At 53.3% G+C, this 71,181-nt stretch overlaps 2 protein-coding genes and 1 long non-coding RNA gene across 4 annotated transcripts; 2 read left to right on the top strand and 1 right to left on the bottom strand.

Moving 5' to 3' along the window:
* Positions 1 to 9,307: 9,307 nt before the first annotated feature.
* Positions 9,308 to 14,933, top strand: LOC100273480 (30S ribosomal protein S16-like). Its single transcript, NM_001147917.1, has 3 exons — positions 9,308 to 9,545; positions 9,721 to 9,766; positions 14,446 to 14,933. The coding sequence occupies exons 1-3, from the start codon at positions 9,413 to 9,415 to the stop codon at positions 14,681 to 14,683; spliced, it is 417 nt and encodes a 138-aa protein (NP_001141389.1). The 5' UTR covers positions 9,308 to 9,412; the 3' UTR covers positions 14,684 to 14,933.
* LOC109940781 (uncharacterized) lies at positions 9,773 to 13,111 on the top strand. The gene is made up of 2 exons (XR_002263482.2): positions 9,773 to 9,991; positions 12,009 to 13,111. It is a non-coding gene; the product is annotated as an uncharacterized lncRNA (long non-coding RNA).
* A 50,197-nt stretch (positions 14,934 to 65,130) lies between the features above and the next one.
* LOC100283462 (uncharacterized) lies at positions 65,131 to 67,523 on the bottom strand. Of its 2 annotated transcripts, none has more exons than XM_035960598.1 (2): positions 66,681 to 67,523; positions 65,131 to 66,018 (listed from the first exon to the last, which is right to left on the bottom strand). In XM_035960598.1, the coding sequence occupies exons 1-2, from the start codon at positions 67,234 to 67,236 to the stop codon at positions 65,333 to 65,335; spliced, it is 1,242 nt and encodes a 413-aa protein (XP_035816491.1). In that variant the 5' UTR covers positions 67,237 to 67,523; the 3' UTR covers positions 65,131 to 65,332.
* Between the last annotated feature and the right edge of the window lie 3,658 nt (positions 67,524 to 71,181).

The raw sequence follows: 71,181 nt of genomic DNA on the forward strand, positions 1-71,181 counted from the left end.
ACAACATTCCTAAGCACCAAGACATCGATTTCGCGCATTCGTTTCATTGTGATAGCATATAGAGCTCTAGTGGAGTTGTGAACTCATTGAGTTGTGTTGCGAGCTCTTGTTGCGACTTGTGTGCGTGTTGACATTCTGATTCTTGTGTCTTGTGTGCGTTGCTAATCCCTCCCTTGCTCCGTGTTCTTTGTGAATTTCAAGTGTAAGGGCGAGAGGCTCCAAGTTGTGGAGATTCCTCGCAAACGGGATTGAGAAAAAGCAAGCAAAACACCGTGGTATTCAAGTGGGTCTTTGGACCGCTTGAGAGGGGTTGATTGCAACCCTCGTCCGTTGGGACGCCACAACATGGAGTAGGCAAGCGTTGGTCTTGGCTGAACCACGGGATAACCACTGTGCCATCTCTGTGATTGATTCTTGTTGGTTATTGTGTTTTGTTGAGAATTCCTCTTTAGCCACTTGGCAATTATTGTGCTAACGATTAACCAAGTTTTGTGGCTTAAGTTTTCAAGTTTCACAGGATCACCTATTCACCCCCCCTCTAGGTGCTCTCAGTAAGCCTCGACCGTTTGGCCAATGTGTTCGCCGAACACATGGTTCATGCACCGTTGGTACGTCGCACCCGCATTCCTCAAACCAAATAGCATGGTGATATAGCAGTTCATGCCGAAGGGTGTGATGAAAGAAGTCGCGAGCTGGTCGGACTCTTTCATCCTAATTTGGTGATACCCTGAGTAGGCATCGAGGAAAGACAGGGTTTCGCACCCAGCAGTGGAATCCACGATTTGGTCGATGCGAGGCAGAGGGTAGGGAACTTTCGGACATGCTTTGTTTAGACCAGTGTAGTCTACACACATCCGCCATTTCCCTCCTTTCTTTCTCACAAGCACAGGGTTGGCAAGCCATTCGGGATGGAATACCTCTTTGATGAACCCTGCCGCCATTAGCTTGTGGATCTCCTCGCCTATGGCTCTGCGCTTTTCTTCGTCGAATCGGCGCAGAGGCTGCTTCATGGGTCGGGCTCCAGCTCGGATATTCAGCGAGTGCTCGGCGACATCCCTCGGTATGCCAGGCATGTCCGAGGGACTCCACGCGAAAACGTCGGCGTTTGCGCGGAGAAAGTCGACGAGCACTGCTTCCTATTTGGGATCGAGCTTGGAGCCGATCTGGATCCGATTGGAGGCGTCGCTGCTGGGGTCGAGGGGGACGGATTTAACCGTCTCCGCTGGCTCGAAGTTGCCGACGTGGCGTTTCACGTCTGGCACCTCCTTAGAGAGGCTCTCCAGGTCGGCGATGAGGGCCTCGGATTCGGCGAGGGCCTCGGCGTACTCCACGCACTCCACGTCGCATTCGTACGCGTGTCGGTACGTGGGGCCGACGGTGATGACCCCGTTGGGGCCCGTCATCTTGAGCTTGAGGTAGGTGTAGTTGGGGACGGCCATGAACTTTGCGTAGCATGGCCTCCCTAGTACTGCGTGGTAGGTTCCTCGGAACCCGACCACCTCGAACGTGAGGGTCTCCCTTTGGAAGTTGGAGGGCGTCCCAAAGCAGACGGGAAGATCGAGTTGTCCGAGGGGCTGGACGCACTTCCCGGGGATGATCCCGTGGAAAGGCGCAGCGCCTGCCCGGACCGAGGACAGATCAACACGCAGGAGCCCGAGGGTCTCGGCGTAGATGATGTTGAGGCTGCTGCCTCCGTCCATGAGGACCTTGGTGAGCCTGACGTCGCCGATGACGGGGTCGACAACGAGCGGGTATTTTCCCGGGCTCGGCACGCGATCAGGGTTGTCGGCGTTTCGAGACAGGGGGGTCCCTAATCCGACGAGTGAGTGTGCTGCGTGCCCCAGCCCAGATGGGTCGAGCGCGTGGGCGAGCGCGAAGGGGGGAGAGGCGAGGTGGCCGGAGCCGAGCGTGAGAGAGGTGGAAGTCCCGCGGCCTTCGTGTTCGTCCCGCGCCCAGGTCAGGTGCGCTTGCAGTAGGGGGGTTACAAGCGTCCACGCGGGTGAGGGAAGCGAGCGGCCCCAAGAGAGCGTCTGTCCCGTCCTCGGTCCCGCGCGGCCAACCTTCTCTGAGAAGGCCCTGGTCCTTCCTTTTATAGTCGTAAGGAGAGGATCCAGGTGTACAATGGGGTGGTGTAGCAGAGTGCTACGTGTCTAGCGGAGGGAGAGCTAGCGCCCTAGGTACATGCCAATGTGGCAGCCGGAGAGATCTGGGCACCCTGCTGGCGTGATGTCGTGGCTGTCGGAGGTGCGGCGGAGCCTGATGGAGGGACAGCTGTTGGAGCGGTCGAGTCCCTGCTGACGTCGTCCGGCTTCCGTAAGAGAGCTGGGGGCCGCCGTCGTCATGGAGCTTGTGGAGCACCATTATTGCCCCTCTGGCGGAGCTGGCCGGATGAGACGCCGGTCTTGTTCTCCGTGACCCGAGTCGATTCGGGGTAGGATGATGATGGCGCCTCCTGTTGACGTGGCGGTCTGTGCCCTAGGCAGGGCGACGTGGGGTTTCCTCCGAAGCCGAGGTTGAGTCTGCCTTCTGTTGCCGTGGCCGAGCCCGAGCCAAGGGGTCGGGCGAGGCGGAAGTCGTTCGGCCGAGGCCAGGGCGGAGTCCGAGCCCTGGGGTCGGGCGAGGCGGAGTTTCGTCGTCTTCCGGGTCTTAGCCCGAGTCCGAGCCCTGGGGTCGGGCGGAGCGGAGTTCGCCGTCTTCCGGGTCTTAGCCCGAGTCCGAGCCCTGGGGTCAGGCGGAGCGGAGTTCGCCGTCTTCCGGGTCTTAGCCCGAGTCCGAGCCCTGGGGTCGGGCGGAGCGGAGTTCGCCGTCTTCCGGGTCTTAGCCCGAGTCCGAGCCCTGGGGTCGGGCGGAGCGGAGTTCGCCGTGGCGCCTTTGGCAAGGCCTGATTGCCTGTCAGACTCACTCTGTCGAGTGGCACTGCAGTCGGAGTGGTGCAGGCGGCGCTGTCCTTCTGTCAGACTGGCCAGTGGAGCGGTGGAGTGACGGCGGTCACCTCGGCTCTGCCGGGGGCGCGTGTCAGGATAGAGGTGTCAGGCCACCTTTGCGTTAAATGCCCCTGCAATTTGGTCAGTTGGTGTGGTGATTTAGTCAAGGTTGCTTCTGAGCGAAGCCAAGGCCTTGGGCGAGCCGGTGATGTGTCCGCCATAAAAAGGGGGCCTCGGGCGAGACGGAAGTCTCTCGAGGTCGGCTGCCTTTGGCCGAGGCTAGGCTCGGGTGAAGCGTGATCGAGTCACTCGTGTGGACTGATCCCTGACTTAATCGTGCCCATCAGGCCTTTGCAGCTTTATGTTGATGGGGGTTACCAGCTGAGAATTAGGCGCCTTGAGGGTACCCCTAATTATGGTCCCCGACAAGGGTGGTCAGCTTGGTCGAAGGTGATGGGCTTGTCGGACCAGTCTAGGTAGACTGGCGCCGCCACCTTTACCGAACAGACCTCCCGACGCTCTTGCTTGCGGTGCCGAGGCGTTCGCCACTTGCCCACCGTAGATCATGAAGCAGTCGCGGACCTCGGGGAACTCTCCTGCCTGGTGATCTTCCTTCTTATCGTCGTCGTGAGCCCTGCCACCCTCCGCGGGTGGCCCGACCTTGTGAAAGTGGCGCCGAAGCATGGCGCACTCCTCAAGGGTGTGCTTGACGGGCCCCTGATGATAGGGGCACAGCTCCTTGAGCATCTTGTCGAAGAGGTTGGCACCTCCGGGAGGTTTCCGAGGGTTCTTGTACTCGGCGGCGGCGACAAGGTCCACGTCGGCGGCGTCGCGTTTCGCTTGCGACTTCTTCTTGCCTTTCTTCTTGGCGCCACGCTGAGTTGACGCCTCGGGGACATCTTCCGGTGGGCGGCCCTGGGGCTGCTTGTCCTTCCGGAAGATAGCCTCAACCGCCTCCTAGCCAGAGGCGAACTTGGTGGCGATGTCCATCAGCTCGCTCGCCCTGGTGGGGGTCTTGCGACCTAGCTTGCTCACCAGGTCACGGCAGGTGGTGCCGGCGAGGAACGCGCCGATGACATCCGAATCGGTGATGTTGGGCAGCTCGGTGCGCTGCTTCGACAATCGCCGGATGTAGTCCCGGAGAGACTCTCCCGGCTGCTGGCGGCAGCTTCGGAGATCCCAGGAGTTTCCAGGGCGCACATACGTGCCCTGGAAATTGTCGGTGAAGGCTTGGACCAGGTCGTCCCAGTTAGAGATCTGCCCTGGAGGCAGGTGCTCCAACCAAGCCCGAGCGGTATCGGAGAGGAACAGGGGGAGGTTGCGGATGATGAGGTTGTCATCGTCCGTTCCACCCAGTTGGCAGGCCAGCCGGTAGTCCGCGAGCCACAGTTCTGGTCTCGTCTCCCCCGAGTACTTTGTGATAGTAGTCGGGGTTCGGAACCGGGTCGGGAATGGCGCCCGTCGTATGGCGCGGCTGAAAGCCTGCGGGCCGGGTGGTTCGGGCGAGGGGATCCGATCCTCCCCGCTGTCGTAGCGTCCCCCACGCTTGGGGTGGTAGCCTCGGTGCACCCTCTCGTCGAGGTGGGCCCGACGGTTGCGGTGATGGTGCTCGTTGCCGAGGCGACCCGGGGCCGCAGGCGCTGTGTTGCGCGTGCGCCCGGTGTGGACCGAGGCTTCCCGCATGAATCGGGAAGTCGCAGCGCGATGTTCCGAGGGGTACCCCTACCTTCAGGAGGCGGAGCTTTTGGCCCGTCAGACCACGGCGTCCTCCAGGAGATTCTTGAGCTCTCCCTGGATACGCCGCCCCTCGGTGATTGATGGCTCCGGCATCGCGCGGAGAAGCATTGCCGCTGCAGCCAGGTTCTGGCCGACCCCACTCGAAGTGGGTGGCGGCCTTACCCTGACATCGTCGGCGATGCGGTGCTGGAAGCCCTGGGGGAGATGACGCACTTCTCCGGCCGGAGGTTGGCCCGCCCATTCCTGCCCGATGTCCCGGCGGATCGGCTCAAGTGTTCCTGCTCCCTCGTCGAGCCTGGCCTGCACCTCGCGGATTTGCTCGAGCTGTGGGTCATGACCCCCCGCCGGGACGGGGACCACAGCTAGCTCCCGAAGGATGTCAACGCGAGGCACAGGCCTAGAGAGATCATCGTTCTCCGGCATACCAAGATGGTTGCCTTCGTTGGGACCCCTAGGTCGACGTGGAAACATTCACGACTTGGGCTGCAGTCCTCGTCGCCGAGGCTGCGGCTACCGTCGGAACAGTCGGAAAGGCAGTAGTCGCACGCGGTCATAAAGTCCCGCATGACACTGGGGTTACCAAGTCCAGAGAAATCCCAACAGAAGTCGGGCTCGTCATCTTCCTCGGACCCCGAGGGCCCGTAGGTCGAGATGACCGTCAGCCGGTCCCAGGGTGACCGCATACGATACCCCAGAGGGTTTGGACTCGCCTCTACGAGAGCGTCCACCAAAGCGAAGTCGCTTGGCGGGTCGAGGCTGAATCCAAAAGGCGTGAGATGGGAATCGGTTGGTACCTCTTGGTCGACGGGCGGTGACGAAGTCACGTCAGGGACTGACTGCACCGTCGTCTCAGGTACGAGGGTGACGCCCAGCAAGTCCTTCGCGAGCGTGCTGGCGTCGTCCGTTTGCTTGGGGTTGGCGTGTTGCGGGGAGACGGCGCTCGTCTTCGTCTCAGACGCGAGGTCGATGCCCGACGTGCCCCCCGTTGGGGCGCCGGCGCCGTCGACTCGCTCGACAGCCGACGAGGTGCCGCCTCCTGCTTGGCCTTGGTTGCCCCGCCTCCTCCTCCGTTGGCGGGGGAGGGGACGGGGCGAGCTCGAATGTTGTTCTTCCACTACTCGGGGAAGGCGTCGTCGATTCCGCCGCTGGCGGGCGGGTTGTTGGCCGCCATTGTCGCTGTCGCACGGCGGGGGAAGGAGTATCATGTCGTAGCTGCCGTCGAGGGACATGAACTCAAAACTCCTGAAACAGAGCACCGTCCCGGGCTGGAAAGGTTGCTGGAGACTGCCCATCTGGAGCTTGACGGGAAGCTGTTCGTCAACACGCAGCAGGCCCCTAACTGGCGCGCCAACTGTCGGCGTTTCGAACCCGGGGGGTCCCTGGACCGACGAGTAAATTATCGCCGCGTGCCCCAGCCCAGATGGGTCGGCGCGAGACGGAGCGCGAAGGAGGGAAGAAGCCGGAGGGAGACATGCGTGAGAGGTGAAATCCCGCGGCCTTCGTGTTTGTCCCGCGCCCAGGTCGGGTGCGCTTGCAGTAGGGGGTTACAAGCGTCCATGCGGGAGGGAGCGAGCGGCCTCACGCGAGTGTCGTCCCGTCCTTCCCCGTGCGGCCCACCCTCGTAAGAGGGCCCTGGATCTTCCTTTTATAGACGTAAGGAAAGGATCCAGGTGTACAATGGGGGTGTAGCAGTGTGCTAACGTGTCTAGCGGAGGAGAGCTAGCGCCCTAAGTACATGCCATCGTGGCAGCCAGAGAGGTTTTGGCACCCGGTTCGTGTGATGTCGTGGCCGTCGGAGGAGTGCCGGAGCCTGGCGGAAGGACAGCTGTCGGGGCTGTCGAGTCCTTGCTGACGTCCTCTTGCTTTCGTAAAGGGGGCTGAGAGCCGCCGTCGTCATAGAGCGTGCGGGGCGCCATCATTACTCATATAGTGGAGCGAGCCAGATGGGACGCCGGTCTTGTTCCCCGTAGCCTGAGTCAGCTTGGGGCAGGGTAATGATGGCGCCTCCTGTTGACGTGGTCGGTCCGTGCCCTGGGTTGGGCGAGGTGGAGGCTCCTCCGAGGTCGAGGTCGAGTCTGTCTTCCAAGGCCGAGGTCGAATCCGAGCCCCTGGGTCGGGCGAGGCGGAGACCGTCGGCTGATGCCAGGGCTGAGTCCGAGCCCTGGGGTCGGGCGAAGCGGAGTTCGTCGTCTTCCGGGGCTGAGCCCGAGTCCGAGCCCTGGGGTCGGGCGAAGCGGAGTTCGTCGTCTTCCGGGGCGGAGCCCGAGTCCGAGCCCTGGGGTCGGGCAAAGCGGAGTTCGTCGTCTTCCGGGGCCGAGCCCGAGTCCGAGCCCTGGGGTCGAGCGAAGCGGAGTTTCCCATGGCGCCTAGGGCCGGACTTGGCTGCTGTTAGCCTCACTCTGTCGAGTGGCACAACAGTCAGAGCGGCGCAGGCGGCGCTATCCTCTTGTCAGGCCGGTCAGTGGAGCGGCGAAGTGACTACGGTCACTTCGGCTCTGTCAACTGGAGGGCGCGCGTCAGGATAAAGGTGTCAGGCCACCTTTGCATTAAATGCCCCTGCGATTTGGTCGGTTGGCGTGGCGATTTGGCCAAGGTTGCTTATTGGTGAAGACTGGGCCTCGGGCGAGCCGAAGGTGTGTCCGTTGCTGGAGGGGGTCCTCGGGCGAGACGTAGATCCTCCGGGGTTGGCTGCCCTTGCCCGAGGCTAGGCTCGGGCGAGGCGTGATCGCGTCCCTCGAATGGACCGATCCCTGACTTAGTCGCACCCATCAGGCCTTTGCAGCTTTGTGCTGATGGGGGTTACCAGCTGAGATTTAGGAGTCTTGAGGGTACCCCTAATTATGGTCCCCGACAATAATATTCATAACGTTATAACAGAACAAATTTGGATTAACTCAAAAGATTAACTCAAAAAAGGCAATAGATTTAACCATACGACTGTAATCGCTATAAATTGAAAATACAGTTTTACTTACAATATTTTCCACAAGTGATGGTGAGGAATACAAGCGGACGTGCGCGAAACACTTCTTAGAAATCTGATTCAGTGGCACCCATGCAGGTCATTAAATCGTCGACGTCGGTTCGGAGACGCCGCTCTTTCTTGATCTGCCGTATGACAGACGCAGGGACGACAGGGCAGAGAAGCGACAGCGCAGGAATATAGATGGAGAAGACGAAGCGGTTCTGTTTTGCGTATGCATGTCACTCACGTCTAACGGATGTCTACTTAAATAGAGGGTAACCTCGACTAGATTCGATCTGCTAAATTCCAGGAACCGTCTCCTGAAACCTCTATATGTGCAACCGCTTGGAGATCTCATGCGCGTCCATTACTCCCGGTTGACGTGGCAATCTAGATGTGGTATTCGAAAACCAAATAAACAAAAGGCAAAAAAAAATTAAAGTATTGTTTAGAATACGTCACGACGCGATCATGCATAAATAAAAGACTAGTGAATACATTCACATATAAGTTGGTTCTCTCCTAACTAGATAAGTAATATGAGATTAAACTCCTATGACATCTCTACACACCATCTTGGCTTTCTTAGGATGTGTTTGATTTAAGATCAAAGTAGGATGAGGCAGAGTCATCTCTGATTAGGCAGTGTCATAACTAACAGCCACCACTTTTTTGTTTGGTGGAAGGGATGAACGTAAATGGAACCATCTTAGTTTTTGTTTGGATGGTGGTCAGCTGTCACTGCTCGAGAGAGGCGAGGGCGACCATCCCAGTTTTCGGGACCGCGAGAGGGGTGGGGGCGGCACTGTCCGCTCGATTTTTTGGACCGCGCCGCCACCGAAAATTGTTCCGGTGTTCACCTCGCTTCCGCGTGATCCTCATTCAAACATCATAGAAAATGTGGCTGCTCCTCCATCTATCCTTACACATTCAACCAAACACAACCATATTGAATCGGGTTACACATAAGTGGCCCGAATTTCAACACTTTAGACCGTGTTTAGTAGGACACATATATAATAATCAAAAATATTGTTTTATTACTATAAATTACACTCTTTGTAGAATGAAGTTTGAATATAAAGATAATGATGGATAAGCTGCTTAAGCCAGGACTAGTGCCTCTGCTCTGTCGCTCACCGTGGCCGCCTATTGAGCTATATGCAACTTTCAGTCTGCTCGTTTGGCTTTATACCGGCTTTAATACTCCTATAGTGTTTTATCTATACAGATTATAGCTGCAGCATTCCAATCAACTAACTTTAATTCGAACCGAACAACTTTTACCACCGTGCCACCAGCCGCGTCATCGCATGGCCTCTATCCTGTGCGGCAGGGCGGATAATGGACTGGACCGGGATTTGAGAAGGCTCCGGAAAAATAAAAAACTAGTTCATTACAGTTGAACGGGCTGACCATGAACGGTTGAGAAATGGAGGCGACATGGCCCAATCTCTGGCCAGAATTTAGTCCTGATTTCGTAATACAGAAATTTTGTCAATGCAAAAGAATCACAAAACTAGAAAAAGGGCAGAAACTGGGAATACGTTTGAGTGGGCCCAAAGTTAGCATAGGAACTATAGGTACCTTCCTTTCCGGCCCAACCGTAAGTAACTGGGAAGCCTGGGCCCAGGCCATATTGAAGTCCATTCTGTTGGCATCGTCCCATCTCCCTTGAACCCTTTCGCCCACACCACAGCACCGCTGCCGAAGGTGGGAAAGAAGGCGGCGGCGGAGGCACCGGCACCGGCACCGCCTAGGAAAGGAAACCGAGGAAACTACAGCCATGGTGGTACGGATCCGTCTGGCGCGGTTCGGGTGCCGGAATCGGCCCTTCTACCGGGTGATGGCCGCCGATAGCCGCTCCCCTCGAGACGGCAAGCACCTCGAGGTCCTCGGCTACTATAACCCGCTCCCAGGTTGGGTTACGCTACTGCCCTCCTTCCTCTCTAGCCCCTCTATTCCCCGTTAAGATTGATTGATTCGTTTATTTACCGCCTCAAGAACCATTTTCTGCTGCTGCTGTTGGCCTGCTTTATTGGTTACTGAATACCTGATGAAAGATGGATCTTTTTTCCTTGTTGTCGTGTGCAGGGAAGGATGGAGGCAAGAGGATGGGCCTGAAATTCGACCGGGTGAAGTAAGTTTCACGTGAGAGTTCACTTCAAAAATTTGTAGTCTATTTCAGCTTCTCTATCAAACAGATCCAGCTTCACGAGCTCTAAGTTTAGAAAAACTGAAATTAGCGCTCTCACTTTAAGAATTTGAAGTCCATTTCAGTTTCTTCTATCCAAACAGTCCAGCTCTAGTTCAAAAAAACTGAAATTAGCAGCCAGTCTCATAAAATTTTAAAACTTCTCTAAAGGTGCTTTGAAAACACCTCATAAAGTTGCATAAAAATTACCCACCATGTCATTAGTTACATGATCTACCGATTCTTGTCTCTAGTCATTAAGGATAATTAAGAAAAATCGCACAAATTAATTGTATTATAGAAGCTGAAGTCTATGTGTAAGCCAAATACTCTTAAACCTTTATGGTCGATAGATCGGTGAGGGATTGGAGAGGGATATCGATGGGCAGAAACGCCGGCCGGGGGCCTGTGCCCACGGTCGAGCAAGAGGAGGGTTTGTCCCTTCTAATTCTTGCCTGCTTTATTTCTCATCCATTGATTACATAAATAGGCCGGTTGGCTGCCCCTATCTACCTAGAGATCATTATCTCCTAAAAACTCTCAACAAACTACTAACTGATAACCTTCCTAGATAATCTCAACTAATCTCCTAAATAATCTCAACTAATCTTCTAATCTTATCTCTAACTATCCTTATCTAATCCCCCTTGAGGGCCCATGGCTGCTGCTACCGTAGCCCCTCCGTGGACCTCCTTAGGCCCTGACACTACACCCCTCCTGGACAAGCAGCTCGCCCTCGAGCTGCCGCATAACGGGTGCTCAAAGACCGAGTTTACTTGACCCAAAACCAAACACCTAGAAGACAAGCCTTTTACATCTCGGCTTATCTTATTATTCTGAATCTGATTTTTTTACCCCATAAGATAAGGCGTACACGCACGTGTGCAGCCACCTGGATCCCATGGACGCCATCTGCACGAAAGGGGAGCATATGGATAGGCACCTGGAATAGGTCGCAACAATAACCAGTGGAGGCGCCCTAGTGGCGGCCGGTAGCGGAATGTGGTGGCGCTAAATAGTGCGCCCTTGTTGATGACGAGGTGAGTGCCTTCCCTACCGCCGCTGCCGTAGAGTTGAAGTTCGTCGCCCGCGGGACACGTATCATGCTCGCACTTCGAGATAGCGGCCTGGTGCCACTGCTGATGGCCGTCCGACAGGGTGAGGTCGCGCCGACGTGTGTCGAGGTCAACCGTCACCAAGGCTGCCTCGAGCATCTGCCGGCGCATCTCCCGCACTTTCTGTCGTGCAAGGAAGCCACGAGCAGCAACTTGTATGCCCACAGCCGCCGACGTCCGGAGCCGTGCGGACAGCGCCAGCTGGTGTTGCTCATGTTGCACTGCTGCCTTGATTTGCAGCAGCCCTTGCTCAACCTTCTGGAGTGTGGCTTGCATCTTTGTGAGATCAACCCTTATGTTGGTCCACAAATCTCTCATCGATGGAGCTGGTGATTGCTAAGTCGTGGCTGCCCCTAGTGGCGTCGCCCATGGGGACGGAGACGTCGTCAACGAAGATGATGTGATGAAATTTGGCGTTGTCCCTGGGGTTGGGCACGCCGGCGTCCAGGATGTGGTGACAAAATTGGCAGGCGATGCTGCCCATGGAGATAGGGACGCCGGTTGCCAGGATGGCGTGACGAAGGTGGCATGCGGCGCAGCCCATAGAGATGGGGACGTCGGTTGCCAGGACGACGTGACGAAGGTGACATGCGTCGTTGTCCATGGAGATGGGGACGCCGATTGCCAGGATGACGCCGCGAAATTGGCAGCAGAAGCCATGGGATCAGATCGAAACCCAAGCTAGCCGATACCAGATGTTATGGTCGATAGATCGGTGAGGGATTGGAGAGGGATATCGATGGGCAGAAACGCCGGCCGGGGGCCTGTGCCCACGGCCGAGCAAGAGGAGGGTTTGTCCCTTCTAATTCTTGCCTGCTTTATTTCTCATCCATTGATTACATAAATAGGCCGGTTGGCTGCCCCTATCTACCTAGAGATCATTATCTCCTAAAAACTCTCAACAAACTACTAACTGATAACCTTCCTAGATAATCTCAACTAATCTCCTAAATAATCTCAACTAATCTTCTAATCTTATCTCTAACTATTCTTATCTAATCCCCCTTGAGGGCCCATGGCTGCTGCTACCGTAGCTCCTCCGTGGACCTCCTTAGGCCCTGACATCTCTAAAGGTGCTTTGAAAACACCTCATAAAGTTGCATAAAAATTACCCACCATGTCATTAGTTACATGATCTACCGATTCATGTCTCTAGTCATTAAGGATAATTAAGAAAAATCGCACAAATTAATTGTATTATAGAAGCTGAAGTCTACGTGTAAGCCAAATACTCTTAAACCTTGCCTTACCAATTTGTTGAAGTTGTTTCACTTTCATGGTGAAGCTAGAAAATCGAAGTTGTAATTTTTGAAGTGAAGCCCTTCCAAACAGGGCCTTAAATTTGGGTTTGTTGCAGCTATTACAGCACTTAGTGCAAAATTTAACTGCTACATCTTCAGTCAAGCATTTTAAAACTAAAACGTGGGATTGGTTCTAGAAACATATGAAAAATTTAATACCCATACGTAGTTTAGGGTGGTAGACCTTGCCACTGTTGACGTCAGGAAGGCGGGAGCTTCACCCTTCTAGTTGATATGCTGTGCCAATTGCGCGACCTCTCTATGGGAAGTATATTTGTTTCCTTTTTTCACTACTCTCTGGAAAGTATTTTTTCTAGTGCAATGCAAGTGGACAAGAATCAAGTTGCTGTTTTTTTCGGATTAAAACCAGCTGTTCGGACTGCTACAACTGCAATATATAGAGAAAAAATACTGTAGATGATAGATGAAGAAAGTAAAATTTATATATGGAGTCTGTAAGATGTACTTGGTAGCATAAGTAGTAGAGATAATGCCTTTGATCCTATATTATATACTTTCTATATTTTATCATTTGGTCAACAATCAATAATTCAAGCATATCAACATGAGAAAATCCCTATTTAACACTAGGCAAACTTATCCTTCCCTATTCAACACCGAAACTTAAAATCTTCTCTAACTGTTACAGGTAGGGAGGATTTTAAGTTTTGATGTCAAATAGGGAAACAAAAGTTTTTCTATTGTCAAATAGGAAATTTTCACTATCAACATCGATATCTTTGGTCAAGTTATATTTAAGGGGGTGTTTAGGAGTGAAGTTGTTTTATAGTTTTGGAAAAATACTGCATTATTCTTAAATACTGTAGTATTATATACATAATGGTTTTTGGCAAGCTAGCTAAAGTCTCTGTTTTTTTTTAAAACTGAGGCCCTGTTTGGAATTGTAGGCCCTGTTTGGAAGTGTAGGATTTTTTGCAGTTTTGAAACAATACTATGGTATTTGATGATACTATAGTATTAGAACACAAAAGGTGTTTGGTTTGTACAGGCAAAACACAGCTTTAAATATCATGGTTTACCTAAAACCGTGGTATTTTTGGAGTTTTCAAAACTCCACTCAGGACCTCAGTTTTCTTCTCTTCTCTCTACATATACTTTGTTTTTCCAATGGAACGAAACAGATCTCGGTTTTGAGCAACACTGTGGTTTTACTGTGGTAAAGTAATACCGTAGTATTTGTGTCATGTACAATTGTAAACTATAGTATCTCAAAACTACATCATTTCAAAACTGTATTTCCAAACAGGCCCGTAGTATTTTTGCAGTTTTGAAACAATACTATGGTATTTGATGATACTATAGTATTGGAGCTCAAAAGGTGTTTGGTTTGTACAGTCAAAACTCAGTTTTAAATACCATGGTTTACCCAAAACTGTGGTATTTTTGGAGTTTTCGAAACTCCACTTAGGACCTCAGTTTTCTTCTCTTCTCTCTACGTATACTTTGTTTTTCCAATAGAACCAAACAGATCTCGGTTTTGAGCAATACTGTAGTTTTACTGTGGTAAAGGAATACCGTAGTATTTATGTCATGTACAATTGTAAACTATGGTATTTCAAAACTATAATATTTCAAAACTGCATTCCCAAACAGGCCCTGAAATATTGCAAATACTGTAGTTGTTTTAAGGTATTTTAAACTTAGGTCTGGACCTCAGTTTTTAAAACTGCAGTATTTTAAACAGTGGTATTGTCATGACTAAAGTATACTGTAGTATTTCAAAAACTGTGGTTTTTAAAAACTTTGTTTCCAAACAGGGCCTAAGAATGTCAAGCTTTTTCCTCTTTAGAGCTAGTTTGGGAACTCCATTTTCATAAGGCCTAGTTTGGATACTTTGGGATTAGAGTGTTTTGGAGGGATTGGAGAGGGTGTAAATCCCTAATAGATCAAATACTCTCTCAATACATCTCAATCCCTCCAATTCCACTCATTACTAGAGTACCCAAGCTAGGCCTAAGGGATTTCTATTTTCTCAAGGGAAATGAAATCCCTTAGGGCTAATTTGGTGACCAGGGATCAAGGGGGGATTGAGGGGGAAATTAGTTGATTTCCCTTTCAATTCCTTCCAATCCCCCGTGATCCTCTTGTAACCAAATCAACTCTTAAGAAAATGAGGTTTCCAAAACTAGCCCTTATCTATTTCCTGCATTGAAATCCATGTAACAAAAAACAACTTTTTCTGCTGTAGGTATTGGCTGTCAGTTGGGGCACAGCCATCAGATCCTGTGCAGAGTATTCTCTTTCGTGCCGGACTTCTGCCACCACCTCCATTGCTAGCTATGGCACGGAAGGGTGGGCCACGTGATAGGCGCCCCATTCATCCAATGACTGGGCGCCCTCTGGATCTCGAGGGTGTCGCAATTATTGATAATTCCAATGCTCCTGAAGGCGATACTGAAGTGCCTACAGATGAGGTGGCTCAATAAGCCTTTTGTATTAGCATAGCATATGTAGCGGTGCTGCAAAAGAAAACTTGTTTGATGTGCTTGTGGCAAGACTTTGGGTACTCGTACAATGTGGCAAACTTTTAAACAGGTAACTTTCATCCATTTCTCTTCTTAAAAATATGTCAGTTCCCGCTGTTTGTTCTTAAAAAAAATGGTGCTGTGTGCATCAGTAGCTTTTGTTCTGCAGCACCATCAATTTGTGGTATCTAGTATTCTCTGCACTTGCCTGATAAGGTTTGTCTGTGAAATGGAATATGCGTGATAAGTTGGGCCTTGATGAATTCTTCGTAATCACTTTGTAGGTGTTGGCTTAAATTGAGACTATTAGGGTGTGTTTGGTTGAATGTATAAGAAGGGATGGAAGTGGACGGTCATATTTTCTATAGTGTTTTAACGAGAGTCATGTGGGGTCGAGGTGAACACCATGCTCATCCTATTTTAACCTCAAACCATACACATCCTTAGTATGTGTATTGCTCTTGTATAAAACGATGGTATGCATGATGAGGTGACTTTGAAGATAGGCGAGATGCTCTACCTAGTATGCACTAACAGTTTCTGCAGAGCCAGCATAATAGGTTTGCTAGATCCTGTATGATCTATTTTATGTGTTGTCCAATGAGACTGATGGGTCCACAGTCCACAACTGAGAGTGACAAAATAGCAAAAGACCCGTTACGTGAATGCTTCATCCTTGTGCCTGTTTGTTCATGGAGATGCTTTCTTGTGGGATTCCTTGTAGTTCTAACTTTTACTGTAGTAGCTATGTTTTCCTCCTGAAATATCTTCTCAAGGTCAGGATTGTTGAGTGCTCAGGAGGGGCATGGGCGAGGGCGCACGGGAAGTGGAGTGCGCACACGGGAGGAGGGAGATGGCTAGGCGGGCCACGAGCGGTCTAGGCAAAGATGTCTAGCGACCTCGACGGGACGCCAAGCGGGATAGAGAAGCGAGAGGAGGGAGATGGCTAGGCGGGCCACGAGCAGTCTAGGCAAAGAAGATGCCTAGCGATCTCGACGGGACGCCAAGCGGGATAAAGAAGCGAGGAAGGAGAGTTTGTTGGATTGGGGTGGGGCGCGCGGGAAATGCAGCGCACACGGGAGGAGGAAGATGGCGAGGCGGGCTAGGCAAAGATGCCGCAACCTCGATGGGATGCCGATTAGGATAGAGAAGCGAGGAAGGAGAATTTGCTAGGTCAGAATTTGAATGTCGTTTTTCTATTGTTGCCGCAAAGAAGATGCCTAGCGATCTCGACGGGACGCCAAGCGGGATAAAGAAGCGAGGAAGGAGAGTTTGTTGGATTGGGGTGGGGCGCGCGGGAAATGCAGCGCACACGGGAGGAGGAAGATGGCGAGGCGAGCTAGGCAAAGATGCCGCAACCTCGATGGAATGCCGATTAGGATAGAGAAGCGAGGAAGAAGAATTTGCTAGGTCAGAATTTGAATGTCGTTTTTCTATTGTTGCCGATACTGAGCAGTTTAGCTAGTCTCTTAGAGTTGCTCTAAGCTGCTGCTTCTAACCACTCAGACTTTAGTTTTTTTTTGTGAATTTGATGATGTAAAACCTAATAATATGGATATTTCTACAGATAAAACTAAAAAATAAATCGAGTCAGGTTGGACCGGCAAACTATGCCTAGAAATCGGTCCAAGCACGATACAGGTTATAGGACGTGTTGGCCTAGGCATAATGAACTGTAGGCCGGACCGGTCTAGTGTCTTGTCTTTCTTGGACCGGTATGTGTAGAGGTAGCTAGCTTACTGTAGATTTTGGGTTATGACATATCTTCGTTCGAGTCCATTTAAAAATTTCATAAAAATATCAATTCAAAATATTAATAGAGGTACAACATCAAATTTCGCATACCTATGACTTTAGATTAGATTATTTCTCTATCCAACATCATGTGGATAATTTAAAAAGACGATCTTAAATTATTTGGATTGATGACAGGTTAATAAAACCGCAAATATATTTTACTGGTGGATTTGTTAAGGATACCGCTAATAGAAGTCCTCACACTAGTGGTTATCTTAAGCTTATCATCAGTGTAAACAAGGGATTTGCACCGTTGGTAACAAAATTGTGAAGTAAATACATCACCACTTAGGGCTTGTTCGGTTATTTTCAATCCAATGGATTGAAGGGGATTGATACGGATTGAGAGAGATTTTGACTTACTAGGGTTTGAAACCCTCTCAGGCCCTGTTCGGTTGTTCCGGATTGGAGCCCCGGATTAATTCCTAGCCGGATTACTTCTCTAATTTATATAGATTTTGATGAGCTGGAATGAATCCTGGCTCATTCCGGTACAACCGAACAGGCCCTCAATCCCCCTCAATCCATATGGATTGGGGTAGAACCGAACAAGCCCTTAAGGTTTCGGAGAGCTTCATGTCTATGAATCGCTAGGGGGAAAATACCTATACCGACAAAATTCGTTTCTATACTTTTCGCTGTTTCATTGGCTCACATGCAGGATTACTGTCGTTTTGTGGTAGGAGTAGCTGCTAAGTACCTCATCCTCAGTCTTGTCTATGGTATCTAGAACGAAAAAGACCTGGCTATCACTACATTATTTGCCGGACACGGGTAACACGCCACAAAGGTTGCTGACCGAGGAACACGCTGGAATTCAACATGGCTCCAAGGCGGACCGTGTCTTTATTGCGGAGCAAAGCCTTGGTCTACCTTTATCATCTGATCCATATGTAGAGGCTGGAGCATATAATTAATCTTCAAATGCATGACGAATACCAGTGCAGTGCAGCATCCTTTCGCGGTCTGGAGTCTCCTGCGGGAGTCATTGGTCAAGGTCTCGGGGAGATGGATGGCGATGGCGCCAGTCAGAGACGAAATTCAGGGATCATGTGCTCAGAGAGTGGCTCAATTGACTTGATCCGGATAAGCACAATGGCGATGAAGTTTTTAGTCGAATTTGTTTGCAGAGGTAGTGTTTCGTTGATGGAAGAAACTATGCAAGAATTGCATGTCCAATGTTTCTCTATTTATTGGTTACTATTTTTTTGAAGTTGTCCGCATCAACACAAAATAAATGGGTCTGCATTCTATTTTTAATTGAACTAGCGGTAGAAATCTATATCAACAACATCCCCTAACTTTTCTAGCGGCATAGAATTTTCTATAGATCTTGACAAGATGAACTTTCTTATCGGCTTCCATAAAAAATTGCCAACCACGTCTTGTGAGGTCAGAACTATCTATGAAAAATGAGACGGTCATGACGATAGACACACGTCATTCACGAAGGTCTTAACGGTGACGACATGGAGGCAGGATAGGAGGTGCTTTGGTGTTGTCTCGGCACAAGAGGTTGTCTGGTGATGACGACGTCAAGACGCCTAGAGCGGTGGAGATAGATTTGTGATTACGGAGACGGTGGGACGACATGAAAAAAGTGATGGTAGTAGCCACTTTTCACTATGGATTGGACATCAATGCTGATTTCGGTAATCCTAACGAGGTAAAATGTAGAGATGAAATTGAATTAGGTAGAAAGTTTATAAATATAGGGGCTTGCTTTACATAATTGTTGAAGAAAAGTTTTTTTCTTAAAAACTTATTAATTTAGAGAGTAATTTACATATGCTTTAAGCTGAAGACATTGAGGGTGATATGGAACGCTGATACATTACAGCTAGCGCCTAGCGGCCTTTCATGGCGGGCCTCGTGGCACCGCTTGAATCACATGTCACAGCTAGCGTATCCAGCCACGTGCACTATTATTCACCAACAAAGTCCCCGCGGTGAGGAGGACCTCTAGGATGAGCCGAACCTGGTTACGACCTGTGGAAAGCATGCAGATTAACTCGGTGCATGCACATCGTTAGGGCTGGATATCAAGCTGGTTCAGATTGACTCGTCCGAGCTCGAGCTGGCTCGTTAACGAACCGAGCTAGAATGTCAGTTCAACTCGTGATAAAATTCAAACTAGCCGATCTGAGTTAAGCCGAGTTGACCACGAATTAAATAAGCTAACGAGCCACGAGTATTTCGTCTAACCCTACACATCATTGCATCTGCTAAACTCGGCTCATGAGAAACGGGAATCTCCTTTTCCGGCCAACGTAGCTCAAGTTGTACGATCGGAACTTGCTGAACCAACCAATTAAACAGAACAAACTTCATACTTTGTCCAGCTTTGGAAGTCCAAATGCCAATCGAAATAGATACTCCCTCCGTTTTGTTTTAGTTGTCGCTGGATAGTGTAAAATTGAACTATCCAGCGACAACTAAAAAGAAACGGATGGAGTACTATTTTTCTAGCTTCTCTTCCATGACAGACACAAACAAGAGATATGCTCAGGAGACGAAAGGATGGAGATAGACTTATACACCTGTGAAAATTGTATAATGTAGAAAAATGAAACATGGTCTCACCTATTCCTGAAATGTGTATTTGCTAAAAGGTGCTGGGAGATCGTCCAAGTTATTCCCTCGGGAACCTCTAACCCACACTTGGACTCGGAAAATAAGGAAGGACTTAGGACAACCCTGGTCAATAGATTGTTATAATCATGACGTGGTGCATCTGAAAATGAAGAAATAAGCGAGTCTTTTTACAAGTCCCTCCCACAACTTAGATTTGCAAATGAATGTTCATAGAGGATATGACCCTTAACTCATACATAATGAAACCGCGACCGCCGATATCCAACTACGTCAAATCTTGGATCCAATCGTTGTTATTACCCTCCTCTCTATCTGCAAAATTGTAAAAAGCTATTTTTCTTCCATTTATTATGAATAAAATTATTGTAGGACAATCATACAATATTTTCGATAAAAAAACAGAACGAACTTGGGCAACGGAGATACACAATCACGTCCTGCACCTTCGAGTCAGTGGCTATTTGCGGCGTAGTGGGTTTGACGTCCCATGGTTCCTTAAATCAGTGTTCTCATAAAAAATAGCTCCAACCAGAGACCGAGGTAACAGTGGGGTAGGAGGGGCTCTAAGCCCCTACCATTGTCGAGTCCATGGAACGTTACTGGAGCCTCATCTAAATTTAAGATATACACAATATAATGTAAAACGAGTTCATATGCTATAGTAGTTTAGTTCAGTACCTACTGATTTTTTTCTGGTTCCGTTCCTGGCTCCAACTATATCTTGTTTCACAAATTTATATACAAAGTATAGAACGACCGAGCAGGTCATGAAGTAACTCAAATATATTATATCTCCTCCTTGTTTTCTACATCATCCTCAACATCTTCTTTATTTATAATGTAATTTATTTCTGAAATACATGATTTAATGATTTAATGATTTAATGATTTAATGCTTAATTGAGCTCAATTTATTTTAATTGTTCTAAACACTTTAAATAATATATTATTTTATTTTTTGAATGCTCTACAACTCTAAGTATAGTTTTGTTTTATAAGATCCCTCTTTGTATCCTTTCTAAATGTTTTTAAATAATTATGCAAATATAATCATATTTTATTCTGAATTTCTCGCTATCCAAACAAAAAAAACGAGAACGTCTCTCTAGTATATTTACAAATAAAACTGTTGAAAAGTAAAAAAGCTATAGAAAACGATTTTATGTAAATTATTTTTTACATGATAATTTAGAGAGTGAAATTTAGAATGACTCGTCCTAGAGATACTCTAAGATTTAGCAAGTTATTATCGAGACTGCTGCATTACAGATAGATTATTTTTTCAGTCATACAGTGAGCAACCAAATGGATGGTTTAACGTCTGATTTGGTTCATGGTTAACTACGCCATATTTTGTTTAAAGTTAGTAGTTCGAATTGAAGAACTAAGGTTAGACAAAAGTTAGACAAAATGTGACAAGTTAGACAGTGAACCAAATAGGCTCTTAGTGTCTTAATGTGACTGGGTGAGTGCCGCTTTAACTCATCTGCAGTCAATAACAGTAGTAGACGTCGTTGATGGAAGAAACTATACAAGAATTGCATGTCTCATGTTTCTCAACGAAACATGATAAACATCCGCTATGGTATCCGGAGAAGTTTTTATGGTAGAGGAGATAATAATATCCACCCAAATATGATCTTTCCGAGCACAGGAGAGAAGCATGGCGAATGCAAGTAGCCAAGTACATTGAAATAGAAATAGTGATGCAGTGCAATGCTTTTCCTAGGGCTTGGCCAGCGGACCGCACACATGCTCATGTAAAACACTCTTTTACATTTTGTTTATGGAGTTTAAAATAGAAAACAAGATAAATTTACTAAAGATAGCCTAAATGTCAATTAGAATGGGGAAGTTTTCCCCCAATTTCAGCGTGTTTGTTGCGGAGGCGAAATTGAACTAGTTGTTGTCGTATTTCTTAATAAAGCCGCTGAAGGTGATACGGAACGCGGATTCAGCTAGCGCCTAGCGGCCTTTCATGGCGGACGTCGTGGCACGGCTTGAATCACAGGGCACAGCTAGAGTATCCAGCTGTCCAGCCACGGGCACCGTTCACAAACCAAGTCCCGCAGTGAAGAGGACCTCCAGATGAGCCGAACCTGGCTAGAACTTATTTGGTTATTCTCATTTTAGATCTTGTTTAGATATTTTAGTATTTACCCTAATCTATATATATTAAGGTGGATTATGATTATGTAATAAAATAAATACGAGAGTATCTAAACAAGATTTTATATAGATTTAACAAGATTGAAAAAAAAGAATTATGACTTATTATAGATTTAAACCTCTCGTCGTCGTCGTTGTTGTTGTTAGCATAAGCAAGGCTTGGTTCATTTGAGATATGGAGATGTTTGCTTCAGTTTAAAGTCAACTATTTAGACTGTTGTAGTTGTAATTTATAAAGATAACATTGTAAAAGCAATAAAAGTCGATACCAATTAAAGTCAAGCAAACAACACCTGCAAAGCATGCATATTGGCTCAGTGCATGCACATCATTGAATCTGCTGAACTTGGCTCATGAGAAACGGGAATCTCCTGTTACCGCATTACAGATAGATTGGTTTTCCAATCATATGCCGTGAGCAACGTCATGGATGATTCAGTGTCTTAAGAGCCTGTTTGGTTCGTGGCTAACTGCGCCACACTTTACCTAAAATTAGTTTTCGAATTAAAGAACTAACCTTAGATAAAAAAGTTAGGTAAAATGTAGCAAGTTAGGTATCGAACCAAACATACCTTTAATGTGATTGGATGAGTGCTGCTCTAACTCGGTATTAGTTTTTATCCCTTTTACTAAACGTACACGGCAACCAATAAGATCGTCGTGATGGATACGCCGCCTAATCGGACAAGCAGAGCGTGTGGTCTTCGGGTCTGGCTCGAGGACTTGCTTATGGCTAAGGATCGACCAGACATTCCATCATCGACCCAGTACTAGTAGAGCAAAGATTCTATATGTATGTCCATCTTTTCGTCAAGTCATTGATCGACACAAAGACTCCTGAACTGTCCTATTTTTCTTTGGTCACCAGTCACAAAGAACTGCTGGATTTGCATGAATAGTTTTTTTAAAAGATCAAGTGGATTCCATGAATTGTTGACTGATAAAGAAAGGTAGGTCGCTACGCCATGTGATTGCGCTAATTATAGATGGCCAACCGGACCGCACGACATGGCACTGGTACTAGCAAGACCAGGCACGACACGATATGGCACGGCACGGCCAGGCACGGTTAAAGATCCGTGCCGTGCCTGTTAGTGCCTCCGTGCTGGGACATCGGCCGAGGCACGACACTAACAGTGCCCAGGCGTGCCGTGCCGTGCATGTTAGCGTCAGTGCCAACACGGGCACTATGCCTAAAAATACATTTTCTAGCATTAAACAAATAGGAAATAAAAATTCAATTGAAACTGCTATGTTTATGAAAACAATTTTATTATAAGCTGTAGTGCAATGGCTGCCTCATTAAAAACCTGTCTAGGTAAAACTCACCCTTGTGAGAAACCCTAGACAGGAAAAAAGAGTACAACCCAGCTTATTAAAAAGTTCATTGACATCCACCATTACAAAGTCCAGGTGCATAATATTACAGTCCCATTACACAAATGGTCACAAAGAGACTAATCAAGATAAAGATTTTCAAATGTTTCTTCAAACTCTTTGTCATCCACTATGTGTTGCATCCTTGCTTCAGCATCATCCCAATCTTTAATGCATGACAACATCTCAACCACATCAGACTTCAACCTCCTCCTTCGCTCGTCGATGATCCTGCCAGTTAAACTAAAAGTGGATTCTGAAGAGATGGTAGACACAGGAACAGTTAAAATATCTTTAGCCATAATTGACAGTACTGGATAAGTGAGTTTGTGCTAATGCCACCAGTGCAAGATGTTGAAATCATCAGTTAACTGGTTTACAGTGTCACAATCTAAGTAAGAAATGAGTTCAGAAGCATTAGAAGCTGAAGAGTTTGCAGCATGCAGCAGAGCAGTTGCAGAGGTATCTCTAGCAATGTTTAGAGTAGAAGCAAAAAAATGCATACCAACAAAACTACCCACATCATCAGCATCATCATAAATTTCATCCCAAGCAGATCGTTTCTTACCAGACAAGTTAGGAGGGACAGCCATGTTCAACCTAATAGATCCATATTTCTCTTCATACTTATTATAAGCATCAGTAAGCCTAGCTCTAGTGGTAACCTGATAAGCAGCATAATATGTACTGGTCAGGTTCATCAACCTTCTAAGAACTCTACTGAAACCTTTCATTTTAGCTCTAGGGTCCAAGATGAATGCAAAAGAGTAAAGTAAAGGTATGTTCCTCCAATATTTATTATATTTGTCTATCATAGGTTGAATCAGAACCACACCACTGATGTGAGTGTCATTATCATAGTTCTTTAAATGTATAGCAATCTTAACAAGAAAATGAAGCATAAGTGGAGATGTAGGATAATAAACACCAGACAATGCAACTGTAGAATCATAAAAGAGCTCAAGAAATTTAAGTACTTTCTCTCCAATAACCCAGTGGTCATCACTTAAAATAAATTGATCACCTTCAACCCTAGGATAGTTTGCATGAATGAAAGTAGTGAAAGGTACCTTATGAGGAAACAAATGCTTAAGCATCAGATATGTAGAGTTCCACCTAACCTTCATGTCCAACTGGAATTTTCTAGGCCTAATATTAGTAGCAATGCAATAACTTTTATATGCAGCAATTCTCTGATTAGATGAGTTTAAAAAAGATAATGCAGTTCTAAATGTTTCAATCAAATGCTTAAGAGAATCTAGGGCCTCTTTAACTATCAAATTGATTATATGACATGCACAACGCTGATGCAAGAACATGGAAGTTTCAGATTCTGCACCATTACCCACATTATCAATACCCAGATATGGTGACATTATAGGTCTAAGCAACCTCCATAATCAGCAAGCACACCAGCAACACGATCAACAATGTTTTGTCCATTGTGTGACACATCAATAAGCACTAAAGCAAGCACCCTTTTCTCTAGTTGCCAATCAGGGTTTATGTAATGGGCAACAACACTAAGGCAGTCCTCTTTGGCATTACCAGACCAAATGTCAGAGGTCAAACATACACAATTAACATCAGAAGAAGTAAGAGTCTCAACAAGCTTAGCCTTTTTGTCAGTGAAGTATTTAACCATGTCTCTGGTGGTGGTTTGCCTAGAGACATGCACAAATTTAGGATTATGAGAAGTTCTAATGTAGTGTTCAAATGCAACATTTTCACCCAAACTAATAGGAATTTCTAGCCTAGCAAGCAATCGAACCAATTCATTACGTGCAACCATAGGACAGTACTCCCAGTTACGCATACTACCATCAGGATTAAAAGATATTTGAGACTGAGACATGCGGATTTTTTCACGCCTCCTGGGACATCTATCCCTATGTCGGGTGAGGTGGCCAGTGCCACCACTAGAGAGAGCAGAATATTGCTTAGAGCAATGTATGCACTTAGCTGCATACCTTAGCTTCTTACCGTTCACGATTTTGAGAAGTTTCTCAAAATCTAACCAGACTGCAGAAGTAGAAGGACGACAACGCTTGGCACTGTGTTTGTCCCCTTCATCTTCCTGACCACCGACTTGTTGTTCATCACCGACATGGACGGGATGCTCACTGCTATGGCCGAAGAGCGCTGCAGCATCCTCCCGGAGGTCATCCTCATCGTCATCTCTGTCCAACCCGCACAACCGTCACTCCTCATTGCAGTCAATCTCAACAGTTTCATCGTCGGAGACGGCCATCGACCCACCTCGGAGTCCCGATTCCTCAACGGCTATAACAGGAATACACAATTAGGTTAGGGTTACATAATAAAATAGGTTAGGGTTAGGGTTACCGATTACCTAATAAGCTAGAGCACCGGGATCTCTGTAGGCGACGACGACCAGTCGACCGTCGACGAACAACCGATCCGGCCACCCGGTTCCTCGACGGTTTTGAATCCGGAGCACCGTAGCAGCCGACAGCGTATGAGCTCGAGGGAGACGACGAGGTAGATGAGGATGCTGCTGTGCCGTGTGCCAGTGCCGGCCAGTTGGTGTAGATGACACCGGAGGGGGAGAAGAAGATAGGAGAGAGGAGAGGGAGACTAGAGCTAGGGTTACATAATAAAAGAGGTTAGGGTTAGGGTTACCAGTTACATATTAAGCCGAAGCACCGGGATCTCCGCAAGCGACACCGACCGATCGACCGTCGACGAACAACCGATCCGGCGACCCGGTTCCTCAACGGATTTGAATCTGGAGCACCGTACCAGCCACGGCGTATGAGCTCGAGGGAGACGACGAGGTAGATGAGGATGGTGCTATGTCGTGTGCCAGTGCCGGCCAGTTGGTGTAGATGACACCGGAGGGGAAGAAGAAGACAGGAGAGCAGAGAGGGACGAGGGAGAACGGAGCTAGGGTTACGGATAGGAGTTACCGGTTCCACAAACACGCAAATCCATTGAGGTCTTGAGGATGGAGCGGGGGAGAGTCGGATAGGATCTCCGACGATCGATCTGAGCGGAGGCGGAGAGCCGGAGAGGGAGACCGGAGCGCTGAGCGGAGGCGGAATAACCGAGGGAGAGAGGAGAGTTCGTTGTTCGCCCAATCGCCCGTGACGGCCGACGGACGGAAGGAGACAAGGAGTCACGATTAGGGTTTACTCACGCGCGGGCCACGGCTTGGGGCGCGTGGCTTTGCCGCTTTGATGGCTGGGCTGGCTGGCAGGCTGGGCCACGCTCGGTCGCTCGCGTATGGGTCGTGGCAGAGCCGTGTGTCGGGTACCGTAATTAGGGGTACCCCCAACACTCCTAAACTCGGCTGGTAATCACCATCAGCGCAAACTGCAGAGACTGATGGGCGCAATTTAGGTCAAGACCTCGTCTACTCAAGGGACGCGATCTCGCCTCGCCTGAGCCCAGACTCGGGCGGGAACAGTAGTCCCAGACGGATTCACGCCTCGCCCGAGGGCCCCCTCAAGCAACGGGCGCTCCCTCGACTCGCCCGAAGCCTAGCTCGGACACGCTTCGTTGTGAAGCAACCTTGGCCAAATCACCTCACCAACCGACTGTATCGCAGGCGCATTCAATGCAAGGATCGCCCGGCGCCTTATCCTAACACGCGTGCCTCAGTCGGCAAGGTCGAAGTGACCGCAGTCACTTCGCTCTCCCACTGACTGACCTGACAGGAAAACAGCGCCACTCGCCCCTCTCCGACTGCTGTGCCACCCGCCAGGGTGAGGCTGACAGCAGCTGAGTCCAGCCTCAGGCGCCGCAGGAAGCTCCGCCTTGCCCGACCTTGGGCCTCGGCCTCAGGAGAAGTCTCTGCCTCGCCCGACCCCAGGGCTCGGCCTCAACCTCGACCTCAGAAGGTGGTCTCCGCCTCGCCTGACCCCAGGGCTCAGCCTCAACCTCGACCTCGGGAGGAATCGCGTCCTCGCCCGACCCCGGCCTCGGCCTCAGGAGGAGTCTCCGCCTCGCCCGACCTTGGGCTCGGACCAACCATGCCGCAGGGGGTACATCATTACCCTACCCCTAGCTAGCTCAGGCTACGGGGGAACAAGACCGGCGTCCCATCCAGGCTAGCCCCGGTAACAAGTAATGATGGCTCCCCGCGTGCGTCCATGACGACGGTGGCTCTCAGCCCCTTACGGAAGCAAGGAGACGTCAGCAAGGTCCCGACAGCCCCGACAGCTGTGCTTCTACAGGGCTCAAGCACTCCTCCGACGGCCATGACACCCTGTACACAGGGCTCTAGCACCTCTCCGACAGCCACGTTGGCATGTACATAGGGCTCCGGCTCCTCTCTGCCGGACACGTTAGCATATTGCTACACCCCAATTGTACACCTGGACCCTCTCCTTGCATCTATAAAAGGAAGGGCCAGGGCCCTCAAGCGAGAGGGTGGTCGCGCGGGACTCTCTCTCTCTCTCCCTCGTGAACGCTTGTAACCCCTACTGCAAGCGCACCCACTCTGGCGCAGGATAACACGAAGCCGCGGTTTTCCTCCTTTGTGTCCTGTCTCGCGCCAACCCATCTGGGCTGGGGCACGCAGCGACAATTTACTCGTCTGTCCAGGGACCCCCCCAGGGTCGAAACACCGACAGTTGGCGCGCCAGGTAGGGGCCTGCTACGTGTTGACGAACAACTTCCCGTCAAGTTCCAGATGGGTAGTCTCCAGCAACCTCTTCAGCCCGGGACGCTGCTCTGTTTCGGGAGTCTCGAGTTCATGTCCCTCGACGGCAGCTACGACATGGTACTCCTTCCCCCGTAGCACGACAGCGACAACGACGACCGTCAGCCCGCCCGGTGGCGGCGGACTCGGCGACGTCTTCCCCCCATGGCGGAAGAGAAGCATCCGGGTTTGTCCCGTCGCCTTCCTCGCCGCAGTAGGAGGAGGCAGGGCAACCGTGGCCAAGCAGGAGGCGGCACCTCGTTGGCTGTCGAGCGAGTCGACGACGCCGGCGCCCCAGCGGGGGACACGTCGGGCGTTGACCTCGCGCCTGAGACGACGACGAGCGTCGTTTCCCCGCAACACGCCAACCCCAAGCGGACAGATGACGCCAGCACGCTCGCGAAGGGCCTGCTAGGCGTTAGCCTCGTACCTGACATAACGGTGCAGTCCGTCTCCGATGCGACTTCATCACCGACCATCGATCGAGAGGTACCGTCCGTTTTCCACCCTGTGCCTTTTAGATTCAGCTTCGATCCACCAAGTGATCCCGCTTCGGTGAGCGCTTTCATAAAGGCATATCCTAACCTTCTGGGGTACCATATGTGGTCGACCTGGGATCGACTGACGACCGTCTCGACCTACAGGCCCCCGGGTTCCGAGGAAGAAGACGAGCCCGACTCTGGTTGGGATTTTTCCGGGCTCGGTAATCCTAGCGCCATGCGAGACTTCATGACCGCATGTGACTACTGCCTCTCCGATTGCTCCGATGATGGCCACAGCCTTGACGACGAAGGTTGTGGCCCAAGTCGTGAATGTTTCCACGTCAATCTAGGGGGTCACAACGAAGGCAACCACCTCGGTATGCCAGAGGACGATGATCCCCCAGGGCCTGCGCCTCGCGTTGACATCCTGCGGGAGCTAGCTATGGTCCCAGTCCCTGCGAGGGGTCAGGACACACAGCTTGAGCAAATCCGCGAGATGCAGGCCAAGCTCGACGAGGAAGCAGGACAACTTGTGCAGTTCCGGGAAAACATCGAGTAGGAGTGGGTAGGCCGAGCACTAGCCGGAGAAGCGCGTCATCAGGCCTAGGACGTCCAGCGCCATATCACTGATGATGCCAGGGCAAGGCTGCCCCCGGTTTCCAATGGGGTCGACCAGAACCTGGCTGCAGCGGCAATACTACTCCGAGCGATGCTGGAGCCATCCACCACCGAGGGGCGACGTATCCAGGGAGAACTCAAGAATCTCCTGGAGGATGCCGCGGTCCGACGGGCCGAGAGCTCTGCCTCCCGAAGGCAAGGGTACCCCCCGTAGCATCGCGTCAAGACTTCCCGATTCATGCGGGAAGCCTCGGTCCACACCGGGCGCACGCGGGACGCGACGCCTGCGGCCCCGGGTCACCTCGGCAACGAGCACCGCCGCCACGACCGTCGAGCCCGCCGAAAAGGTGCGCCGAGGCTACCACCCCAGGCGTGGGGGACGCTACGACAGTGGGGAGGATCGGAGCCCCTCGCTCGAACCATCTGGTCCGCAAGCCTTCAGCCGGGCCATACGACGGGCGTCGTTCCCGACCCGGTTCCGAGCCCCGACTACCATCACCAAGTACTCGGGGGGAAACAAGGCCGAAACTGTGGCTTGCGGACTACCGGCTGGCCTACCAGCTAGGTGGAACGGATGATGACAACCTCATCATCCGCAACCTCCCCCTGTTCCTCTCTGACGCCGCCCGAGCCTGGCTGGAGCATCTGCCTCCTGCGCAGATCTCCAACTGGGACGATCTGGTCAAAGCCTTCGATGGAAACTTCTAGGGCACATACGTGCGCCCTGGGAACTCCTGGGATCTTTGAAGCTGCCGCCAGCAGCCAGGGGAATCCTTGCGGGACTACATCCGGTGGTTTTCGAAGCAGCGCACCGAGCTGCCCAACATCACCGACTCAGATGTCATCGGCGCGTTCCTCGCCGGCACCACTTGCCGCGACCTGGTGAGCAAACTGGGTCGCAAGACTCCCACTAGGGCGAGCGAGTTGATGGATATCGCCACCAAGTTTGCCTCTGGTTAGGAGGCGGTCGAGGCCATCTTCCGCAAGGACAAGCAGCCTCACGGACGCCAGCAGGAAGACGTCCCCGAGGCGTCCGCCCAACGCAGCACGAAGAAGAAGGCCAAGAAGAAGTCGCAAGCGAAACGCGACGCCGCCGACGCAGATCTTGTCGCTGCCACCGAGCATAGGAACCTTCGGAAGCCTCCCGGAGGGGCCAACCTGTTTGATAAGATGCTCAAGGAGTCGTGCCCCTATCATCAAGGTCTCGTCAAGCACACCCTTGAGGAATGCGTCATGCTTCGGCGCTACTTCCATAAGGCTGGGCCCCCGGCGGAAGGTGGCAGAGGCCATGACAACGACAAGAAGGAGGGCAACAAGGAAGAGGAGTTCCCCGAGGTCCATGACTGTTTCATGATCTATGGTGGACAAGTGGGGAACGCCTCAGCTCAGCACCGCAAGCAGGAGCACCGGGAGGTCTACTCGGTGAAGGTGGTGGCGCCAGTCTTCCTAGACTGGTCCGACAAGCCCATCACCTTCGACCAAGGCGACCACCCCGACCGCGTGCCGAGCCCAGGAAAATACCCACTCGTTGTCGACCCCATCATCGGCAACGTCAGGCTCACCAAGGTCCTCATGGACGGAGGCAGCAGCCTCAACATCATCTACGCCGAGACCCTCAGGCTCTTGCAGATCGATCTATCCACGATCCGGGCCGGTGCGGCGCCCTTTCACGGGATCATCCCCGGGAAGCGCGTCCAGCCCCTTGGACAACTCGTTCTGCCCATCTGCTTCGGGACTCCCTCCAACTTCCGAAAGGAAACCCTCACGTTCGAGGTGGTCGGGTTCCAAGGAACCTACCACGCGGTGCTGGGGAGACCGTGCTATGCCAAGTTCATGGCCGTCCCCAACTACACCTACCTCAAGCTCAAGATGCCGGGCCCCAACGGGGTCATCACCGTCGGATCCACATACCGACACGCGTACGAATGTGACGTGGAGTGTGTGGAGTACGCTGAGGCCCTTGCCGAGTCCGAGGCCCTCATCGCTGACCTGGAGTGCCTCTCCAAGGAGGTGCTAGATGCGAAGCGCCACGCCGGCAACTTCGAGCCAGCGGAGGCGGTTAAGTCCGTCCCTCTCGACCCCAGCAACGACGCCTCCAAGCAAGTCCAGATCGGCTCCGAGCTCGACCCCAAATAGGAAGCAGTGCTCGTCGACTTTCTCCGCGCGAACGCCAAGGTTTTTGCGTGGAGTCCCTCGGACATGCCTGGCATACCGAGGGATGTCGCCGAGCACTCGCTGGATATCCGAGCTGGAGCCCGACCCATGAAGCAGCCTCTGCGCCGTTTCGACGAAGAAAAGCGCAGAGCCATAGGCGAGGAGATCCACAAGCTGATAGCTGCGGGGTTCATCAAAGAGGTATTCCATCCCGAATGGTTAGCCAACCCTGTGCTTGTGAAAAAGAAAGGTGGGAAATGGAGGATGTGTGTAGACTACACTGGTCTAAAAAAGCATGTCCGAAGGTTCCCTACCCTCTGCCTCGCATCGATCAAATCGTGGATTCCACTGCTAGGTGCGAAACCCTGTCATTCCTCGATGCCTACTCGGGGTATCACCAAATCAAGATGAAAGAGTCTGACCAGCTCGCGACTTCTTTCATCACACCTTTTGGCATGTACTGCTATATTACTATGCCATTCGGTTTGAGGAATGCAGGCGCGACATACCAAAGGTGCATGAACCACGTGTTCGGAGAGCACATCGACCGAACGGTCGAGGCCTACGTCGATGACAACGTAGTCAAGACGAGAAAAGCCTCCGACCTCCTCTCTGACCTTGAAATGACATTCAAGTGTCTGAGGGCGAAGGGCGTGAAACTTAACCCCGAGAAATGTGTCTTCGGAGTCCCCCGAGGCATGCTCCTGGGGTTCATCGTCTCCGAGCGGGGCATCGAGGCCAACCCGGAGAAAATCGCGGCTATCACCAACATGGGGCCTATCAAAGACTTGAAAGGAGTACAAAGGGTCATGGGATGCCTTGCGGCTCTGAGACGCTTCATCTCGTGCCTCGGCGAAAGAGGCCTACCTTTGTATCGCCTCTTAAGGAAGACCGAGCGCTTCTCTTGGACCCCCGAGGCCGAGGAAGCCCTCGGAAACTTAAAGGCACTCCTTACAAGTGCGCTCATCTTGGTGCCCCCGCTGCAGGAGAAGCCCTCTTGATCTACATAGCCGCAACCACTCAGGTGGTCAGCGCCGCGATCGTAGTTGAGAGACGAGAAGAAGGGCATGCACTGCTCGTCCAGAGGCCGGTCTACTTCATCAGCGAAGTGCTATCCGAGACCAAGATCCGCTACCCGCAAATTCAGAAGCTACTATACGCAGTAATTCTGACGCGGCGAAAGTTGCAACACTACTTCGAGTCTCATCCGGTGACTGTGGTGTCATCCTTCCCCCTGGGGGAGATCATCCAGTGCCGAGAGGCCTCGGGTAGGATAGAAAAGTGGGCGGTGGAGATCATGGGCGAGACAATCTTGTTCGCTCCTCGGAAGGCCATCAAGTCCCAAGTCTTGGCAGACTTCGTGGCTGAATGGGTCGACACCCAGCTACCAACAGCTCTGATCCAACCGGAACTCTGGACCATGTACTTCGATGGGTCGCTGATGAAAACAGGAGTAGGTGCGGGCCTGCTCTTCATCTCGCCCCTCGGGAAGCACCTCCGCTACGTGCTGCGCCTCCATTTCCCGGCGTCAAACAACGTGGCCGAGTACGAGGCTCTGGTTAACAGGTTGCGCATCGCCATCGAGCTAGGGGTTCGGCGCCTCGACGCTCATGGTGACTCGCAGCTTGTCATCGACCAAGTCATGAAGAACTCCCACTGCCGCGACCGGAAGATGGAGGCCTACTGCGATGAGGTTCGGCGCCTGGAAGACAAGTTCTATGGACTCGAGCTCAACCACATCGCCTGACGGTACAATGAGACTGCGGATGAGCTGGCTAAGATAGCCTCGGGGCAGACAACGGTTCCCCCCGGATGTCTTCTCCAAAGACATACATCAACCCTCCATCAAGACCGACGACACGCCCGAGCCCGGGGAAGCCTCGGCCCAGCCCGAGGAAGCCTCGGCCCAGCCCGGGGAAGCCTCGGCCCGGCCCGAGGAGGCCTCGGCCTAGCCCGAGGCACCCTCGGCCGCCGAGGGTGAGGCACTGCGTATCGAGGGAGAGCGCAACGGGGTCACGCCTAATTGAAACTGGCAGACCCCGTACCTGCAATATCTCCACCGAGGAGAGCTCCCCCTCGACAAAGTCGAAGCTCGGTGACTGGCGCGGCGCGCCAAGTCGTTCGTCTTACTGGGCGATGAAAAGGAGCTCTACCACCGCAGCCCCTCAGGCATTCTCCAATGATGCATATCCATCGCCGAAGGGCAAGAGCTATTGCAAGAGATACACTCGGGGGCTTGCGGTCACCACGCAGCACCTCGAGCCCTCGTCGGGAACGCCTTCCGACAAGGCTTCTACTGGTCGACCGCGGTGGCCGACACCACTAGGTTTGTACGCTCCTGCCAGGGGTGTCAATTCTACGCAAGACAGACGCACCTGCCCGCTCAGGCCCTACAGATAATACCCATCACTTGGCCGTTTGCTGTGTGGGGTCTGGACCTCGTCGGTCCCTTGCAGAAGGCACCCGGGGGCTTCTCGCACCTGCTGGTCGCCATCGACAAATTCTCCAAGTGGATCGAGGTCCGACCCCTAACCAGCATCAGGTCTGAGCAGGCGGTGGCGTTCTTCACCAACATCATACATCGCTTCGAGGTCCCGAACTCCATCATCACCGACAATGGCACCCAGTTCATTGGTAAGAAGTTCCTGGACTTCTGCGAGGACCACCACATCCGAGTGAACTGGGCCGCTGTGGCTCACCCCATGACAAATGGGCAGGTGGAGCGTGCCAACGGCATGATTCTGTAGGGACTTAAGCCGAGGATCTACAATGACCTCAGCAAGTTCGGCAGGCGGTGGATGAAGGAACTACCCTCGGTGGTCTAGAGTCTGAGGACGACGCCAAGCCGAGCCACGGGTTTCTCACCGTTCTTTCTAGTCTATGGGGCCGAGGCTGTCTTGCCCACAGACTTAGAATACAGTTCCCCGAGGACAAGGGCGTACGACGACCAAAGCAACCAGACCAGCCAAGAAGACTCGCTGGACCAGCTGGAAGAGGCTCGGGACATGGCCTTACTACACTCGGCGCGGTATCAGCAGTCTCTGCGACGCTACCACGCCCGAGGGGTTCGGCCCCGAGACCTCAAAGTGGGAGACTTGGTGCTTCGGCTGCGGCAAGACGCCCGAGGGCGCCACAAGCTTACTCCTCCCTGGGAGGGGCCATTCATCATCGCCAAGATTTTAAAGCCCGGAACATACAAGCTGGCCAACAATCAAGGCGAGGTCTACAACAATGCTTGGAACATCCGACAGCTACGTCGCTTTTACCCTTAAGATGTTTTCAAGTCGTTCATATGCCTCGTTTTCTATACATACAAGAATAAAGTCTAACCATCAAGGAAGGGTCAGCCTTGCCTCGGCAAAGCCTGACCCTCCCTCGGGGGCTAGAAGGGGGGAACCCCCTCTGTGTCAAAATTTTCCTCGGAAAAGTTTTCTACCAAGACGACTTTCGTGCTTTCCGACTATATCAATAGCAGAACGAGTAAGAGCGCACGTAAGCGGCAAGGCCAACCGAGCCGAGGGACTCCTACGCCTCCGGGATACGGATACCTCACTCGTCACCTTCCGCGAAAAGTAACTCTTACTCGGATAAACGATTTTGCTGCTGACGAACAAGTCCGGATACTCGAAACGAGAGGAAAAGAAACGCAACTTTATAACACGACAACAAAGTGTTTAGGCCTCGGCAGCCACGAAAGACACATGCATGCTCCAAACAGACTGCTCCAGCAGAATCAGGCATCACCCGGGGGAGGAGCGGCACCCTCGGCTTCATCTCCACCCTCGGCGCTGCCTCCACCCTCGGCGAGATCTGGCCCGACCTCGGACGGCGACACGGGCGGAAGGATCTCCACCTCGAAGGAGGACGCCAGCACCGCGCTTGGGCCCGCGATGGCTGCATCAAGCCTCTGGACCTCAGCTAAGGCAGCCTCATCTTCGTCGGGTAGACAGTACCCCTCGCTGACCCGCTCTAGATCCACGTCGTAGTGGGAAGCGAGCACGGCGAAGGCCCGCCTAACGCCGTGATGCAGCGCCTCGCGGAGTCTGCCGCGCACATGGCCGCCCAAGGCCCGCAGGCGGCTCTGGGGGGAGCTACCTGAGGGGACGTCATCGAGGCCAAAGACCTGGTAGAAGGTCGAGATAGCTTCGGACATGGCCACACGGTCAGCCTCCTTCTGCTCAGCCGCATGGGCGAGAGCCTTGACGGACTCGCCGAGAGCTGTATCGAACTTTGCAAACAGCCAAACAGAATTCTTCAGACACGAGTTGAAGAATGAAGATGAATCGAAGTCACAAAGCGGCCGAAACATACCTTCAGCCTGGGCACACTGCTCCGAGGCTGCGGCTTGGGCGGACTAGGCAGACCCGACCGCCACGGCCAGGTCCTCCGCAAGGGCTCCGGCCCGAGCAGACACCTCGGCTAGCTGGCCCCCAAGGGCCTCGGCCCGGCCTACAGCCTCGGCAGCCTGGTTCCGAGATTGGTCCCGCTCGCCAATGACCTGGCCAAGCTCCAGCTGCCGCTGCTGTGCCTCCGCCCATGCCGACGCCGTCTCTACCCGCGCCGCCACTGCCTCCACCTCCAGCTCATCACAGAGCAACCGGAGGTCCGCTGCCTCATTGCTCCATTGGGCAAGGCGTTCGGTAGGCTCGGTAAGAGCGGCCCTCAGGAACCACAGTGAACCCCAGACATCGGTCTCGTGGCAGATGAACTGCGACTTGGCGGTGCTCAGATCCGTCAGATCCTAAAGAAGGGAAGCAGAGTGTCACAAAGAATGCCCTGGTCACGCGAAAGGTATGCCTGAAACCCTCACCTGGAGGACCCTGGGAACGTCCCTGGAAAGGATCTCCATGGTCGACCGAAGTGACCCCATCGCTGCCTCGGCATACTCACGGAGCTCATCCCGAGACTGCTCCTCCCGCTCGTCGTCAAGAACGAAGAGGGGTTTCGAGGCGCCACAGGTCCAGAACCGGAGCGCCTGCCCACGCCGCTCGTTGGGATCGTGCCGCACGGGGATGAGGTCGTCGCTCCCTAAGATGGGCCGCGGTTCTGCGCACCCCTCCTCCAAGGCGTCGGGACCCCCTGCAGTCGACGCATCGGGTACCACCTCAGCTAAGGAGGTGGGCTTCCAATCACCGACCTCGGCAACGGTGGCCGCCCCCTCCTTATGGCAAAGACTGGGAAGGTCGGAGACGACCTCAAGCAGCGGCACCTTAGCCATCCCAGCATCAGCGGCGCCGGGTGGCTCCACAGGCAAAACAGCAACGGCCTCGGCAGAAGCTGGGGCCGGCGCCGGCAACGCGTCAGGTGGGCTCAGGGCCGCGGCCACACCAGCATTCTTAGCCGGCACAAGCAACCGCTCTTGGGAGACAGGCAGGTTGGCCCGACTCCCCGGAGTCACCTCAACTACCTCGGCCAAGGGGTCAAGTACCCCCTCAGCCTGCCCCTGCTCTTCGGATCGGGACCCTGATGTCCCAGCCCCAGGTACCAACGGCGCCAGCCCACTCAGGGGCTGGCTCGACGACCCCTGGCCCAGCCTTAGATCCGGGCTAAGGCCAAGGCAGGCCGCCATGTCGTCGTCCTCATCATCATCGTCGTCATCGTCGTCGTCAGGCATCTCCGGCGACGGCTCCATCGGGAGCCCGTCCTTCTCCTGCCTCCGACGGCGCCTCTCCAAGGCGTCCCGAGCCCGCATCCGCTCTCGAGCCCGAGCCTTTTCCGCGTCCTTCTTCTCCTTCTTCTCCGCAGCGACCCTCCGCACGGCTCGGTCCACCGCGTCCTCCAGGACCGGTGGCAGGGAAGGCTTGTCACACCCCAACTCCTGGAGACGAACGGAAATCCTGACTGTGAGAATCAAGGGCAACCTGACACAAGAAAGGAGAAGGAGCGGACACTCACCAGGGACACGCACCCACGCTCGGGACACATCAAGGGATGGGTAAGGGCGCCGGTGTCCAGCCTCCCTACCGTGCCCGCTACCCGCCTGCGGAGGTCATCGGCAGAGAGGGAGACCGAGGACATCTACGAACCCTCCAAGTCGACCCCCGGCATCATCTTCGAAAGCGGCAACCGCCGCTCTTCCAAGGGAAGCACCCTCCGGCGATGGATGGCGGCAACCACCCCCGCGGCGGTGAGCCCCCCATCTCGTAACTCCTACTAGGCCTCCAGAAGGGGCTGGAGTTTCTCCTGTTTCTCGCGCGTGGCCCCATAGCGCCAGTTGTTGCCGGTAGCAGTCACCACTTGTTGAGAAAACGACGGGAGCCTTCCATCATCATTCCGGAGGTAAAACCACCGGCGCTGCCACCCCTTGTTCGAAGACACAAGGATGGCGGGGATGTACTGCTGCGCGCGCGCCTGCCTAAACTGGAGGGTGCAGCCACCGTCCCGCACCGCCATGTGGACCTTCTTTTCCCCCGTCGTCAAGGCAAAAAGCTCCGCGGAGAAGAGATGGGTCCACAGATCCCAGTGGGGGTCAATCCCCAAAAAGCCTTCGCAAACCGCCGCAAAGATGGTCGCTTGCGCAATGGAGTTGGGGTTGAAGTTGTGCAGCTCCACCCCGTAGTAATGCAGGAGCGCCCGCATGAAACGGCTTGCTGGCACTCCGAACCCCCGCTCATGGAAGGAGACGAAACTCAGCACATACCCCGGCGGCGAGGTCGGGTCAGCCCCGCTCGGAGGGACCATCCACTCCGGCTGCGGGTCACCGGAGAGGGGACGGAGCAAACCATCCGTGACAAGGGCCTCCAGATCATCCACCATGACGGTGGAGAAAGGCCACGGGTCGCGCGGCGGAACGACGGTTACCCGGTCGGCCATCGCCAAACGAAGGGGGTGGTGGCGGAGCAGACAAGGTGCGCGGTTTTCTTTCTCTGGCTATTCCCTTAGGTTGCAGAAACCAAAGCAGAAGGTGAGCAGCAGAGTAAAGAACCGCCACCGGTCCCTCTTCCGGGTATATAAAGGCCCGGGCAAGACCCGTTCAACACTTCGCCCGAACCCGCCGCGAAATTCAAACTCGAAGGCGAAACACCCGTCCCTCGAACGGCTCGCGCAACGGCTGCCCCGCGAACCACCCATTGTGTCGCATTAACTTCGCGGCAGGGCAAGCGACACCTTTGGTAGGCGAAGCAGGCAACGTTTCACCTCCGCCATGATGACCGCGTCAAAAAAGGTGCGCCACATCGTTTAAATTTGTATCCTTTTCTTCTTCCCCTTTCTCTCTCTTGCTATAGGGACCGAGAAAGGGGATATTTCGAAAGGGATCCTTCTCTGCGAAGGAAGCGGGCCCCGAGCCCTCCTACTGATCAGGGGTTCGAAGGCTGGCCCCTCGGAAGGGTTCGACAGCCGCCTCAGAGCACTCGGGCTCCGCGCCCACTACTGATCAGAGGTTCGAAGGCTGGCCCCTCAGAAGGGTTCGACAGCCGCCTCAGAGCACTCGGGCTCCGCGCCCACTACTGATCAGGGGTTCGAAGGCTGGCTCCTCAAAGGGTTCGACAGCCGCCCAGAGCACGCAGAGCGAGGGATGACTCTAGGTACGTCCGATACATGGCCGAGGCTCGGGCTATGCTCCCGAGGTACCTAGGACATTTTCGAGACCAGCAGTAGCGATTTTGTAACGGAGTCCCATCAGAGGGAGGCATCGAGCCCTCGGGCCCTATCGAACGGGACCAGGTCCGACAAATCACCTGCAGGTACTTTTGGAGCATGCCTCTGGGCCACTAGCCGACCCTTATCGAACAGGGCATGGGCATCCACTCGGATCACCCGTTAGCAACTCACTGGAGACACCATGTTCGGCGCCCTTCGAGGGCAACATGGCGCTTCCCCCCTCCTCCTTGCGGAAAGGCGACAAAGGGGCGTATGATAAAAGCCGAGTCAATCCTTGATCGTCCTCTCGCTCTGTGTAGAGGCTTGGGGGCTGCTCTCGCAAACCCGGCTCTGGCCAAACTGTTGACAGTGTCAACAAACCAGCCTGAAAACTCGGAACCTGACCATGCACCCGGACTACGATCAGATCGCATGAGGGAACAACTAGACCGGCCAAGGCATCACGAAAGGCATTAAGACCTCGGAGGAGTCAAACCACTCCTCCGAGGCCTCGGGGGCTACACCCGGCGGGTGCGCTCGTGCGCACCCACCGGAACAAAATATAACCGACAAAGGCCGGTCCCCTTGCAAAAAAGTGCGACAAAGCCTCCAAGCGAGTACCAACACTCCCTTTGAGGCTCGGGGGCTACTGTCGGGTACCGTAATTAGGGGTACCCCCAACACTCCTAAACTCGGCTGGTAATCACCATCAGCGCAAATTGCAGAGACTGATGGGCGCAATTCAGGTCAAGACCTTGTCTACTCAAGGGACGCGATCTCGCCCCGCCCGAGCCCAGCCTCGGGCGGGAACAGTAGCCCCAGACGGATTCACGCCTCGCCCGAGGGCCCCCTCAAGCAACGGGCGCTCCCTCGACTCGCCCAAAGCCCAGCTCGGACAGGCTTCGTTGTGAAGCAACCTTGGCCAAATCACCTCACCAACCAACTGTATCGCAGGCGTATTCAATGCAAGGATCGTGTGGCGCCTTATCCTGACACGCGTGCCTCAGTCGGCAAGGTCGAAGTGACCGCAGTCACTTCGCCCTCCCACTGACTGACCTGACAGGAAAACAGCGCCACTCACCCCTTTCCGACTGTTGTGCCACCCGCCAAGGTGAGGCTGACAGCAGCTGAGTCCAGCCTCAGGCGCCGCAGGAAGCTCCGCCTCGCCCGACCTTGGGCCTCGACCTCAGGAGAAGTCTCCGCCTCGTCCGACCCTAGGGCTCGGCCCCCGCCTCGGCCTCGGAAGGTGGTCTCCGCCTCGCCCGACCCCAGGGCTCGGCCTCAACCTCGACCTCGGAAGGTGGTCTCCGCCTCGCCCGACCCTAGGGCTCGGCCTCAACTTCGACCTCGGGAGGAATCACGTCCTCGCCCGACCCCGGCCTCGGCCTCAGGAGGAGTCTCCGCCTCGCCCGACCTTGGGCTCGGACCGACCACGCCGCAGGGGGTACATCATTACCCTACCCCTAGCTAGCTCAGGCTACGGGGGAACAAGACCGGCGTCTCATCCAGGCTCGCCCCGGTAACAAGTAATGATGGCTCCCCGCGTGTGTCCATGACGACGGTGGCTCTCAGCCCCTTACGGAAGCAAGGAGACGTCAGCAAGGTCCCGACAGCCCCGACAGCTGTGCTTCTATAGGGCTCAAGCACTCCTCCGACGGCCACGACACCCTGTACACAGGGCTCTAGCACCTCTCCGACAGCCACGTTGGCATGTACATAGGGCTCCGGTTCCTCTGCCGGACACGTTAGCATATTACTACACCCCAATTGTACACCTGGACCCTCTCCTTGCATCTATAAAAGGAAGGGTCAGGGCCCTCATGCGAGAGGGTGGTCGCGCGGGACTCTCTCTCTTCCTCGCGAACGCTTGTAACCCCTACTGCAAGCGCACCCACTCTGGCGCAGGATAACACGAAGCCGCGGTTTTCCCCCTTTGTGTCCCGTCTCGCGCCAACCCATTTGGGCTGGGGCACACAACGACAATTTACTCGTCGGTCGAGGGACCTCCCGGGATCGAAACGCCGACACCGTGCCAGCCCATTTATCCGTGCCGGGCCTGGGCCGACACTACGAGCCAAAATGGTGGCCCAGGCACGGCACTGTGTACGGGTCGGGCCCGGCCCGACACTGGGACTATATGAACCAGGCTGTGTCGTGCCTGGGCCGACACTACGAGCCGAAATGGTGGCCCAGGCATGCCACTGTTGTCGGGGACCATAATTAGGGGTACCCTCAAGACGCCTAATTCTCAGCTGGTAACCCCCATCAGCATAAAGCTGCAAAGGCCTGATGGGTGCGATTAAGTCAGGGATCAGTCCATACGAGCGACTCGATCACGCCTCGCCCGAGCCTAGCCTCGGGCAAGGGCAGCCGACCCCGAGGGATTTCCGTCTCGCCCGAGGCCCCCCTTTAACGGCGGACACATCTCCGGCTCGCCCGAGGCCTTGCCTTCGCTAAGAAGCAACCCTGACAAAATTGCCGCGCCGACCGACCGAGTCGCAGGAGCATTTAACGCAAAGGTAGCCTGACACCTTTATCCTGACGCGCGCCCCCCGGCAGAGCCGAAGTGACCGCCGTCACTTCGCCGCTCCACTGACCGGTCTGACAGAAGGACAGCGCCGCCTGCGCCACTCCGACTGCAGTGCCACTTGACAGAGTGAGACTGACAGGCAGTCAGGCCCTGCCAAAGGCGCCATAGGAAACTCCGCTCCGCCCGACCCAGGGCTCGGACTCGGGCTAAGCCCCAGAAGACGGCGAACTCCGCTCCGCCCGACCCAGGGCTCGGATTCGTGCTAAGCCCCGGAAGACGGCGAACTCCGCTCCGCCCGACCCAGGGCTCGGACTTAGGCTAAGCCCCGGAAGACGACGAACTCCGCTCCGCCCGACCCAGGGCTCGGACTTGGGCTAAGCCCCGGAAGACGGCGAACTCTGCTTCGCCCGACCCAGGGCTCGGACTCGGGCTAAGCCCCGGAAGACGGCGAACTCCGCTCCGCCCGACCCAGGGCTCGGACTCGGGCTAAGCCCCGGAAGACGGCGAACTCCGCTCCGCCCGACCCAGGGCTCGGACTCGGGCTAAGCCCCGGAAGACGGCGAACTCCGCTCCGCCCGACCCAGGGCTCAGACTCGGGCTCAGCCCCAGAAGACGACGAACTCCACTTCGCCCGACCCCAGGGCTCGGACTCCGCCCTGGCCTCTGCCAAACGACCTCCGCCTCGCCCAACCCAGGAGCTCGGGCTCGGCCTCGGCCATGGAAGACAGACTCGACCTCGGCTTCGGAGGAGCCTCCACGTCGCCCTACCTAGGGCACAGGCCCGCCACGTCAACAGGAAGCGCCATCATCACCCTACCCCGAGTCGACTCGGGCCGCAGAGAACAAGACCGGTGTCCCATCTGGCTAGCTCCGCCAGATAGGCAATGATGGCGCCCCGCTAGCCCTGTGACGACGGCGGCTCTCAGCTCTCTTACGGAAGCAGGGGGACGTCAGCAAGGACTCAACCGCTCCGACAGCTGTCCCTCCGCCAGGCTCCGTTGCTCCTCCGACAGCCACAGCATCACACCAGCAGGGTGCCAAGATCTCTCCGGCTGCCACATTGGCATGTACTTAGGGCGCTAGCTCTCCCCCCGCTAGACACGTAGCACTCTGCTACACCCCCATTGTACACCTGGATCCTCTCCTTACGCCTATAAAAGGAAGGACCAGGGCCTTCTTAGAAAAGGTTGGCCGCGCGGGGACGAGAACGGGACAGGCGCTCTCTTGGGGCCGCTCACTTCCCTCACCCGCGTGGACGCTTGTAACCCCCTACTGCAAGCGCACCCGACCTGGGCGCGGGACGAACATGAAGGTCGCGGGATTTCCACCTCTCTCACGCCCGTCTCCGGCCACCTCGCTTCCCCCCTTCGCGCTCGCCCACGCGCTCGACCCATCTGGGCTGGGGCACGCGGCACACTCACTCGTCGGCTTTGGGACCCCCCGGTCTCGAAACGTCGACAGTTGGCGCGCCAGGTAGGGGCCTGCTGCGTGCTGACGAACAACTTCCCGTCAAGCTCCAGATGGGCAGTCTCCAGCAACCTCTCCGGCCCGGGACGGTGCTCCGTTTCGGGAGTCTTGAGTTCATGTCCTTCGACGGCAGCTATGACATGATACTCCTTCCACCGCCGCACGACAACGACAATGGCGGCCGACAACCCGCCCGCCGGCGGCGGAATCGACGACATCTTCCCCCGCATGGTGGAAGAACAACATTCGAGCTCGCCCCGTCCTCTCCCCCGCCAACGGAGGAGGAGGCGGGGTAACCAAGGCCAAGCGGGAGGCCGCGCTTCGTCGGCTGTCGAGCGAATCGACGTCCCCAGCGCCCCAACGGGGGGCGCGTCGGGCGTCGACCTCGCGCTTGAGACGAAGGCGAGCACCGTCCCCCCGCTAGACACGTAGCACTCTGCTACACCCCCATTGTACACCTGGATCCTCTCCTTACGCCTATAAAAGGAAGGACCAGGGCCTTCTTAGAGAAGGTTGGCCACGCGGGGACGAGAACGGGACAGGCGCTCTCTTGGGGCCGCTCACTTCCCTCACCCGCGTGGACGCTTGTAACCCCCTACTGCAAGCGCACCCGACCTGGGCGCGGGACGAACACGAAGGCCGCGGGATTTCCACCTCTCTCACGCCCGTCTCCGGCCACCTCGCTTCCCCCCTTCGCGCTTGCCCACGCGCTCGACCCATCTGGGCTGGGGCACGCGGCACACTCACTCGTGGGGGGCTTGCAGGACGTCGCCCTCGTACCTGAGACGACGGTGCAATCAGTCCCCGATGTGACTATGTCGCTCCTCGTCGACCAAAAGGTACCGACTGATTCCCATCCTACGTCATTTCGACTCGGTCTCAACCCGCCTAGCGACCTTGCTTTGGCGGGCGCTCTCGTTGAGGCGAGTGCAACCCCTCTGGGGTTTCGTATGCGGTCGCCTTGGGACCGATTGACGGACGTCTCGACCTACGGGCCCTCTGGGTCCGAGGAAGATGACGATCCCAGCATCTGTTGGGATTTCTCTGGATTTGGCAACCCCAGTGCCATGCGGGACTTTATGACCGCATGTGACTACTGCCTCTCCGACTGCTCCGATGGAAGCCGCAGCCTTGACGACGAGGACTGCGGCCCAAGCCGCGAATGTTTCCACGTCGAGCTAGGGGATCCCTCCGAAGGTAACCATCTCGGCATGCCGGAGGACGGTGACCTCCCTAGGCCGGTGCCTCGCGCTGACATCCCGAGGGAGCTAGCTGTGGTCCCCGTTCCGGCGGGGGGTCACGACCCACAGCTCGAGCAAGTCCGCGGGGCGCAGGCCAGGCTCGACGAGGGAGCAGGAGCGCTTGAGCCGATCCGCCGGGACGTCGGGCAGGTATGGGCGGGCCAACCCCCGGCCGGAGAAATACGTCACCCGCCCCAGGGTTTCCAGCACCGCGTCGCCAACGACGTCAGGGTCAGGCCGCCACCCGCATCTAGCGGGGTCGGTCAGAACCTGGCAGTCGCAGCGATGCTCCTCCGCGCGATGCCGGAACCATCAACCACCGAGGGTCGGTGAATCCAGGGAGAGCTCAAGAATCTCCTGGAAGGCGCTGCGGCCCGACGGGTCGAGAGCTCTGCCTCCCGAAGGCAGGGATACCCCTCGGAACCTCATGCCGCGACTTCCCGATTCATGCGGGAAGCCTCGGTCTACACCGGGCGCACGCGCAACACCGCGCCTGCGGCCCCGGGCCACCTCGGCAACGAGCACCATCGTCGCGACCGTCGGGCCCACCTCGACGAAAGGGTGCGCCGAGGCTACCACCCCAGGCGTGGGGGACGCTACGACAGCGGGGAGGATCGGAGTCCCTCGTCCGAACCACCCGGTCCGCAGGCCTTCAGTCGGGCCATCCGACGGGCGCCGTTCCCGACCCGGTTCCGACCCCCGACTACTATCACAAAGTACTCGGGGGAAACGAGACCGGAACTGTGGCTCGCAGACTATCGCCTGGCCTGCCAACTGGGTGGAACGGACGACGATAACCTCATCATCCGCAACCTCCCCCTGTTCCTCTCCGACACTGCTCGCGCCTGGTTGGAGCACCTGCCTCCGGGGCAGATCTCCAACTGGGATGACTTGGTCCAAGCCTTCGCCGGCAATTTCCAGGGCACGTATGTGCGCCCCGGGAATTCCTGGGACCTCCGAAGCTACCGGCAACAGCCGGGAGAGTCTCTCCAGGACTACATCCGGCGATTCTCGAAGCAGCGCACCGAGCTGCCCAACATCACCGACTCGGATGTCATCGGCGCGTTCCTTGCCGGCACCACCTGCCGCGACCTGGTGAGTAAGTTGGGTCGCAAGACCCCCACTAGGGCGAGCGAGCTGATAGACATCGCCACCAAGTTCGCCTCTGGCCAGGAGGCAGTCGAGGCCATCTTCCGAAAGGACAAGCAGCCCCAGGGCTGCCCATCGGAAGAGGCTCCCGAGGCGTCTACTCCGCGCGGCGCCAAGAAGAAAGGCAAGAAGAAGTCACAAGCGAAACGTGACGCCGCCGACGCGGACCTTGTCGCCGCCGACGAGTACAAGAACCCTCGGAAGCCCCCCGGAGGTGCTAACCTCTTCGACAAGATGCTCAAGGAGCCGTGCCCCTACCATCAGGGGCCCGTCAAGCACACCCTTGAGGAGTGCGTCATGCTTCGGCGCCACTTCCACAGGGCCGGGCCACCCGCAGAGGGTGGCAGGGCCCGCGACGACGACAAAAAGGAAGATCACCAAGCAGGAGAGTTCCCCGAGGTCCGCGACTGCTTCATGATCTACGGTGGGCATGCGGCGAATGCCTCGGCTCGGCATCGCAAGCAAGAGCGCCGGGAGGTCTGCTCGGTGAAGGTGGCGGCGCCAGTCTACTTAGACTGGTCCGACAAGCCCATCACCTTCGACCAAGCTGACCACCCCGACCACGTGCCGAGCCCGGGGAAATACCCGCTCGTCGTCGACCCCATCGTCGGCGACGTCAGGCTCACCAAGATCCTGATGGACGGGGGCAGCTGCCTCAACATCATCTACGCCGAGACCCTCAGGTTCCTGCACGTCGATCTGTCCTCCGTCCGAGCAGGCGCTGCGCCCTTCCACGGGATCATTCCTGGGAAGCGCGTCCAGCCCCTCGGACGACTCGACCTTCCCGTCTGCTTCGAAACGCCCTCCAACTTCCGAAGGGAGACTTTGACGTTCGAGGTGGTCGGGTTCCGAGGAACCTACCACGCGATACTGGGGAGGCCATGCTACGCGAAGTTCATGGCCGTCCCCAATTACACCTACCTGAAGCTCAAGATGTCGGGCCCCAACGGGGTCATCACCGTCGGCCCCACGTACAAACACGCGTTCGAATGCGACGTGGAGTGCGTGGAGTACGCCGAGGCCCTCGCCGAGTCCAAGGCCCTCATCGCCGACCTAGAGAACCTCTCCAAAGAGGTGCCAGACGTGAAGCGTCATGCCGGCAACTTCGAGCCAGCGGAGACGGTTAAGGCCGTCCCTCTCGACCCCAGTGGCGACACCTCCAAGCAGATCCGGATCGGTTCCGGGCTCGACCCCAAATAGGAAGCAGTGCTCGTCGACTTTCTCCACGCAAACGCCGACGTCTTTGCGTGGAGTCCCTCGGACATGCCCGGCATACCGAGGGATGTCGCTGAGCACTCGCTGGATATTCGGACCAGAGCCTGACCCGTCAGGCAGCCTCTGCGCCGATTCGACGAGGAGAAGCGCAGAGTGATAGGCGAGGAGATCCACAAGCTAATGGCAGCAGGGTTCATCAAAGAGGTATTCCATCCCGAATGGCTTGCCAACCCTGTGCTTGTGAGAAAGAAAGGGGGGAAATGACGGATGTGCGTAGACTACACTGGTCTCAACAAAGCATGTCCGAAGGTTCCCTACCCTCTGCCTCGCATCGATCAAATCGTGGATTCCACTGCTGGGTGCGAAACCCTGTCCTTCCTCGATGCCTACTCAAGGTATCACCAAATCCGGATGAAAGAGTCCGACCAGCTCGCGACTTCTTTCATCACGCCCTTCGGCATGTACTGCTATGTCACCATGCCGTTCGGTTTGAGGAATGCGGGCGCGACGTACCAGCGGTGCATGAACCATGTGTTCGGCGAACACATCGGTCGCATAGTCGAGGCCTACGTCGATGACATCGTAGTCAAGACAAGGAAGGCTTCCGACCTCCTCTCCAACCTTGAAGTGACATTCCGATGTCTCAAAGCGAAAGGCGTCAAGCTCAATCCCGAGAAGTGTGTCTTCGGGGTGCCCCGAGGCATGCTCTTGGGGTTCATCGTCTCCGAGCGAGGCATCGAAGCCAACCCGGAGAAGATCGCAGCTATCACCAGCATGGGGCCCATCAAGGACTTAAAAGGCGTACAGAGGGTCATGGGATGTCTCGCGGCCCTGAGCCGCTTCATCTCACGCCTCGGCGAAAGAGGTCTGCCTCTGTACCGCCTCTTAAGGAAGGCCGAGTGTTTCGCTTGGACCCCTGAGGCCGAGGAAGCTCTCGGGAACCTGAAGGCGCTCCTTACAAAGGCGCCTATCTTGGTGCCCCCAGTTGATGGAGAAGCCCTCTTGGTCTACGTCGCCGCGACCACTCAGGTGGTTAGCGCCGCGATTGTGGTCGAGAGGCAAGAAGAGGGGCATGCATTGCCCGTTCAGAGGCCAGTTTACTTCGTCAGCGAGGTACTGTCCGAAACCAAGATCCGCTACCCACAAGTTCAGAAGCTGCTGTATGCAGTGATCCTGACGAGGCGAAAGTTGCGACATAACTTTGAGTCTCATCCGGTAACTGTGGTGTCATCCTTCACCCTGGGGGAGATCATCCAGTGCCGAGAGGCCTCGGGCAGGATCACAAAGTGGGCGGTGGAAATCATGGGCGAGACAATCTCGTTCGCCCCTCGGAAGGCCATCAAGTCCCAGGTATTGGCGGACTTCGTGGCCGAATGGGTCGACACCCAGCTGCCGACGGCTCCGATCCAACCGGAGCTCTGGACCATGTTTTTCGACGGGTCGCTGATGAAGACGGGAGCCGGCGCGGGCCTGCTCTTCATCTCGCCCCTCGGGAAACACTTGCGCTACGTGCTACGCCTCCATTTCCCGGCGTCCAACAATGTGGCTGAGTACGAGGCTCTGGTCAACGGGTTGCGGATCGCCATCGAGCTAGGGGTCAGACGCCTCGACGCCCGCGGTGACTCGCAGCTCGTCATCGACCAAGTCATGAAGAACTCCCACTACCGCGACCCGAAGATGGAGGCCTACTGCGATGAGGTTCGGCGCCTGGAAGACAAGTTCTACGGGCTCGAGCTCAACCACATCGCTCGGCGCTACAACGAGACTGCGGACAAGCTGGCAAAAATAGCCTCGGGGCGAACGACGGTTCCCCCGGACGTCTTCTCTCAGGATCTGCATCAACCCTCCGTCAAGATCAACGACACGCCCGAGCCCGAGGCACCCTCGGTCCAGCCCGAGGTACCCTCGGCCCAGCCCGAGGCATCCTCGGTTCAGCCCGAGGTACCCTCGGCCCCCGAGGGTGAGGCACTGCACGTCGAGGAGGAGCAGAGCGGGGCCACGCCTGATCGAAATTGGCAGACCCCGTACCTGCAATATCTCCGCCAAGGAGAGCTACCCCTCGACCAAGCCGAGGCTCGGCGGGTAGCACGACGCGCCAAGTCGTTCGTCTTGCTGGGCGATGAGAAAGAGCTCTACCACCGCAGCCCCTCGGGCATCCTCCAGCGATGCATCTCCATCGCCGAAGGTCAGGAACTCCTGCAAGAAATACACTCGGGGGCTTGCGGCCATCATGCAGCGCCTCGAGCCCTCGTCGAGAATGCTTTCCGGCAAGGCTTCTACTGGCCAACGGCGGTGGCTGACGCCACTAGAATTGTCCGCACCTGCGAAGGGTGCCAATTCTATGCGAAGCAGACCCACCTGCCCGCTCAGGCTCTACAGACGATACCCATCAGCTGGCCCTTTGCTGTGTGGGGTCTGGACCTTGTCGGTCCCTTGCAGAAGGCGCGCGGGGGCTACACGCACCTGCTGGTCGCCATCGACAAATTCTCCAAGTGGATCGAGGTCCGACCCCTGAATAGCATCAGGTCCGAGTAGGTGGTGGCGTTCTTCACCAACATCATCCATCGCTTCGGGGTCCCAAACTCCATCATCACCGACAACGGCACCCAGTTCACCGGCAGAAAATTCTTGGATTTTTGTGAGGATCACCACATCCGGGTGGACTGGGCCGCCGTGGCTCATCCCATGTCGAATGGGCAAGTAGAGCGTGCCAACGACATGATTCTACAAGGGCTCAAGCCCCGGATTTACAACAACCTCAACAAGTTCGGCAAGCGATGGATGAAGGAACTCCCCTCGGTGGTCTGGAGCCTGAGGACAACGCCGAGCCGAGCCACGGGTTTCACGCCGTTCTTCCTGTTCTACGGGGCCGAGGCCATCTTGCCCACTGACCTGGAATACGGCTCCCCGAGGACGAGGGCCTACAGCGATCAAAGCAACCAAGCTAGCCGAGAAGAGTCGCTGGACCAGCTGGAAGAGGCTCGGGACAAGGTCTTACTACACTCGGCGCGGTACCAGCAGTCCCTGCGATGCTACCACGCCCGAGGGGTCCGGCCCCGAGACCTCCAAGTGGGCGACCTGGTGCTTCGGCTGCGGCAAGACGCCCGAGGGAGGCACAAGCTCACGCCCCCCTGGGAGGGGCCATTCGTCATCGCCAAAGTTCTGAAGCCCGGAACGTACAAGCTGGCCAACAGTCAAGGCGAGGTCTACGGCAACGCTTGGAACATCCAACAGCTACGTCGCTTCTACCCTTAAGATGTTTTCAAGTTATTCATATACCTCGCACCCACGCAAAGTTTAGTCATCAAGGAAGGGTCGGCCTCGCCTCGGCAAAGCCCGACCCTCCCTCGGGGGCTAAAAGGGGGGAAACCCCCTCTGCGTTAAAATTTTCCTCGAGAAAAGATCTCTTCTACCAGAATGCCTTCCGTGCTTTCTGACTACTTCGAAAAGCGGATCCTGAAAACGACGGAGTACACGTAAGCAGCCAAGGCTGACCGAGCCGAGGGACTCCTACGCCTCCGGGATACGGATACCTCACTCATCACCTTCTGCGATAAGTAACTCGCGTTCGGATAAAGTGATTCCGCGGACCGAACAAGTCTTTACGTTCGGAAGCTCCTCTGCCGAAGCGGTCCTTCGAGCCTTCTCGACTGAGTCGGTGACAGGGCCTCATGGACGGGTGAAAGTACGCGTAAGCGGCAAGGCCGACCGAGCCGAGGGACTCCCGCGCCTCCGGGATACGGATACCTCACTCATCACCTTCCGCGAGAAGCAACTCTCGCTCGCACAAACATCCCTGTTACCGACAAAAAAGTCCAGATACTCGAAATAAGAGGAAATGAGACGCAGCTTTACAACGCAGCGAGGGTGTGTGTTCTGGCCTCAGCGGCCGCAGAAGGCACACGCTACAAGACAATCTGATCCTGCAGGCTCGGGCCTTCACGCTGGAAGGGGGCTGTAGCACCCTCGACATCGACGACACCTTCAGCGAGGTCCGACCCAGCCTCGGACGGCGACGCGGTCCAGGGACTTCTCCGGGAATCCGGCCCGAGCAGGCGGCTCGGCCGGTTACCCCAGGGGCCTCGGCCAACCATCTTCCAAGGGCGCCAGCCCGGTCCGAGGCCTCGGCTAATCAACTCCGGCATCGGTCCCGCTGACGGACAACCCGGCTAGGCTCCGGCCAACCAGGTTTTCATTTTCGAGCCAACTCCGCCTCTGTTCGTGCTGATATCGCTACCCCTGGCCTCGGCTCGTCGAAGAGCGGCCAAGGGGTCTCTTTAACTAAGCTAGAGGAGCCTCAGACAACAAGGCCGATCGAGCCGAGGGACTCCTACGCCTCCGGGATACGGATACCTCACTCGTCACCTTGACACGGGGCGACTCATGCTTGGTGAAGCGGTTCAGATAATCAACAGGCGAGTCTTAGTGCTCGAAAATGAGGAAAAAACACGGCTCCGTGCCAAAATTACATACATGTTCAGGCCTCGACAGCCACAATGAACAAAAAACACTGGCATTCAAAGTGCCATTACAAACGGAACTCCGGTTCCCCCTCCGCAGGTACGAACAACCCCACTCCATGGGGGAGGGCCTGCGGAGCAACAGAAGACCGACGAACGGCACGCCGTCACCTGCTCCAGCAGCAGCGACGACGACGACTTCTGCTCCGGGGGGCCGAACAGCGGCAGCACTGACCTCAGGGCGGGTGCTGCTGCCAGGAGGCCCCCGTCCATGCCTAAACTTGTGAGGCAAGGACGGGCAGAAGGCCGTAGAGTTGGAGGTCAGTCCGTGGGCGGCCCTGGCTATCTCGTCGGCGGAAGAACCTCTTCCAGCTGCTGTGGCAGACGCCGGCGCCGCGAGCGGCTCCGAAGCCACTCGCGTCCGAGAGCCAGGCACGGTGCAGCTGCCGACGCCACGGACGACGACCGCCCTTCCCTCCGATCATTGAGTGAAGGAGCGGGCCACTGCCCATGCAGGGGCTGACCCCAACTCGGCACACTCCCCTCCCCAGCCCTGGTGATGAAAATCCTTGAGGCTGAGGGAGGGGCACAGGCCGCAGCCCGGCTCGCTTTCCCCCACCATCAAGCTGGAGGTAACCATCTTGGGTGACCACCGGCGGAGAGGAGCAGCCGGGCTGCATGATGAAAATCCTTGAAGCCGAACGATGGCTGAAAGGTACCAACTCCCACGGAGTTGCTTTCCTCCAACGATGAGGCGAAAAGACAGCGGGTACCCCCCATCCGGGGGCTTGGAAGGTGGAAAGACGCGACGCATAAGGGAGCGAGAAGACATGGTCGCCTTCCGAAAGGGGTCGCCCTCCTTTTAAAGGCAACTCTCCCTACGTGCGCCCCCAAACGTCACGGGCTGAGTCTTCTCCAACACGCTCCAAGGCCCTTCCCTGCGGCGCGGGGGCTGGGTCCTGTGTGTCATGCAAACCGGCTCAGAGCGGAAGAAGCCAAACCGCCGCGCGTGGTGCACACAACCGCCCAGCAGTTACAAGCGACCCCCCACTTTTGCCCAGACCAACGGGCGGAAGGGGCGGGCAGCCATGCAGGCGGCATGCAACCGCGCCAGGTGGACGCACTTCTCCGACTCCCAACACGCCAGCATGGAGGCCCAGGCCCACGCGTCACGCAACCGGCGCGCCAGATGCTGCATGCAAGCAACTGCACCGCCACTTGCGCCACCACCGCGCCTCTTCGGTTGCGGAACCAATACCGCGACTCGAGGCGGCCCAACGCACGACCCAGCAGCGCCAGCCTGGCGCGACGGTCAATGTAGCCGAAAGTGGGCCGGCAGCAATGACGGTGGCAGGCGGGCGGGAGCGGCGGTCACGTCGTCGGCCAGACTCACGTCCCATCCAGGGGCAGCAAGAGAACCCCCTCTCACGGCGTGAAGACAGGGCGCCCGTGATCCGTTCCTCGAACGGCTCGCGCACGCGCAACGGCCGCCCCGCCAACCACTCGCCCCGTCGCATTAACTCCGCGGCGGGACAGGTGGCAGGAGAAGCAGGCGACGCTTCGCCTTCGCCGTAATAACCGCGCCAAAAAAGGTACGCCACGTCGTTCGATTTCGTATCCTTTTCCTTTTTTCCTCTTTCTCTATCTCTTGCGACAGGGACCGGGAAAGGGGGATACCCCGAAAAGGATCCTTCCCTGTGAAGGAACCGGGCTCCGAGCCCCCCCTACTGATCAGAGGTTTGAAGGCTGGCCCTCCGAGGGGTTCAACAGTCGCCTCAGATCGCGTGGGCCCTACACCCACTACTGGTCAGAGGTTCGAAGGCCGGCCCCCCGAAGGGCTCCACGGCCGCCTCAGGCTACTCGGGCTCCGCGCCCATTACTGATCAGGGGTTCGAAGGCTGGCCCCCGAAGGGTTCACAGTCGCCTCAGACGCCGAGCGAGGGATGACCAGGGGTACGTTCGATACATAACCAAGGCTCGGGCTGCGCTCCCGAGGTACCCTAGGACATTTCCGAGACCAGCGGGAGCGATCTTGTAACGGAATCCCATCGGAGGGAGGCATCGAGCCCTCGGACCCCGTCGCCAGGGGACCAGGTCCGGCAGATCACCCGCAGGTACTTTTGGGCGTGCCTCTGGGCCCCTAGCCGACCCCCAACGAACGGGGCACGGACGTCCACTCGGATTACCCGCTTGCAGCTCACCGGAGACACCATGTTCGGTACCCATCGAGGGTAACATGGCGCTCTCCCCCCTCCTCCTTGCGGAAAGGCGACGTAGGGGCGTATGTAAAAAAGCCGAGTCTGTCCCTGATCGCCCTCTCGCCCTGTGCGGAGGCTCGGGGGCTGCTCTCGCAAACCCGGCTCCGGCCGAACCGTTGACAGCGTCAACATACCAGCCCAAGAACTTGGGCCCCGACCGTGCACCCGGGCTACGGCCAGTTCGCATGAGGGAACAACCAGACCAGCCGAATCATTACGCAAGGCATTAAGATCTCGGGGGAGTGAAACCACTCCTCCGAGGCCTCGGGGGCTACACCCGGCGGGTGCGCTCGCGCGCACCCACCGGAACAAAATGCAACCGAGAAAGGCTGGTCCCCTTGCAAAAAAGTGCGACGAAAGCTTCCAAGCGAGTGCTAACACTCCCTTCGAGGCTCGGGGGCTACTGTCGGGGACCATAATTAGGGGTACCCTCAAGACGCCTAATTCTCAGCTGGTAACCCCCATCAGCATAAAGCTACAAAGGCCTGATGGGTGCGATTAAGTCAGGGATCAGTCCATACGAGCGACTCGATCACGCCTCGCCCGAGCCTAGCCTCGGGCAAGGGCAGCCGACCCCGAGGGATTTCCGTCTCGCCCGAGGCCTGTCACACCCGGTTTTAAGGAACAAAGCCGGGTGCATCTCATACATGCGCCAAGAAGACAACATATATAATAACAGAGTGTATAGAGTTAAATGTCATAAAACATCAGAGTATTTATTACATAGCGGAAGACTTATTACCAAGTAAATGTGTAAACATAAAATGAACTAAGGATCGTTGGCGCCAATGTCAACTGAGAAACGCCACCTAGATCAGATCATACTCCTCGCCTTGTGGCTCCTCCTGAACCACCTGCTCTTCTCCTGTGGGGGGGGTGTGAGACAGCAAGAGTGAGCTCACACATGATCATAGCTCAACAAGTTGTGGGGAATAATGTGACATGAACTCACCAAAGGTGGGAGCTCATGGAGTGTAAGGCTTATCAAAGAGAATGGTTAAAGCTGAGCATTGCTTTTAGTGTTGGTCAAACTTTTATTAGCAATTACTAGATGTAAGTAAATACCAAACCTTAATAAATAATAGAACAAAATTAATAATAAACCCATGCATATGCAAATGACAAAATTGAATTTAAGTTCCATAATTTAAACATCAGAGAGTCCTGAGCTGCTCATGACCGTGAGCTCGGCTAGTATACCAGTTTTACACTCTGCAGAGGTTGTACCCTTTACCCACAAGTCATGCTACCCATCTGCCAAGGGGTCGCGAATCCCATACACCTCTACCTAGGAAGCGCGGCAGGGCAACACTACGAGGCCTTTACAAAGTTCCACTAGCTTCCGAAAACCCGCTACAGTTTATGGGAAGATCCAGTACAGGGTTCCTGGCTGACCGCCATCGCAGCAAAATCAACCAGGGACCTCCCCGCACTGACCTCTCCCCTACTGCCCTTGCCCCTTTCGGGTAAGGTAGTCTTCCACTAGCTTTCCTAGTTAATCAGCCAAGGGCGTCCCATTAAACCCTTGTGGTGGCACGTGGTTCTCAAGTTAAGCTCTATGTTCCAATTAACATTAATGAACTTGACATGAACATAAACAGAATAACAAGAATAATTGGAACATAGATATAATAAATGATTATCCCAAAACCATGTAAAGCAATAGCAAACTACCCAAGTGATTCAGGGGTAAACAAGGTAATGAGATAAACAAATCTAGGGTGACCTATTGGGTCCCATCAAAATTAACCTATGCATGGATAAATGATATTAAAGAACATTATTGGGTAAAATGTGGTCAAGGGCACAACTTGCCTTCAATGAGCTCCTACTCAGCTACTTCAACCTGCTGCTCACCAGGATCCTCAGTCACGGCTCTTCTACTCGCCACAATACAAACAAGCACAGTGCATATAGAGAAATTAACATTACACCAAACATATAAATAAAATACACAGTAATAATCTACACATTAAAATAAAATTCTAGGAACAGGAATCATAATTTTTGGAGTTATAGAATTTAAGTTATGGATTTTCAAAGGTTTTATGTGTTTAAAATAGGATTAAGTTTGGAATTAAATTTCTTACTGTTTTCATGACCAAACAGAGGCACTAAATGATAGATAATACAATTACAAAATTTTAGGAAGTGGAATGGAGTGATTTGGAGTTAGTATGAATTTTCTATGAATTATTGAAGGTCTAGCAATTATTTTTCTATTAAATATTCAATTTCTAATTCATTTATACAGTTTAAATAAGCTCTGGACTGGGCGCACTATTTCCAGAGAACTCAGGGGCCTTGGGGCAAGAAACCCGAGACACAGTGCATAATGACTAATGGACGGCGGGTTGATTTCACTAAAGTCCGAGGGCTCTTTAACAAAACCGACCCGCGAAGGGGTATCCTTAGATGTGGGCCGTTGGATCCGAATTCAGCGCGCGAGATTAAATCCGTACTAAAGCGAACCGATATACAATCCCGATCGTCCAAAGCCCGATCAACGGTGCGGAGTTAATGAAGGATTCATAAAATTCGAGCCGTCCGATCGATCCTACGGACCGGATCGAATCACGGCGAACAGGTACGCCACTTCTAATCTCAACCGTCCGAAAAGAATCGGACGACCACGACTCATCTTCTCCCACGGGTGACCCAGACCACGGCGCGGACGCCACCGCGGCGAGGTCTTCCGTCGGCGGAGCAATCCTCCGGATTGCGCGCAATACACCCCAATCAAAACGATACACATGCAACAGGTATAAAGGCGGGTCGGGGCGAGGTGTTCTTACCAGGGATTGAGATGCAGATACGGCGATCCACGGCGCGGCGCGGATTACGCGCGTTCACCCGCTCCGGCGAGGAATTGCTTTCGCCACGCGGTTCCACCCGCCCGATTCCTCCCGGCGCTCGGTCCACACCACCGTCTGGTTGTCCAGGAGCGCACTACGGTTGCTAAGCGGGGACAGCGGCGGTAGACGGCTAAGGCGGCTTCGGCGGCTCTCTCCAATTCGAAGGCGAGCACATGGTTCGTGTCTACTAGGGCGAGTATAGAGCGGACGAAGCTGCGAATCGGTGCGGATTAATATGATGGCTGGGCGTGGATTCCAGGGAGCGGAGGTTGGGAACTAATTCCCGGCGCGAGCGGGGAGGCCGGTACGGCGACGTGGTTCCGACCATTACGGAGGTGGGAGATGTGCTGACTTGCGGGTCCCGCGGGCCAGTGGATGACGCGAAGATGCTCGAGCGAGTGGCTGTCCAGATGGCCCCACCTGTCAGTTGGTCGCGTGGGCGAGGTTGTCGGGGTCAAGCTAGAGCCGCGGCTGATTTTGCGGCCCGACACCGGTGTTGCGCGCGCGAAGGAAGAAGACCGCTGACAAGGAGGGTCCACGCGCCAGCGAGTAGGTGAGACGGGCGCGGGGAAGAGAGGCCGGCCAGTGGGTCCCCCGTGTCGGCGCAGGGGCACGGCAGTCTGCTGGTGCTTGGGCCGCGCGGGCCGAATTGGCGCCAGTGAGCCCATTATCCGTTTCTTTTCCTTTTCTTTTTTTTCTCCTTTAATTTCCTTTTCCCTTTTTATTTAGATCCCAAATCTGAATTTGAGGCCCTTTATGAGTTTCACTTTTGAGTGAGATGTACACATTCCAATACATTTATAGAATTAACATGTTTTATTACATATATGTTTTATACTCATTTTCACTCACATAGTATTTCTCTTCTTCTTTTTTTCTAAATTCTTGAATTCCTTTTAAGTTTTGAATTCCACTTTGGACTTGTTACTATATTCCTTATCACAAAATGCACACACAAAAAAAAACAATATCCAGCATGATGCATGCTTTATTTGAGTGTCTTTTGTTAATTATTTACTTGTTTAATTATGGTGTTCACATGAAATGATAAACAGAGATAACACATATGGCTATAAAGTAATATACTTTCTCTTTTTAGCCTTTCTTACAAAGTGGGTGTTACAAATCCTACCCCCCTTAAAAATAATCTCGTCCCCGAGATTTAAGAAGATCTAGGGAAAAGGTGGGGAAAATCTATGCGAAGCTCTTCTTCTCTTTCCCATGTAGCTTCGTCTTCTCCGAGGTGACTCCATTGAACTTTACACATTTTTATCACCTTATTTCTTGTAACTCGAGTCAAAGCATCAAGAATCTTGACGGGATACTCCGTGTAAGTCAAATCACTCTGAACACTGAGCTCTTCCATTGGTAACTGTTCCTCAGGGACACGGAGACACTTACTAAGTTGAGACACATGAAATACATTATGCATATCAGATAGATTATCAGGTAGCTCGAGTTGATAGGCCATCTCTCCAACTTGCCTAAAAACTCAGAATGGTCCAATATAGCGAGGGGACAATTTGCCCTTAACTTTGAATCTCCTCATTCCACGAAGTGGTAAAACCTTGAGGTACACATGATCACCTTCCTCAACCTCCAGTGGTCTTCTTCTATTATCAACGTAGCTCTTTTTTTTTCTGGTTTGAGCTACCCTCAAATTCTCTCGAATTATATGAACTTGTTATTCTGCCTCTTGAATAAGTTCAGGTCCAAAGAACTGTCTTCCTCTAGTCTGATCCAATATAGAGGAGTCCTGCATTTCCTGTCATACAGAGCATCGAACGGTGACAACTTTAGATTGGCCTGGTAACTAGTATATGAAAACTCAGCATAAGGTAGACTCTTGTCCCAACTACTACCATGCTGAAGGGCACAAGCTCTCAACATGTCCTCCAATACTTGATTAGTCCTTTCAGTCTGTCCATCAGTCTGAGGTAGGCCGAACTAAAATTCAACTTCGTATCCATTTTCTCATGAAAACTTTTCCAAATTCTGGGGTAAACTGTGATCCACTATCCAAAATGATCTTCTTCGGTACACCGTGTAGAGACACAATCCAAGCCATATATAACTCAACCAATTGAGATCACTTATAAGTAGTCTTGTCTGGAATGAAGTGAGCCACTTTAGTCAATCGTATCCTTTCTGGGTGCGAGGCAATTCAGTAATGAAATCCATACCAATCTCTTCCCACTTCCACTCGGGTATCTTCAGTGGATGCAATAGTCCAGCTGGCCTCTGATGTTCAACCTTAACTCTTTGACATACGTCGCACATAGCCACAAGTGCAGCTACATCTCTTTTCAATCCATACCACCAATACTTCCGCTTCAAATCCTGATACATCTTAGTACTACCAGGATGAATAGAATAATCCGAATCATGGGCCTCCTTTAAAATAGTCTCTCGAAGGCTTTTGATATCAGGAACGCACATCCTGTCCTTGAACCATATAGTGCCCTGTTCAACTTCCGTGAATTCTAGACCTCGACCTTCAGTAATCACATCCTTAATTTCTTATATTTTAGCATCACCCATTTGTCCTTTGTGGATCTCTTGCTCCCAAGTAGGTTCTACATCAATAGTAACTCCTTCAGTGTGAGCAACTATCCTCAGGTTAAGTCTCCTGAAATCCTCAACAATCTCATCGGGTAGCTGGGCAACAATAGCTGAATGAACATGCTCCTTTCGACTCAAGGCATCTGCAACCAAATTTGCCTTGCCCGGGTGATAGTGAATTTCCAAATCATAATCCTTAATAAGCTCCAACCAACGGCGTTGCCTAAGGTTGAGATCCTTCTGAGTGAATATATACTTCAAACTCTTATGATCCGTATATACTTGGCACTTGGTCCCCATGATATAATGTCTCCAAATTTTAAGCGCATGCACAATGGCTGCCAATTCCAAGTCATGAGTGGGGTAGTTCAATTCATGCTTCCGCAACTGACGAGAAGCATAGGCAATCACATGTCCTTCTTGCATGAGCACACATCCTAAGCCTTGGCCACATGCATCACAATAGATATCAAATCCTTTCTGTAGGTCTGGCATAACCAATACTGGTGGCGACATCAATCTTTTCTTCAATTGATCAAAACTATCCTGACACTTCTCGTCCCACTTAAATTCTCTTCCTTTCTCCAAAAGCGAAGTCATGGGTTTAGCTATCTTAGAAAATCCTTCAATAAATCTCCGATACTATCCTGCTAATCCCAAGAAACTCCGAATCTCAGTAACTGTAGTGGGTACTCTCCACTCCATTATCTCCTTAACTTTAGCAGGATCCACTGAAATTCCTCCATTAGAAATAATATGACCAAGAAATGGCACTTCGCCAATCCAAAACTCGCATTTACTGTACTTGGCGTAGAGTTGATTATCTCGCAACTTCTGTAGTACCAACCTCAGATGTTCCTCGTGATCACTATCACTCTTAGAATAGATAAGAATATCGTCGATAACTACTACGACGAACCTGTCCAAATATTCCATGAACACCTTATTCATCAAATTCATAAAATAAGTTGGTGCATTAGTTAATCCAAACGACATAACGGTGAACTCATATAATCCATATCGGGTTGAGAAAGTTGTCTTGGGAATATCCGATGGCCTAATCTTCATTTGGTGATACCCCGATCGGAGATCAATCTTCGAGAATACCCTTGTACCTCTCATCTGATCAAATAAATCTTCAATGCGGGGTAACGGATACTTGTTCTTCATAGTGACACCATTAAGGGACCTTTAATCCACACACATCCCTTGCAATCCATCTTTCTTCTGCACAAATAACATCGGTGCTCCCCAAGGTGAGGAACTCGGACGAATGTACCCAGCCTCTTGTAACTCCGTTAGCTGCTTCTTAAGTTCCTTTAGTTCTTCTACGGACATCTTGTATGGCTGTTTAGAAATGGGGGCAGTTCCAGGTAGAAGATCAACTACAAACTCAACTTCCCTATCAGGTGGCATCCCTGGTAACTCCTCTGGAAAGACATCCGGAAAATCCCTAACTGCACGGATGTTGTCACCCACAAACTTCTCATCTACTAAGAATGTCGCTAGTCTGATGGTGGTAGTTATTGCAATTCCAACTTCAAATCTTTCTCCTTTGGAACTGGTGAGTTCTGTGGTTCCCTTAGCAACTATCTTTGACTTTCTTAACCATGACATACCAAGGATCCCGTCTATAGTGCTCTCTTCTAACACTATAGGGGTATCCCATCTGCGTTAGAAACATAGGGTACGAAAGAAAGGACTGTAGACAAGGCAGGTGATTACGAATTATGTTACTTTGGGGGATTCATTAGCTAAGTGTGTTGCCTACTAAAGCTAATTCATTACCTTATGTTGGTACATGCTAAGATGTCCATATATAATATATCAATCAATCAAAGAAGCAAATCAGACATTTAACATCAGAACAATCAAACAACATTCTTAAAGAAAATAGTTTTAAATTTTGTCTTGGGTTCCCTATCTCTTAAAAAGATCATAGTGGTAGGATTCCAAGGTGTGAAATCCATCTTGTCTTAGAGTAGAAAAGATAAGAGTAACCGGAGTAGAATAGCAAAAGGTGAGACAAGATCAAGATGAGATGAGTATGGAATGAATCAGAGTAAGGTAAGTAGGAAAGGTTTGTCCATTTCTATCTAGGTTTCGTCCTACAGTCAACATTTCCTCTGATACCACTTCTGTCACACCCGGTTTTAAGGAACAAAGCCGGGTGCATCTCATACATGCGCCAAGAAGACAACATATATAATAACAGAGTGTATAGAGATAAATGTCATAAAACATCAGAGTATTTATTACATAGCGGAAGACTTATTACCAAGTAAAAGTGTAAACATAAAACGAACTAAGGATCGTTGGCGCCAATGTCAACTGAGAAACGCCACCTAGATCAGATCATACTCCTCGCCTTGTGGCTCCTCCTGAACCACCTGCTCTTCTCCTGTGGGGGGGGGGTGTGAGACAGCAAGAGTGAGCTCACACATGATCATAGCTCAACAAGTTGTGGGGAATAATGTGACATGAACTCACCAAAGGTGGGAGCTCATGGAGTGTAAGGCTTATCAAAGAGAATGGTTAAAGCTGAGCATTGCTTTTAGTGTTGGTCAAACTTTTATTAGCAATTACTAGATGTAAGTAAATACCAAACCTTAATAAATAATAGAACAAAATTAATAATAAACCCATGCATATGCAAATGACAAAATTGAATTTAAGTTCCATAATTTAAACATCAGAGAGTCCTGAGCTGCTCATGACCGTGAGCTCGGCTAGTATACCAGTTTTACACTCTGCAGAGGTTGTACCCTTTACCCACAAGTCATGCTACCCATCTGCCAAGGGGTCGCGAATCCCATACACCTCTACCTAGGAAGCGCGGCAGGGCAACACTACGAGGCCTTTACAAAGTTCCACTAGCTTCCGAAAACCCGCTACCGTTTATGGGAAGATCCAGTACAGGGTTCCTGGCTGACCGCCATCGCAGCAAAATCAACCAGGGACCTCCCCGCACTGACCTCTCCCCTACTGCCCTTGCCCCTTTCGGGTAAGGTAGTCTTCCACTAGCTTTCCTAGTTAATCAGCCAAGGGCGTCCCATTAAACCCTTGTGGTGGCACGTGGTTCTCAAGTTAAGCTCTATGTTCCAATTAACATTAATGAACTTGACATGAACATAAACAGAATAACAAGAATAATTGGAACATAGATATAATAAATGATTATCCCAAAACCATGTAAAGCAATAGCAAACTACCCAAGTGATTCAGGGGTAAACAAGGTAATGAGATAAACAAATCTAGGGTGACCTATTGGGTCCCATCAAAATTAACCTATGCATGGATAAATGATATTAAAGAACATTATTGGGTAAAATGTGGTCAAGGGCACAACTTGCCTTCAATGAGCTCCTACTCAGCTACTTCAACCTGCTGCTCACCAGGATCCTCAGTCACGGCTCTTCTACTCGCCACAATACAAACAAGCACAGTGCATATAGAGAAATTAACATTACACCAAACATATAAATAAAATACACAGTAATAATCTACACATTAAAATAAAATTCTAGGAACAGGAATCATAATTTTTGGAGTTATAGAATTTAAGTTATGGATTTTCAAAGGTTTTATGTGTTTAAAATAGGATTAAGTGTGGAATTAAATTTCTTACTGTTTTCATGACCAAACAGAGGCACTAAATGATAGATAATACAATTACAAAATTTTAGGAAGTGGAATGGAGTGATTTGGAGTTAGTATGAATTTTCTATGAATTATTGAAGGTCTAGCAATTATTTTTCTATTAAATATTCAATTTCTAATTCATTTATACAGTTTAAATAAGCTCTGGACTGGGCGCACTATTTCCAGAGAACTCAGGGGCCTTGGGGCAAGAAACCCGAGACACAGTGCATAGTGACTAATGGACGGCGGGTTGATTTCACTAAAGTCCGAGGGCTCTTTAACAAAACCGACCCGCGAAGGGGTATCCTTAGATGTGGGCCGTTGGATCCGAATTCAGCGCGCGAGATTAAATCCGTACTAAAGCGAACCGATATACAATCCCGATCGTCCAAAGCCCGATCAACGGTGCGGAGTTAATGAAGGATTCATAAAATTCGAGCCGTCCGATCGATCCTACGGACCGGATCGAATCACGGCGAACAGGTACGCCACTTCTAATCTCAACCGTCCGAAAAGAATCGGACGACCACGACTCATCTTCTCCCACGGGTGACCCAGACCACGACGCGGACGCCACCGCGGCGAGGTCTTCCGTCGGCGGAGCAATCCTCCGGATTGCGCGCAATACACCCCAATCAAAACGATACACATGCAACAGGTATAAAGGCGGGTCGGGGCGAGGTGTTCTTACCAGGGATTGAGATGCAGATACGGCGATCCACGGCGCGGCGCGGATTACGCGCGTTCACCCGCTCCGGCGAGGAATTGCTTTCGCCACGCGGTTCCACCCGCCCGATTCCTCCCGGCGCTCGGTCCACACCACCGTCTGGTTGTCCAGGAGCGCACTACGGTTGCTAAGCGGGGACAGCGGCGGTAGACGGCTAAGGCGGCTTCGGCGGCTCTCTCCAATTCGAAGGCGAGCACATGGTTCGTGTCTACTAGGGCGAGTATAGAGCGGACGAAGCTGCGAATCGGTGCGGATTAATATGATGGCTGGGCGTGGATTCCAGGGAGCGGAGGTTGGGAACTAATTCCCGGCGCGAGCGGGGAGGCCAGTACGGCGACGTGGTTCCGACCATTACGGAGGTGGGAGATGTGCTGACTTGCGGGTCCCGCGGGCCAGTGGATGACGCGAAGATGCTCGAGCGAGTGGCTGTCCAGATGGCCCCACCTGTCAGTTGGTCGCGTGGGCGAGGTTGTCGGGGTCAAGCTAGAGCCGCGGCTGATTTTGCGGCCCGACACCGGTGTTGCGCGCGCGAAGGAAGAAGACCGCTGACAAGGAGGGTCCACGCGCCAGCGAGTAGGTGAGACGGGCGCGGGGAAGAGAGGCCGGCCAGTGGGTCCCCCGTGTCGGCGCAGGGGCACGGCAGTCTGCTGGTGCTTGGGCCGCGCGGGCCGAATTGGCGCCAGTGAGCCCATTATCCGTTTCTTTTCCTTTTCTTTTTTTTTTCTCCTTTAATTTCCTTTTCCCTTTTTATTTAGATCCCAAATCTGAATTTGAGGCCCTTTATGAGTTTCACTTTTGAGTGAGATGTACACATTCCAATACATTTATAGAATTAACATATTTTATTACATATATGTTTTATACTCATTTTCACTCACATAGTATTTCTCTTCTTCTTTTTTCTAAATTCTTGAATTCCTTTTAAGTTTTGAATTCCACTTTGGACTTGTTACTATATTCCTTATCACAAAATGCACACAAAAAAAAACAATATCCAGCATGATGCATGCTTTATTTGAGTGTCTTTTGTTAATTATTTACTTGTTTAATTATGGTGTTCACATGAAATGATAAACAGAGATAACACATATGGCTATAAAGTAATATACTTTCTCTTTTTAGCCTTTCTTACAAAGTGGGTGTTACAAGGCCCCCCTTTAACGGCGGACACATCTCCGGCTCGCCCGAGGCCTTGCCTTCGCTAAGAAGCAACCCTGACAAAATCGCCGCGCCGACCGACCGAGTCGCAGGAGCATTTAACGCAAAGGTAGCCTGACACCTTTATCCTGACGCGCGCCCCCCGGCAGAGCCGAAGTGACCGCCGTCACTTCGCCGCTCCACTGACCGGTCTGACAGAAGGACAGCGCCGCCTGCGCCACTCCGACTGCAGTGCCACTTGACAGAGTGAGACTGACAGGCAGTCAGGCCCTGCCAAAGGCGCCATAGGAAACTCCGCTCCGCCCGACCCAGGGCTCGGACTCGGGCTAAGCCCCAGAAGACGGCGAACTCCGCTCCGCCCGACCCAGGGCTCGGACTCGGGCTAAGCCCCGGAAGACGGCGAACTCCGCTCCGCCCGACCCAGGGCTCGGACTCGGGCTAAGCCCCGGAAGACGGCGAACTCCGCTCCGCCCGACCCAGGGCTCGGACTTGGGCTAAGCCCCGGAAGACGACGAACTCCGCTCCGCCCGACCCAGGGCTCGGACTCGGGCTAAGCCCCGGAAGACGGCGAACTCCGCTCCGCCCGACCCAGGGCTCGGACTCGGGCTAAGCCCCGGAAGACGGCGAACTCCGCTCCGCCCGACCCAGGGCTCGGACTCGGGCTGAGCCCCAGAAGACGACGAACTCCACTTCGCCCGACCCCAGGGCTCGGACTCCGCCCTGGCCTCTGCCGAACGACCTCCGCCTCGCCCGACCCAGGAGCTCGGGCTCGGCCTCGGCCATGGAAGACAGACTCGACCTCGGCTTCGGAGGAGCCTCCACGTCGCCCTACCTAGGGCACAAGCCCGCCACGTCAACAGGAAGCGCCATCATCACCCTACCCCGAGCCGACTCGGGCCGCAGAGAACAAGACCGGTGTCCCATCTGGCTAGCTCCGCCAGATAGGCAATGATGGCGCCCCGCTAGCCCTGTGACGACGGCAGCTCTCAGCTCCCTTACGGAAGCAGGGGGACGTCAGCAAGGACTCAACCGCTCCGACAGCTGTCCCTCCGCCAGGCTCCGTTGCTCCTCCGACAGCCACGACATCACACCAGCAGGGTGCCAAGATCTCTCCGGCTGCCACATTGGCATGTACTTAGGGCGCTAGCTCTCCCCCCGCTAGACACGTAGCACTCTGCTACACCCCCATTGTACACCTGGATCCTCTCCTTACGCCTATAAAAGGAAGGACCAGGGCCTTCTTAGAAAAGGTTGGCCGCGCGGGGACGAGAACGGGACAGGCGCTCTCTTGGGGCCGCTCATTTCCCTCACCCGCGTGGACGCTTGTAACCCCCTACTGCAAGCGCACCCGACCTGGGCGCGGGACGAACACGAAGGCCGCGGGATTTCCACCTCTCTCACGCCCGTCTCCGGCCACCTCGCTTCCCCCCTTCGCGCTCGCCCACGCGCTCGACCCATCTGGGCTGGGACACGCGGCACACTCACTCGTCGGCTTTGGGACCCCCCGGTCTCGAAACGCCGACAACTGTGTAAGGGCCGGGCCCGGCCCGGCACTGGCACTATATGAACCAGGCTGTGTCGTGCCTGGGCCGTGGTTTTTAGTGGCGTGTCCGGGCCGGCCCACCGTGTTAATGCCATATGACCATCTATAGCGCTAATAAGACTATGTGAATCATGGTGAAAGAAAGAGAGAGAGTGAGGGATCTGCACAATAACGAACTTATTATTGCTGTCATTATCAATAGAACTGACCAAACCAGTTTATTACTGCAGCCTGCAGAAAACACTGAGGAGATGCGCGCACTTTTGTTTTTTAAATCCAACAACCCAAAAGACACTTAACAGACAAGTTGGCAAGCAGAGCACACACTTTGACATCAAACCATGAAACAGAGCCCCGTCGCCGATCAGCCTTGGCTGGCAGACAGGTTTCCTTTGGGATTTCCCGCGAACCGGCCGATCGTTAGGGGGCGGAGGTCTACTCCGGCCTCGGCCGCCGTGCTCGCCTCCCCGTCCAAGGCCATCTCGGCCAGGATCCTCCCGACGGCCGGGCCCATCTTGAAGCCGTGGCCAGAGAACCCCGCGCCGATGACGACGTCCTTCCCGAACTCCCCGCCGAGGAAGTCGACGACGTAGTCGTCGTCGGGGGTCACGGAGTACATGCAGCACTGGCGGACGACGGGCCCGCCGGTGGTGTCGACGTGGCCCGGCATGACGGCGTCGATCCACCGGGCCACCGGCTCCACCAGGTCGCCCGCGCCCGTGGACCAGTCCCTGCCGTCCGGGTCGCACGGCGGGCCGCCGTGCATGGCAATCTTGATCAGCCCCGGGAACTCCATCGACGGCGTGCTGTAGATGTAGGGGTCGCCGTAGCTGGCGAACGTCGGGAACCCGGCCTCCGGGGTGAGCTCCTGCTCGCGCCCGGGCCTCACCTTCCAGTAGCAGATGAGCGTGTGCACCGGCTGCACCGGCAGCTCCAGGCCGGTCACCGACTTGATCAGCTTGCTCGTCCATGCGCCCACTGTCACTATGCATTTCGTGCCGTGGAACTCCTCGCCGCTGGACGTCCTCACCGAGATGATTGACCCCTCTCCTGATCGCGAGCATGAGAAGCATGTGTGAAGATCCTTTTTCTTCAATCACTTAATAGTACTAGCACTCAAGGACTGGACTGTCGGTTGGCGTTGTATTTGCACACTGGTTCTTCCACAAACTATACTATACTATACTATAGTATAAAACAAAAACAGTGCACTGTTGAACAGGAATGTCATGCGTTACAATAATTGGCAATCGTGTACGGTGCGGCAAGTTGTACAATTTCCAATTGAGTAAAGAAAGAGAAAAGCGCAACACCATGTTTAAATTGCCCTTTTGCAAGTGATGCTACGCTTTTTTTTTTGTGATATGTTGCTATTAATAACAACGACTCATATATTCTAGCTACAACTTTTGTTAGTGGTATTGTTTAGTTTTCAGAAAAATTGTAAAAAAAAAAAACAGAGAGAGCCAAGTTGTTGCCAGATAGCCATCCCTAGACCATGAGTCCATGACAGCATTAGCAAGTCAGATGGCTCTCACACAGTTGATTACGTTACATGCTTCCCAGTGACTCATCAGAGCGTCACGGTCACATGCAGATGCAGATGCAGATGCAAGAGGGCGGAGAGGGCGCACGCTTCCAAGAGAATTAGTTCGGGTACGGTGCAGGAAGAAGACAGTGCAGTGCAGGAGACAAGGTGCGCTCACCTTCACCTCGCTTGGAGGAGGTGATGTCCACCACCTCAGTCCTGTCCCTGAGGACGGCGCCTCTCTTGACGGCGAGCGCCTGGAACATGGCCACGGCCTTGGTGGCCTTCATGACCCCGCCCAGCTCGCTCCGCGCCGCCGTCCACCCGTCGGGGACCCTGAACACGCCTGCCCACGGCCAGGACGACGACTCATCCCCGGCGACGACTTCGGTGGCACCGCCGTTCCTCATGGAGGCGACGAGCGCCGAGTCGTCCCGCGGGCCCAGGTCGAGGTGCGGGGTGGGCGTGAGCACGGTGTACCCGGCGTCGGCCTGGGCCTCGTCCCAGAGGCGCCGGGACAGGCGCACCATGGGCGGGTAGTGCGCCTGCGGGTAGGTGGCGCGGATGGTGCGCGACTCGCCGTGCGAGGAGCCCCGGTGGTGGAGCAGGTCGAACCGCTCCAGGAGCAGCACGCGCGCGCCACGAGAGGACGCCGCGTAGGCGGCGCAGCTGCCCATGATGCCCGCGCCCACCACGATCACGTCGAACCGGCCGTGGCCCTCGCCGTTGGACGCCGCCATGGCGCTCCGCTTGCTTCTTCTTCTTCCTTGGCTCTCGCTGTGCTATTGAATTTCGTAGGCGACTGACCTGACCCCTGTGCGTGGCTGTGCTGTGCGAGGGAGTGTGTAGTGTGTGTATATGAGTGGGAGAGTGAGAAAGACAAGACAACGCACGGTAACGACACGGAGGGACGTGGAACTTTGTCTTGTCTTGGTTAGCAACAGGAGATCCCATCTCGGCATGATGTATTATTTGCTTTAAGTATTACCTAAAACCACGCCGAATCACCGATCATACATTACAAAAAGAAAAGTGAATGGTAGTACAAACGAAAAATCTTTTCTCCACTCCTATACACATCGTCATCGTCAAGTGACGTGGGGACAAGTCACAAAGCTGCACGCACCATAGCGCTGTATGATAATACCAGCTCACTAGCTGAAGGAACACGATCAAGCGAGCTATAACACAAGAGACAGATCTTCTTTTCAACTCATGTTTTTCTTAGTCTTTTATAATATAAAGTACAATATTTACAGTCTAATATCTAGTATCTGAGTCATATGGTCACTTTTTTGTGTGAATGTTTACTTTAATTTTAATGTTTACTTTAATTTTAATTTTTTTGTAGGGGGGCTATTACACTAACTTGCAAGCTTGAGCACAGACAAAAAAAGCATGCCTATTGGCACTCAGTAGGCTGCGCTGCTGGCCAGTACTGAAGCCGATCGACGTGCTGACCGAAATGGATGTGCCCTGCGGTGGCATTGTTATCTTGGGGCGCATGGGGGCATGGGGCCCAATTGCACGCTCCTGTCCATAGTGCTATCGTTTCAGCCGTCCGTTCCCATAAACGTGAGAAAGAGTGCGCACTGTGGGTCTACCACGTCCTGCCACGGACCACGCAGGCTCTACGCCGCACAGTACAGTGCACCGCCGCCGGACTGGTATGTCCGGATTTTTTTTAAGTCTGCTACGGAATTCTCGGAGATTGATGAGATTTTTTTAAAAAATTTTACTTCAATCCCTAAAAAATCCACGGGATTTAAGTTTTTAAATTAATCCTTAGTATTTTTCTATAAAATCATGGATAAATCACTATGCGGTTTTAAAGATCGGTGTTATGATCTATAATGATAAGGTTGCTCGTGTCATAGATCATAATGCTTTGGTAATATAAAATTAACGTGACAACACATCGACACAATGATCTATAGTGCCCAACTATGACACCTCGTGTCATCTTCTCGCTCATATTGCTCGTGCACGATCTCTCTCATGGTCTTGCCCTGACCCCTTCAGTGCGTAGGGGTGGAAACTTTTTTACCATAAACCAAAAACAAAACCGAAATTTTGGTTTTTTTAGTTCGATTCGGTTTCGGTTTTTACATCTAAAATGTTTGGAGTTCGGTATCGTAATCGGTTTTCGCCATGTACCGAACTGAAATACCAAAAACAGAATACCAGACTTTATCAATTCCAAAATTTGACTCTTTAATTATGTGAACTAAATGTGTGATGCAATTAAATGCAATTAAATTGTTATTCACTTATTTGTATTTCATGTATGATGTATCTTAAATCCTTATGCCTATATACTTTTTACTTTTTAAAATTGTCATGTAAACTTGTTGTATGTGTTGTCTTGTAACATTATTGAGTATAAGTTTGTTTTTACCCAAAAACCAAAGTAAAAAGCCCAAATTGAACTTCTCGGTTTTTCATTTTCTGGAAAACCGATTGGTTCTAATGTTTGAAAAACCGAAGTTTTTCAAAAACAAACTAAAGTTTTGAAAACTGTATGCCCAACCTATTTGTGCGACTGCTCCTACTCATCACTCGCTCGTGCGTTCGCTCCCACTCATGCTCTCTCTCTCTCTCTCTCTCTCGTTCTACTACCCCTGCTCGGCACCTCCGCGTCGCGCTGCCATCGGTAGCCGACAGCCATCCGCTTGCTCGCCTGCGTCCTCGACCTCAAGTGGCGTCCTCCCGCACTCCCTCTCCTGCTTGGAGCTCATCGAAGCACTTGCCCTGACCCCTCACCGCCCACATGTTTGACGCCGCACCCAGCCCGCGAGCTCACCTTCGCCCAACACCCTCTTGTGTGCCCCGACCATGTCTGGTCACCGCCTGTGTGGCTATTGAAAGTCGCCTAGAGGGGGGGGTGAATAGGACGAAACTGAAATTTACAAAGTTAATCACAACTACAAGCCGGGTTAGCGTTAGAAATATAATTGAGTCCGCGAGAGAGGGTGGAAAACAAATCGTAAGCAAATAAGAAGTGTGACACGCAGATTTGTTTTACCGAGGTTCGGTTCTCGCAAACCTACTCCCCGTTGAGGAGGCCACAAAGGCCGGGTCTTTTTCAACCCCTTCCCTCTCTCAAACGGTCCCTTGGACCGAGTGAGCTTTCTCTTCTCAAATCAACCGGGAACAAAACTTCCCCGCAAGGACCACCACACAATTGGTGTCTCTTGCCTTGGTTACAAGTGAGTATTGATCTCAAGAAAGAATGAGAAAGAAGAAAGCAATCCAAGCACAAGAGCTCAAAAGAACACAACAAATCACTCTCACTTAACACTAAAGCTTTTGTGGAATTGGGAGAGGATTTGATCACTTGGGTGTGTCTTGTATTGAATGCCTAGCTCTTGTAAGTAGTTGGAAGGTGGAAAACTTGGATGACTTGAATGTGGGGTGGTTGGGGGTATTTATAACCCCAACCACCAAACTAGCTGTTTGGTGGAGGCTGTCTGTCGCATGGTGCACCGGACAGTCCGGTGCGCCAGCCACGTCACCAGGCCGTTGGGTTCCGACCGGTTGAGCTCTGACTGCTGGGCCCGCCTGGATGTCCGGTGGCACACCGGACATGTACTGTAGAGTGTCCGGTGCGCCACTTCGCGCGTGCCTGACTTCTGCGCGCTCTGGCGCACATTAAATGACTCTGCAGGTGACCGTTGGCGCGAAGTAGCCGTTGCTCCGCTGGCTCACCGGACAATCCGGTGTACACCGGACATGTCCGGTGAATTATAGTGGAGCGAATTCCTGAAGCTGGCGAGTTCCAGAGTCGCTCTCCTCTGGGGCACCGGACACTGTCCGGTGTACACCGGACAGTCCGGTGAATTATAGCGAAGCGCCTCTGGATTTTCCTAAAGGTGAAGAGTTTGGCTTGAAGTTCCCTGGTGCACCGGACACTGTCCGGTGGCACACCGGACAGTCCAGTGCGCCAGACCAGGGCTGCCTTCGGTTATCCCTTGCTCTCTTTGTTGAACCCAATTCTTGGTCTTTTTATTAGCTAAGTGTGAACCTTTTGGCACCTGTATAACTTATACACTAGAGCAAAACTAGTTAGTCCAATTATTTGTGTTGGGCAATTCAACCACCAAAATCAATTAGGAAAATAGGTGTAAGCCTAATTCCCTTTCAATCTCCCCCCTTTTTGGTGATTGATGCCAACACAAACCAAAGCAAATATAGAAGTGCATAATTGAACTAGTTTGCATAATGTAAGTGCAAAGGTTACTTAGAATTGAGCCAATACGCATGGATTGCTTCTTTTATTCTTAACATTTTGGACCACGCTTGCACCATATGTTTTGTTTTTGCAAATTCTTTTGTAAATCCTTTTCAAAGTTCTTTTGCAAATAGTCAAAGGTAAATGAATAAGATTTTGCAAAGCATTTTCAAGATTTGAAATTTTCTCCCCCTGTTTCAAATGCTTTTCCTTTGACTAAACAAAACTCCCCCTGAATGAAATTCTCCTCTTAGTGTTCAAGAGGGTTTTAAGATATTGATTTTGAAGATACTTCTTTCTCCCCTTTTTGAACACATGCATACGGAATCTTGCACACATGCATACGGAAAGCATAATATCCGGTCGAGATGCACATAAATAGAGTAAAGACCCAATCATCGACCGGTATACCTTTTGATCTACGGACTTACCTCCTTCGTCGAGGTCGAGATGC

The sequence above is a fragment of the Zea mays genome, chromosome 7, assembly GCF_902167145.1.
Source record: "Zea mays cultivar B73 chromosome 7, Zm-B73-REFERENCE-NAM-5.0, whole genome shotgun sequence".
NCBI lineage: Eukaryota > Viridiplantae > Streptophyta > Magnoliopsida > Poales > Poaceae > Zea > Zea mays.

Coding starts and splice junctions, on each gene's coding strand:
- LOC100283462 (XM_035960598.1), bottom strand. CDS start 67,236: ATGGCGGCGTCCAACGGCGAGGGCCACGGCCGGTTCGACGTGATCGTG. Junction 66,019..66,680: donor CATCACCTCCTCCAAGCGAG/GTGAAGGTGAGC, acceptor GCTCGCGATCAG/GAGAGGGGTCAATCATCTCG.
- LOC100273480 (NM_001147917.1), top strand. CDS start 9,413: ATGGTGGTACGGATCCGTCTGGCGCGGTTCGGGTGCCGGAATCGGCCC. Junction 9,546..9,720: donor CTACTATAACCCGCTCCCAG/GTTGGGTTACGC, acceptor TGTCGTGTGCAG/GGAAGGATGGAGGCAAGAGG. Junction 9,767..14,445: donor CTGAAATTCGACCGGGTGAA/GTAAGTTTCACG, acceptor TTTCTGCTGTAG/GTATTGGCTGTCAGTTGGGG.